The 72,089-nt window shown below is 40.2% G+C and overlaps 3 protein-coding genes and 1 long non-coding RNA gene across 4 annotated transcripts; 1 reads left to right on the plus strand and 3 right to left on the minus strand.

Moving 5' to 3' along the window:
* Nucleotides 1–24,773: 24,773 nt before the first annotated feature.
* On the minus strand, nt 24,774–30,269 carry LOC110910907. Its single transcript, XM_022155485.2, has 6 exons — nt 30,183–30,269; nt 29,424–29,585; nt 28,316–28,389; nt 25,659–25,723; nt 25,268–25,561; nt 24,774–25,174 (listed from the first exon to the last, which is right to left on the minus strand). Exons 1-6 carry the CDS (start codon nt 30,212–30,214, stop codon nt 24,959–24,961), a joined length of 843 nt encoding a protein of 280 aa, XP_022011177.1. The 5' UTR covers nt 30,215–30,269; the 3' UTR covers nt 24,774–24,958.
* A 15,031-nt stretch (nt 30,270–45,300) lies between these two features.
* LOC110904333 lies at nt 45,301–46,455 on the minus strand. The gene is made up of 3 exons (XR_004887693.1): nt 46,420–46,455; nt 45,805–45,940; nt 45,301–45,712 (listed from the first exon to the last, which is right to left on the minus strand). It is a non-coding gene; the product is annotated as an uncharacterized LOC110904333 (long non-coding RNA).
* Nucleotides 46,456–48,153: 1,698 nt separating this feature from the next.
* On the minus strand, nt 48,154–49,516 carry LOC118489701. Its single transcript, XM_035987227.1, has 4 exons — nt 49,314–49,516; nt 48,756–49,225; nt 48,294–48,370; nt 48,154–48,195 (listed from the first exon to the last, which is right to left on the minus strand). Exons 1-4 carry the CDS (start codon nt 49,514–49,516, stop codon nt 48,154–48,156), a joined length of 792 nt encoding a protein of 263 aa, XP_035843120.1.
* Nucleotides 49,517–55,408: 5,892 nt separating this feature from the next.
* On the plus strand, nt 55,409–57,668 carry LOC118489702. The gene is made up of 3 exons (XM_035987228.1): nt 55,409–56,908; nt 57,350–57,541; nt 57,630–57,668. Exons 1-3 carry the CDS (start codon nt 55,409–55,411, stop codon nt 57,666–57,668), a joined length of 1,731 nt encoding a protein of 576 aa, XP_035843121.1.
* Nucleotides 57,669–72,089: the final 14,421 nt, after the last annotated feature.

Raw genomic sequence — 72,089 nt, forward strand, 5'->3', positions numbered from 1 at the left:
ATTCGGACTAGTTAGAGTGGGAATCAGAGGTGCCCTTTTAAGGGTTTAATGCCCACATAATTACCAACATATAACTACCTTTGATTCGACAAACCACTGGACCATTTGTGATTTATCGTTAAGTCAATCGTTAATTACGACGGATTGACTTTTAAGCTAAAACTAAGCAAAAACTAAACTAAGGAAGGTTAAGTATACTTACTGAAGTCCAATGAATGACTAGAGATGCTTAGAGAAGGCACTTGTGCTCCAGAGAAGCTCCAAGATTGCAGAAAGATGAGTGAACACAATGTTGCAACTCATTGGCCTTTTATAGTGTTCAACATCCTCCAAGATGGTGACAACTAAGTCTATGGGGTGATCCAGATCATTTACAAGTGTATCCTAGTGCCTAGAAGTGTTAGGAGTCGCCCATGTCCCTGAAAATATCTTACAAGGTCGGTTTAACCGTTATAACAGCCAACAGCCAACTTACTGTCGCTGGGCACCCCTTACGGACCGTAAGGCAGGGCTCTTGCGGTCTGTAAGCCTTTGACAGAGAAAACGTTTTAACCTTTCGCACCTTACGGTCCGTAAGACAGGACCCTTGCGGTCCGTAAGCCCTTGTCAGAAGCAAAAAAATAACCTTTCATGATTTGAACGGACAACTTGCAATGCATGATCCCTGGTTGGCATTTTCAGCACAATGCCTTTAACCCATGCTTGGACAGTTATCTACTCTATCACAATGTATCATTGGTTTGCACAAAGATGAAATTCATGAAACAATGGTTTATTGAACATTATTTTCATAGGATCCAAATTAGTAAACTTGGACATCCTTTATCATTAGTAAGCACCGGATTAAGGTATGATTGTTTGTTAATCATGCTAGGGTCTTGGGATTTATAATGAAGAAGTCGTTCAGAGGTATAAATTAACATGTCGACATGTCAAAAAAATCCTACCACACATCTTTTAATTTGATCCGGGTTTATAATACTTTTGTCGTATGTGACACGTGTCGTTTATTTATTGAACACAAATTTTCGAGGTGTTACATCCTCACCCCCTTAAAAGAAATCTCGACCTCTAGATTTATTGAAATAACTGAGGTTACTTTTCTTTCATCGTGGATTCTACCTCCCACGTGTATTCGGGACCTCTACGGGCATCCCATTTTACCTTCACAATCGGTATATACTTCCTGCGAAGTTTCTTAACCTGTCAATCCTCGATCGACACAGGTCTTTCAACAAATTTTAAGCTCTCGTCGATGTGTACATCTGTATGTGGTATAACCAGTGATTCATCAGTGAAACACTTCTTCAAGTTACAGATGTGAAACACATTGTGGATACCACTGAGCTCCTCTGGTAAGTTTAATTTGTAGGCAACCGATCCGACATGTTCGATTACCTCGAAGGGTCCATATATATCTCGGGCTTAGCTTGCCTTTCTTACTGAATCGCATCACCCCCTTCCAGGGTGATACCTTAAGCAAAACCTTGTCGCCTACTTCGAAATTGAAAGGGCTTACGCTTCAAATCTGCGTAGCTCTTCTGCCTGTCTCGGGCAGCTTTCAATCGATCGCGAATTTGGACAATCTTGTCCATTGTTTGAAATATTATAATCAGGTCCTGTCATCTAGACATCTCCCACTTCTGCCCAACAAACGGGCGTTCTACACTTTTTACCATATAGGGCTTCAAAAGGTGCAGCCTTAATGCTTGTATGGTAGCTGTTGTTATAGGAGAATCTCGACCAATGGTAGGTGGTTATCCCAACTACCACCTAAGTGATCACACATGCACGGAGCATGTCTTCCAACGTTTGGATCGTACGCTCACTCTGTCCATCTGTCTGAGGGTGGTAAGCCGTACTGAAATTCAAACGTGTGCCCAAAGATTGTTGGAAACTTTTCCAAAAGTGTGACATGTATCTGGTATCTCTATCAGAGATGATAGACACAGGCACGCCATGAAGGGCTACAATCTTATCTACAAACAACTGGGCTAGTATATCGGAGCTATGAGTCTCCTTTATGGGTAGGAATGTGCTGACTTAGTCAGTCTATCAACTATTACCCATATTGTATCGTTTCCCTTCTTTGTCTTTGGCAACTTGGTGATGAAATCCATCGTCACCATTTCCCATTTCCACTCGGGAAGTTCAGGCTGTTGTAGCAAGCCTGACGGCTTTTGATGTTCGGCTTTTACTTGCGCACAAGTCAAACACTTTGCTACATAGGTGGTTATAGACTTCTTTCAAGCCTATCCACCAAAAGTTTGCCCTTCAATCCTGGTACATTTTATCAGCTCCAGGATGAACGGAATATCGGGAACTGTGGGCTTCCTGAAGGATAACGTCTCGAAGACCTCCATACACAGGAACCCATATCTTTCCATTTAATCTCAGAATTCCGTCTTTGCCATAGGATAACTGTTCTTCAGTTACTCCTAGCTTCTCGTGAGGATAGTTAGCTTCTGTCATCGCTTCTTTCTGTGCAGCTAACAATCTCTCATTTAGACTGTTCTTGATTTCAATGCTCTTGGCATTGATTCTTATTGGTTTCACTCTTTCTTTTCTGCTCAAGGCATCTGCGACTACGTTGGCCTTGCCTGTATGGTATCTTATTTCACAGTCATAGTCGTTCAGAGTTTCCATCCAACATCGTTGCCTCATATTCAGATCTTTCTGATTGAACAGGTGCTGAGGATTTTATGATCCGAGTAGATCACAAACTTAATGCCATATAAGTAATGCCTCCAAAGATTTAATGCAAATACAACGGCACCCAACTCCAAGTCATGGGTGGTGTAGTTCTTTTCATGCACTTTTAATTGTCGTGACGCATAGGCAATCACCTTGCCCCTCTGCATAAGCACACAACCCATACCGATGTGCGATGCATCACAATATACGACAAATTCTTCCATTCCTTCTGGCAATGTCATTACTGTAGCATTGCTCAGCTTTTGTTGAGGATATCGAAAGCTTCTTGCTGCTTAGGGCCCCAATTGAACTTTATACTCTTCCTAGTCAAGGAAGTTAGGGGTGCAACAATTCTTGGAGAAGTTTTCGATGAAGCGTCTGTAGTATCCTGCTAGACCTAGGAAACTGCGAATCTCCGTAGGTGTCTTCGGCTCCTGCCAATTCCATGACGGCTTCAACCTTGGCGGGGTCCACTTGGATACCACACTCACTGACTACATGCCCAAGGAACTGGACTTCTCCTAGCCAAAATTCACATTTAGAGAACTTGGCATAAGCCTTTTCTTGATGAAGCAGTTTAAGAATACATCGGAGATGCTTCTCCATGGTCAGCTTGACTTTTGGAGTAATGAGGATGTCATCGATGAAGACAATGACAAATTTGTCCAAATAAGGCTTACAAACGCGATCATGAGATCCATGAATGCGGCAGGTGCAATTAGTAAGCCCAAAAAGGCATCACTAGGAACTCGAAATGACCATAACGAGTCCTGAAAGCAGTCTGTGCACATCTTCGTCTTTGACCTTCAATTGATGCGTACCCTGACCTTAGGTTCAATCTTGGAAAAGTAGCTCGCTCCTTGCAACTGGTCGAACAGATCGTCGATCCTGGGCAAAGGGATATCTATTCTTGATTGTAACTTTATTCAGCTCACGGTAATCGATGCATAGACGCATCGAACCATCTTTCTTCTTGACGAACAGGATTGGTGCTCCCCAAGGAGATGAACTTGGTCTAACAAAACCTTTGGCTAGCAGATCATCTAGCTGCGTCCTCAATTCTTTCATTTCCGTGGGTGCCAATCTATAAGGTGCTCTCGCAATAGGTGCGGCTCCTGGAATGATGTCGATACTGAATTCCACTTGCCTGTCTGGTGGCAAACCAGGCAGTTCTTCTGGGAAAACTTCGGGATAGTCAGAGATGACTGGGATGTCTTCAATCTTGGGTTTCTCTTCACCGATAGTCACCTGTGCCATATAAATGACACATCCTTTCTTCAAACATCTGGATGCTTTTAGCATAGATACTTGTGCAGGCAATCCATGACGAGTATCTCGCTGGATGGTAAGTGGTTCTCCGGACGGGGTCTTGATTACCACTTGTTTCTTGTTGCACATAATTTGGGCATGGTTATGCGATAACCAATCCATACCCAACACTACGTCGAAACCAGCGAGTTTAAGGGTAACAGGGATAAAGGAAATGAGTGATTCCTAATGGATAGACACATCCATCTAAAACAGTTGAGACTGTTTCCCATAGTCCCATCAAGCTAGTTCTACTTCATATTTCACATTCAAGGTTTTTAACAGGCAATTTTTAACAACTCACAGAACTTATCATCCACAAAGGATTTATCCGCTCCAGAATCAAACAATACTCTTGCGAATTACATCTGGATAAGAAACGTACCGGTATGACGTTGTCGTTCTGGATAGCTCTTGAACATTCATCTGAAAGACCCTCGCATTGGTCTTTTCCCTTCTTCAGCCTTCTTTCACTATCTTCGCGAAGTTAGTCTTGATGTGCCCTTTCTCGTTGCAACTATAGCAAGTTGCATCCTTGAGTTTCTTGCACTCAAGAGTCCTATGCTCAGAGGACTTGCATATCCCACAGGCCTTCGGTGGGATTTCTTTTCATACCTGCAAACAATACTCTTGCGAATACATCATTGATAAGAAACGTACCGGTTATGACGTTGTCGTTCTGGATAGCCTCTTGAACATTCATCTGAAAGGACCCTCGCATTGGTTCTTTTTCCCTTCTCAGCCTTCTTCCACTATCTCGGGCAGTTAGTCTTGATGTGCCCTTTCTCGTTGCAACTATAGCAAGTTGCATCCTTGAGTTTCTTGCACTCAAGAGTCCTATGCTCAGAGGACTTGCATATCCCACAGGCCTTCGGTTGGGATTTCTTTTCATACCTGCACTTCCGAAATGGTGCTTCTGACAAACCTTGCACAAGGGCTTATCGCCCGACTGTCGGTCGTTCTTCTTGTTCTCTGACCCCTTCTTGTGGTCACGATTCCCCGGTGCTTCTTGTTAGACCTTCGCGAATCATCATCTTCACGTTTTCTTTTCTCACTATCATCATTTCTTAATGATCTCTGCCTCACTGCATCCAGTGTGAGGGACAGAGATATATCTGCCACGATCTGAAGGTAGCAGGCCTAGAAGCCTTCACGCTAGCTTTTGATTTTCTGGGGCCAAACCCCCAATGAAAACGCGCGATCCGTTTGGGTCCCGGTGTCACAAGGTACGGAACCCAATCTTGACAAAGTGTTGAAGTCGTAAGATAAGCCTGGCAATCCAGGTTCTTCATGACCAACGATAGGAAATCAGATTCTATCTTCTTCAACCTCGTGCTGAGGGCAGTAGTTTTCTTTGATGAGAGCAATAAATTCCTCCACGTCATGCTATACAAAACAGCCTTCCCAGAGGCTTGAACCAAAGATCTCCACCATGCTAGGGCTTCACCCTTAAACGACTGGGATACAAACTTCACACGTCTCTCTCAATCACAACCACTTGATGTCCAACAACAGTGTCCATTTCGTCCAGCCAGGTATGCAGTCCACGCGCCCTTTCCCCAGCTAAAATCTCTGGGCTTGCAGGAGACAAAGTACTTATACGTGCAACCCTTGGCGCGGGGTGCATTAGTGAACACTTTCTTCTTAGGACGGACACTATTCTCATTTGACGAGTGCCGATCGTCGTCCTTCTTAGGCTTAGACGGGGTCGAGGGTGGTTTGCTGTGAGATTTAGAATGGGTTCTTGGCTTTGAGTGTGGTGTAGATAGGGTCCTGCTTCGAGACTCGCTGTACTCTTCATATTGCCGATCTAAGGCAGTCTTCACAACGTTGTCTACCAAAGCTTTCAATTCAGCGCCCGTTATATGAATTTGGGGTTATCGTTGTCATCCTCCTTCGAATGACTATTAACTTCATTTGGGTCAGCCATTTTGAGATCTTGATCTGCTACAAGGAATATGACAGAATTCTATTTAGGAGTTTATTATGGAATTGTCTTTTATGGCAATTCATTAACCATGGTAAACACAGACCATATTCGGTTAATTTGTTACTCACTTTCATTTAGGATTTGAACATAACTTATCCTAATTACAAATAATGTTGTTAGTGACACAAAAGCCTAGTCACAAGGACGTTTTATATATTATTAGCCAGGATTTCGGAGAATCAAGGCATGAAGGTTTGAACCATAGTTCTTTTACCTTTTCTGACAGGGAGTCATAGACTACAACTGTCTATTGTCTTATATGACAATAAGTATGGCCCGTAGGCACTACATCACTAATGGATGTTTAATGAATGATCATCTTTATAAATCATTAACTTAGGTCTTGGACTCCTCTGAAGGATTCTTATATAAGAATGACGCGTGTGATTTTAACGAATCACATCTGCCAAGAACGTTAACATGTTTACAGAGGTTAACAAGAATCTGAACCTTTTACTCAGGTCTCACCATCTTGGCCGGGTCTTATAATGACACCAGGCTAGGTCTCACCATTAAGATTCTTTATTTAGGCAGACTTATTTAAAAGGAATGATTTTTAATTTATTTCATATAATAATGTATATAATGACAAAAATGAAATTTATAAGCTTAACATTCCATTAATCATAATAATGATTACACACTGCCCTAAACGGGACTTTTAATAGACAAATACCTACGCAGAGGTTTACAGAAAACAAGTCCACGCAGGGACTGAAAGGAAGTTGTCCACGCAGGGACTGAAAGGAAATTGTCCACGCAGGGACTACGCACTATGAATGTCCACGCAGAGACTAAACACTATGAATGTCCACGCAGGGACTAAACAAATAAATGTCCACACAGAGACTTGATTTAGAATAGGAATTACAGTAGAACATATAAAGACTAATGATCTCGCTTCTTCTTTCCCTTTAATAGGTTTGCTAGGCCTTTAAGGAATCCACGATTGTTCTTGCGTTCTTGCTCAAAGTCTCGTTCCACACGATTCAAACGGTGGAGGATTTCTTCCTGTTCTGGTGGGGAAAAACGTGGCTGTTGCGTTACGTGCTGAGCCAGAGTTCTAGCAGGAGCTGGATACCCATGAGTTGCGTATCCTAATCCCCAAGGGTCTCCATAAGGTCTGTCGGGATGGAGGGCGTTGTAATTGGCCGCTACCACGTATGGGTCGGCATCCACATAATTATAGTTGTAGTGCGTGTGAGTCGGCTGCTCAAACGGGTTGTACGCGGTGGAACCGTCGTACGCAGGTATTGGGTTATCAAAGCCGAATGGTGGTGGAGGTGGTGCAACTGGTGCAGAATTCACCTCTGCAGGGTGGCTCGAAGGTTCACCCATTTGTGGTTCTTCAGGAAATGGCGGAAAATGACTTGCACTCGAGTGGCGAGGGGTGCTAAAGTGAAATTCCCCTCCTCGGGTGGACATCCGCGCGCCTGATCTCCTACGCCTTGGCGGATCTGGAGGTGCTTGCTGAACTGGTGGCGGTGGAGGCGGTGGCGTAACTGCCACGAAACGCGAATCCTCAGAAGGATCCTTTTGCTGCTGTTGCTGCTGGTGAGGTGATGAATGGTGAGAGGGTGTAAAGTACCACTCGCACTGGTTAAACCTCGCCTGGTAACTGTCGGGACCTTGATAGGGTGTTCCGTGGAAGGATGACCCATCAGAGATCTTGATAGGATGGTTGGGAGTACCTCTTGCGGGTTCAATGGGATCCGTATCTTCGTCCATATCTACAGCATTATCCTCGGAAAAATGGTCTTCGGGTCCTAAAGGGTTATAACCTATTGGTTCTTGGACATAATCAGCCGGGTTGAACTGGCCTTGGAAGAAAGGAGTAGGATCACCATAGGAACGGTGCGAAACAGAACGCTGGAGAGGTATAAACGAAGGTTGAGGGTTACTGGGATCGTTCTCCGAATTTGGTCCAAAAGAGTGACGGTATGAAGGTGTCGAACTGTGTGAGGTGGACCGTCTTGCTAGCTCAAAGAGCTTCCTCCTACGCCTCTGAGGCTCTTCACTCCTTGTACTGGAAGGAGCTCGCATGTTTGAAGGTCCGACCTCGTGATCATTATGAGTAGTGATCGGCCCTTTGCCTCTTCCTCCTCTTCTAATTGCTGGTGGCATATTTCCTGCTTAACAAACTTTTAAATCACAATAAACAATAAAAGACAAACTGGAATAACAATTCGAATTTGTCCTATGTTCTTGTCTAGACTTGAGTATGTGCAATTGTGTCATTGAGATTAAACACATAAGGATAGTGTTTAATTCACTCAACGTTGGCTCTGACCAACCTGTCACACCCTGATTTCCACGTGTTTCACCGGTGGGCCCGGTGGGGGATAACCGTGACGTAGTTGGAAACAATATAGTCAAACCACACAATATTTAAATGCACAGCGGAAGCATAAAGATAGATTATATTTCAACCATCGATTGTAATATCCAAGTATCACGAATAGTCGAAATAAATCCACAGGGGATCAAAAATAAAAATAAAATATTGTTCAACAGATATTGGCATCCCCAGCTTGCGAGACTCTAATGATGCTAAGGAGTGGCCAGCCTATTTCGTACAGAACCTGCATTTAATCTTTTTGAGGAAAATACGTCAGTTTACACTGGTAAATACATTCAACCGACACTTTTGTAAAAGGTTTAATAAAATTGATTTGAATGCACAAGGCACAAACTCTTTATAACTTGGGATAATTTATCAATTAAATCTTGTAAAAGAATTACATGTTCACTATGCGTTCGGTCGCGCGGGTCGTGCCGGGTTTAAGGTTAATAGACACGCCACAAAGCATAAAGCCGTGGCGGGAAAACCAACGGTTATACCTTTATAATTATAGACACATTGTCAGGTGTACGCCTACACCCGCGTGTCGAGGTCGTGGCCATTTCGTAAAATGAGGCCAAGGATATCCGGGACATGGTCATTAAGCTCCCAAAGGCGTAAAGCCAACAAAACCAATTTTTAAACGGGTCACATTGATAATAACCAACTACTAATGAGTTGGGTCAATTGCCCGACCAAGCGGTATCTTTATATGCCGTAACCCAAGCCCGTATAACGGAAAATAAGTTAAAAGTATTTACCTGAGGCATAAGTAATAACCCTCAAATAAAACATAATGCAAGTATCTTTTATTGGTCTCGACCTATTCTGGAACGAAGGTGTTATAACCACCTATTAGAATCCTAACGGGTCTTTAATTTAGCCTTAGCTTAGACCGGTCAGTTTCAAAGGATAATTACGGTTTAATCGCGTGAAAGGCGAAAACCGGGAATGGAATGTGATTTGGACCCAACAAGTTTGAAGACTTGTTTTATATGGGTATAATAATCACACTCTGGATCTTGAAGTAAAAACGATAAGGTTTGACCCGTTTCGGCTAGTTTATGTAAACTAGTTACATAAACCGAACCGTGCGCGCAAAAGTCGTAACGGGTAACCGTAAGAGTCCTACACAGGTTTCCTCAGTCAATATGCTTTAAAGAGGTTGTGGTATCAATAGGATGCCTTCCATAATGCCCGTAACGAGTTTAAATCCAACATACGCCCCGTAGGGGTATTTCGGTCATTTTAAAGATTATAAAAGAGGTTTCTGAGTTCTACAGGAAATCTGAGTTTTCCGAACAGTTTATAAAGTCCAAACTACTCTATTTATTATTTAAAATCAGTAGCAACTGGAATCGGGTCAAAATACCATGTAGAACTCAAGTTATGTCCAAAAAGGGTATATTCGGTAATTACCGAATCGATGCCATAACCGCAAGTTATGAGCAGGTTAATAATAATTAAAAATCTTTAAAAATCACAAAATATTATTTTACATCAGCGTGTAAAAGGTTTGGTGTCGAAATTTGGGTTTAGATAGGCTTTATGCTAATTGCGCCGTTTAATTACTAAAGTTTCCGTAATTGCTCTATTTAGCATAACTCCTATTCTAGACCTCGGATTGACGTGAAATTTTAGGGACATGCTTAGAAATCAGTAACTAAGGTTATTGTCCTTTCACATGTCTAAAATTCTCGTTTTAAAGTGAAAAGGGCGTTATGGTCAACTTTTAGGCTTTTAACGGAAATGTGCTAAAGACTCAGACAAACAACGAACCGGTCACAGAGGGTGTACCGTCATGTAACCTGGTCCTAAGAGAGTCCTAAGGTGTCACGGCCCCCGACACACCCTGGACGGAGTCGGGGCCCGCGAGGCAGTTCCCGTGGTATTTAATTTATGCGGCAGCGGAAGTCTTTTTATAACAGGATCTTTTATCCGTAAAATATGCTCGTTTAATATATTACACAAAGTTTAAGGGATAAATCCCATAATTTACAATAAGTTGATTTCACACAGAAATCTTTATTTTTCAAAACACGTTTTATTGGTTTTTTACACTGAGCCACTTCTCTGAGCTTGATAGTGCTTTACTGCACTTTTCCTGGATCACACAGATCACCTGAAACATGTTTGAAAAAGGTTTTGTCAGCGGGGAAATACTGAGTGAATCATTCTGTTTTCTAAAACGACCCGTTAGTTATAATTTACAGTATTAAGAGCGATTACAATGTTTCTATCAACCAATTATCAAGAATGGGTATTTGTCACTCGATTCATTTCTGTGACTGTGGTCATACCACTATTGGGTCCCGTTGCCCAATAGTGACGGTGTACTCACACAGAGTAATAATAACTCACATAGAGTAATATTCACTCACATAGAGTGATAATAACAGTAATGTGCACAATACCCCACATACCAGCTGTAATTTGGTGATTACAAAGACTTAATCCCTGTAATTATAACCTTGAAAATAATTTGAGGTATTGTAATACTTACTCACAAACTGTGAGAAAACAATTTAAAAAGAAGAATGACTCACATTGCAGATTAACGAGCAATAGATATAAGCCTACTGATTAGCCTTGCTTAAACCTAATTTAACACAATGCACACACACAGGTTAGTAACTAATACAGCAATTACGTCAATTCACGAGATTAAACCTTCACAACGATTAATCAGTGCAATACTCGATAATTCAATCGGATTCACAACGAATAACAGAGCATAGTCCGAATTCGAACAGCACTCTAATATTCAAGTCGAAATCACGACGAATAATCAAAGTACAAGCTCAATTGAGCAGCACCCGGACTATCGTTGGATAGTTATAATCGATCGGACGTTGAATCGTAATAGCGATCGAGTTATTACCCTGATTGCGGCAGCGTTTCGATAATTGTGTGTGTTGGACTGTTTTGCTTATAACTCGACGTATATTATGAATTTTAACGTCGTTCAAGTGCCAAATTTCAAGTCCCAACCCCTGCTATTTATACTGAAAATTTGACACCGTCGCGTAGCGCGAGGGGTACCCCTATAGGCGTCGCGCTACGCGAGTGGTCACCCTACTTTCATAGAGTAGCTTCGTGTGTAGGCTTGCTGTGTCGACAGTTTTTAAATTTCGAATTTTACAATTAGTTATGAGATAATCGTTGGCTAGGGTTTTCCCCCCTGAGTTTTAGGGGCCCTGATCCTGATTCTGATTATTCTGGAAATTTTAGGGTTAGTGCAGAATTACTTGGGTTTCTTAATTAGGGTTTCCTTAATAGCTAATTACCATCCTAATTATGGATTTTAGTGACAGTTGTTACATCCTCCCCACCTTAAGAAAAATCTCGTCCTCGAGATTTACTGGAATAGATGAGGGTACTTTCGCTTCATTTCCGATTCCAGTTCCCAAGTGTATTCTGGTCCTCTTCTTGAATTCCATTTGACTTTGACCAACACAGTCGTTTGTGTTGAGAAACTTGACTTTTCTATCTTCGATCTGTAGTGGTTTCTCTATAAACTTCAACTTTTCGTTCACCTCTACATCTTGAAGAGGTACTACCAGGGATTCATCTGCTAAACATTTCTTAGATTGGATACATGAAATACATCATGTACTCCAGCCAATTCTTCTGGTAGTTGTAAACGATAGCAACTGGTCCTATTCGTTGAATCACGGGGAATGGTCCAACGTATCTTGGACTTAGCTTTCCTTTCTTACCGAATCGTACTACTCCTTTCCAAGGAGAGACTTTTAAAGTACTTTATTCTCTACTTGAAATTCTAAAGGCTACAACGATGTTCTGCATAGCTCTTTTGACGGATCTCGAGCCGTTTTTAATCTTTCCTTAATCTGAGTTATCTTGTCAGTAGTTTCTTGTACAATTTCAAGACCTGATAATTGACTTTCTCCGATTTCTGCCCAACATACTGGAGTTCTGCACTTACGTCCATACAGTGCTTCAAATGGTGCAGCTTCGATGCTTGAATGATAACTATTGTTATAAGGAGAATTCAATTAATGGCAAATGGCTATCCCAATTACCACCAAAGTCAATTACACATGCTCGGAGCATGTCTTCTAGCGTTTGTATTATCCTTTCACTCTGTCCGTCTGTTTGTGGATGATAAGCAGTACTTAGATTTAGTCGAGTTCCCATTGCTTTCTGAAAACTTTTCCAGAAATGCGAAGTAAATCGACTATCTCTATCCGATACAATGGAGAGCGGGACTCCATGTAGGGATACTACCTCGTCCACGTAGAGTTGTGCTAACCTTTCCATACTAAAGGTTTCTTTCATTGGTAGGAAATGAGCTGATTTGGTTAATCGGTCTAGATTACCCAAATCGCATCATTACCTCTTTTGGTTTTGGGTAACTTTGTAACAAAGTCCATTGTTATGAGTTCCCATTTCCATACAGGCATTTCTAATTGTTGTAATAGTCCTGAAGGTTTCTGGTGTTCAGCTTTAACTTGTGAACAAGTTAAGCACTTGGATACGTATTCGGCTATATCCTTTTCATTCCTATCCACCAGAAATTATTCCTTAAATCTTGGTACATCTTATTGTTTCCTGGGTGCATGGTATACCTAGATTTATGAGCTTCTTCTAAAATCTTATTCCTTAACTCTCCTTGCTTAGGTACCCAAATTCGTTTCTTATGGAATTTCCAAATTCCATCATTTCCTTGTTCTAATTCTTTTAGGTAACCTTTCATTCCTTCAGCGTCGTCTTGGATTGCTGTTTTCTGGACTTCTTTAATTTGTGCCATTAAATCTACTTGTAGATTTAACCTCAGAGCACGGACTCGTTTCTGTTTCTCATGGTACTTACGACTTAAGGCATCTGCAACTACATTTGCCTTTCCTTCGTGATATTGGATATCACAGTCGTAATCGCTTAGCATCTCCATCCATCTTCTTTGCCTCATGTTTAATTCTTTTTGCCCAAATATATATCTTAAACTTTTATGATCGGTATAGACAGTAAACTTACTTCCATACAGATAATGTCTCCATATCTTAAGGGCAAAGATTATGGCTCCTAATTCTAGATCATGAGTCGTATAATTTTCTTCGTGCTTTTTCAATTGTCTAGAAGCATACGCAATTACCTTCTTGCGTTGCATTAACACACATCCGTATCCTAATTTTGAAGCATCACAATATACTTCAAAATCTTCTGTTCCTTCGGGTAAAGCTAAGATTGGTGTATTCGTCAACCTATGCTTTAAAATCTTAAAGGCTTCTTCTTGTCTAGGTCCCCATTCAAACTTAGCAGTTTTACAGGTTAACTTAGTTAATGGTATGGCTATCTTGGAAAAATCTTTTGATAAATCGTCTATAGTATCCAGCTAAGCCTAGAAAACTTCTTATCTCCATAGCTGTTTGTGGAACTTTCCACTTCGTAATTGCTTCTGTCTTAGCAGGATCTACATGGATACCTTCGTGATTTACCACATGACCTAAGAATTGTACTTCTTGCAGCCAAAATTCACATTTCGAGAATTTGGCATAAAGCCTTTCGTTTCTTAACAAAGTTAAGAGAACATGTAAATGCTCACAATGTTCTTTTTGGCTTTTGGGAGTAAATAAGTATATCGTCGATGAAAACGATCACAAATTTATCCAAGTATGGTTTACAGATTCGATTCATCATGTCCATGAATGCTGTTGGGGCATTCGTTAATCCAAAGGGCATGACTGTAAACTCATAATGACCATACCTAGTTCTGAAAGCAGTTTTAGGTATGTCCTCTTCTTGTACTTTCAACTGATGGTATCCGGATCTTAATCTATCTTAGAGAAATACCTAGCTCCTTGCAATTGATCAAAAAGATCATCAATCCTAGGTAGTGGGTATCGATTCTTAATCGTAACCTTATTCAATTCTCTATAATCGATACACATTCTCATCGATCCATCTTTCTTTTTCACAAACAATACTGGTGCACCCCAAGGGGATGAACTAGGTTGTATGAATCCTTTGCTTAATAATTCATCTAATTGCTTTTTCAATTCTAGCATTTTGGTAGGTGCTAATCTATATGGTGCTTTAGCTATTGGTGCAGTACCTGGAATTAAATGAATTCTAAACTCTACTTCTCTATCAGGTGGTAATCCAGGTAATTCTTCTGGAAAAACGTCTGGGTATTCTGACACTACCGGGATGTCCTGAAGTTCCTTATCCTTAGTGTTAATGATTATTGAAATCATATACACCATTTCCTGTTTTCTCGAATAACTAGCCAACTTCATTACTGAGATGAATTTTAGTGGTTTTCGAGGTCTATCTCCAGTAATTAAAATTACTTCTCCTGTAGGTGTTTGAATTTCTACTGCATTTTTGTCACATAGGATCCGAGCATGGTTGGCTATTAACCAATCCATTCCTAATACTACATCGAATCCTGCTAAATTCATTGGTAACAAATTTGCAGAAAACTTATGGCCTAATAATTCTATTTTTCCTTTTTGCCAGATTTTATCTATTTTTACAGAATTTCCTTCTGCGGTTTCTACTGTGAAGTTTTGCCTAAGAGTGGTTAATGGTAACTTAAGATCTTGGCAAAATAAAGTATTTATAAAACTTTGGTTCGCACCAGAGTCAAATAATACTTTTGCAAATACGTTGTGAACTAAGAACGTACCAGCTATCACATCTGGAATGAGTTCGGCCTCTTGAGTGGTCAGCTGGAATGCACGAGCATTTTTCTTGGTTGTTCCTTCCGTGGGTTTGGCTTGGTTAACTATAGGTTTAGCTAACTTAGGACATTCAGATTGAAAGTGTCCCCTCTCTCTGCAATTATAACAAACTTTTGTTTTCTTCCTGCAGTCTTCTTCCCGATGTTCTTTCATTTTGCAAAAATTGCAAACCATGTTGCATTGTCCATAATGCTTCTTTTTGCAAATTTTGCAGAAAGGAGATGATGAGGATTGTCCAGTTCCTCTCTTCTTGGCATTACCCACACGAAATCCTTGGGTAATCTTGTGAGCTAATTCCTTCTTGCGATCTTCCTCTCTTGTGCGTACCAATTCATCGGTTAGGGTATTAGCTAATTCTACAGCATCGTCAATAGTACGAGGTCTCGCCGCTTTAACGATGTTTCGGATTTCACTAATTAAACCCCAGATGTAACGAGAAATAAGTACCGGTTCTGGCGAAGCCAGTGATGGTACTACCCTTGCGTATTCAAAGAATGTCGAAGTATATCCCCGACAATCTACTCCTAGCATACGATGACTTAGGAACTTGTTTGCCATTTGTTCCTTCTCGTATTCGGGACATAATTTTCTTTCTACCAAACTCTTAAATTCTTCCCAACCTATGGCATAGGCTATCCTTCTTCCTTTTGCCTGGAGGACCGTGTTCCACCATTCGAGTGCTCCTTCTTTGAACAGATTTGATGCATACATCACTTGATCCTCTTTGGCACATTTGCTTATTGCGATTACTGCTTCGGTTTTCTCTAACCAACGCAGTGTTGCAGTTGCCCCTTCGTTACCTGCAAATTCAGCGGGTTTGCAAGCAAGAAATTCTTTATAAGTGCAACCAGGCGTTGCAGCTTTCATTCTTTTAGGGAGTGGGGCCTGTTGCGGATCATGATCGTCATGATTACCGCCTCCATTTATGCTGTTACTGCCGTTATCTTCTGGAATACGTTTACTAGGAATTAATTGTGGTTCGGCAGGTTTCTGAACAGCAGCTACAATTTCTGGAATAGCATGAGCTATCCCTTGGGCGATAAAATGCTCGATATCTTGTCGAGTTATATATTGATCTTCCTGTTCTTGCTCAGATTGATTTAATTCATTAATTGGTTCATTGTTAGCGTTTTCCATCTGCTAATTGGTAAAATTATTAGTGTCTAGCTTATCAATGACAAAATTCACATAGATACACCTAGATTATCACAACATACGAATATAACCAAAATTGTCGATTTCTCGACTTTTACTTTGTTATGGTAAATTGTATATGCATCCATACACACCATATTTTACAGAGTTTTATTGCCCATTTTACAGAATTTTAAGTTACTATTATACAATACGGCTTTCTGTGGTTTAACTGACGGTTCTAGTAACGATGCTCTCTCTCATCGTACTTCCAAGTTAGATGCTCCCCCATTTCCCTGATCCTATTACCTGTACCTATCAGTTCTTCACCGAACTGACGGAGTTCAGATAGGTTTTCATTACTCATGGGAGGATTTGGGAGTGGTTCTGGGTCAAATTGTGGAAGGAAGCTATAAGGACTGTTAACTATATTTTGGAATTGCCAGTCATTGGTCCACCATTCCTCCATTTGGCCTAATGGTCTGGTATGAACTAGTGGGTCTGGAATAGCTGGTCCTAGGTTTAGTGGAATTGAACTGTAGCCGGGTAAGAAAAGAGATTATTGTTGATAGGCTCTAAAACATCACAATTCTCCAGTAGGCGATCTATTTCGTCTTGGAACGTGAATTCCTCAGATTGTTTAGAGCTTTCGCCAATCTCTATTCCCTTTTGTTTCAGATCTATTCCTATTTCTTTTTCAGGTGGTGTTGAACTTTCTCCAGTTTCTATTTCCTTTCCCTTGCTCATACTCACAGGATTTTCTATTTTAGGGAGTTTCCTAGTGGCAGGTTTCCTACGGCGCACTTTCCTCCACCCTACATATCTTCTCTTCTTTTTAGGTTTGGCTTTTTCCAGCGGTGGAGCTTTGAATTCCACAGGTTCTTCTATGTCAGCAATGTAACCAGTAAAGTCGTGAGAGACTTCGATAGGCACTGGATATAAGTTGAGATTCTGGAATGTTTCCGACATCTCATTCATGCTGCATAGCATATATGCAAAATGCAATGTTAAAACTTTGGAACAAAGTTTAACAAACAAAACACTGAGGTTTTATTGCATACTAATTTATACAAAGAACATCAGAAATAAACACACTTAGGACTTTATTTATTTACGGGATTGTGATTTCTCTTACTAGACCCAACTTATCGGATATTTAGAGATTAGCATTTTCTGCTACAGTAGCTAGCATATAGAGATTTGCCCATTTCCCGTCTATTTTATCTTCCCAAGGTGTACTATTACCCAACTCTTGGACTTCTGGGTTAAACCTAACTCTCTTGGTTCGGGGTTTCTTTGTCTCCTGACTTTTTTTAAGTATCGAATCCCTTTTCTCTGGGGAAAGTGGATTTTCATAGTTTGCCTTACGGACAAAGATTCCTTCTTCTAGGTTTACTGGGTTTCTAGAAGAAGATGCCACATCTAGTTTGTGGTAGATAGCAGACAGCTTTTGCTTACCCATACTGTAACTAAAAATAGCCAGTTAATAAAACATATAATCACCGAATAATAATTAGTAAATTAAGCATTTTGGACATAATACTTAATTTAGGCTTAATCAGTGGCTCGATCGGTGGCTCAATTTAATTATTGGCTCTGATACCACCTTCGCTGTCACGGCCCCCGACCCACCCTGGACGGAGTCGGGGCCCGCGAGGCAGTTCCCGTGGTATTTAATTTATGCGGCAGCGGAAGTCTTTTTATAACAGGATCTTTTATCTGTAAAATATGCTCGTTTACTATATTACACAAAGTTTAAGGGATAAATCCCATAATTTACAATAAGTTGATTTCACACAGAAATCTTTATTTTTTTCAAAACACGTTTTATTGGTTTGTTTACACTGAGCCACTTCTCTGAGCTTGATAGTGCTTTACTGCACTTTTCCTGGATCACACAGATCACCTGAAACATGTTTGAAAAAGGTTTTGTCAGCGGGGAAATACTGAGTGAATCATTTTGTTTTCTAAAACGACCCGTTAGTTATAATTTACAGTATTAAGAGCGATTACAATGTTTCTATCAACCAATTATCAAGAATGGGTATTTGTCACTCGATTCATTTCTGTGACTGTGGTCATACCACTATTGGGTCCCGTTGCCCTAATAGTGACGGTGTACTCACACAGAGTAATAATAACTCACATAGAGTAATATTCACTCACATAGAGTGATAATAACAGTAATGTGCACAATACCCCACATACCAGCTGTAATTTGGTGATTACAAAGACTTAATCCCTGTAATTATAACCTTGAAAATAATTTGAGGTATTGTAATACTTACTCACAAACTGTGAGAAAACAATTTAAAAAGAAGAATGACTCACATTGCAGATTAACGAGCAATAGATATAAGCCTACTGATTAGCCTTGCTTAAACCTAATTTAACACAATGCACACACACAGGTTAGTAACTAATACAGCAATTACGTCAATTCACGAGATTAAACCTTCACAACGATTAATCAGTGCGATACTCGATAATTCAATCGGATTCACAACGAATAACAGAGCATAGTCCGAATTCGAACAGCACTCTAATATTCAAGTCGAAATCACGACGAATAATCAAAGTACAAGCTCAATTGAGCAGCACCCGGACTATCGTTGGATAATTATAATCGATCGGACGTTGAATCGTAATAGCGATCGAGTTATTACCCTGATTGCGGCAGCGTTTCGATAATTGTGTGTGTTGGACTGTTTTGCTTATAACTCGACGTATATTATGAATTTTAACGTCGTTCAAGTGCCAAATTTCAAGTCCCAACCCCTGCTATTTATACTGAAAATTTGACACCGTCGCGTAGCGCGAGGGGGTACCCCTATAGGCGTCGCGCTACGCGAGTGGTCACCCTACTTTCATAGAGTAGCCCTTCGTGCATGTAGGCTTGCTGTGTCGACAGTTTTTAAATTTTCGAATTTTACAATTAGTTATGAGGATAATTGTTGGCTAGAGTTTCTCCCCCCCTGAGTTTTAGGGGCCCTGATCCTGATTCTGTTTATTCTGGAAATTTTAGGGTTAGTGCAGAATTACTTGGGTTTCTTAATTAGGGTTTCCTTAATAGCTAATTACCATCCTAATTATGGATTTTAGTGACAGTTGTTACATAAGGCATATCTACAACATACCGTAACGGGTCAGAACTGAAGTCAAAGCAAAAGCAAAAGTCAAAGCTTTGCGACTTTCGGTTCCGAACCGGGTCAAAATAGTAAATGGTCGGATCAAACAAGCTTAGACTAGTTAATATACTTATTATCATGTTGTATGAGTGTTAAAATAGGTTATACGCCATCTACATTACAGATTATGCATAAAATCGCAATTTAGCATTCTGTTGACTTTTTCTAAGCAAGTTTGACTCGACATTCGGACTAGTTAGAGTGGGAATCAGAGGGTGCCCTTTTAAGGGTTTAATGCCCACATAATTACCAACATATAACTACCTTTGATTCGACAAACCACTGGACCATTTGTGATTTATCGTTAAGTCAATCGTTAATTACGACGGATTGACTTTTAAGCTAAAACTAAGCAAAAACTAAACTAAGGAAGGTTAAGTATACTTACTGAAGTCCAATGAATGACTAGAGATGCTTAGAGAAGGCACTTGTGCTCCAGAGAAGCTCCAAGATTGCAGAAAGATGAGTGAACACAATGTTGCAACTCATTGGCCTTTTATAGTGTTCAACATCCTCCAAGATGGTGACAACTAAGTCTATGGGGTGATCCAGATCATTTACAAGTGTATCCTAGTGCCTAGGAAGTGTTAGGAGTCGCCCATGTCCTTGAAAATATCTTACAAGGTCGGTTTAACCGTTATAACAGCCAACAGCCAACTTACTGTCGCTGGGCACCCCTTATGGACCGTAAGGCAGGGCTCTTGCGGTCCGTAAGCCTTTGACAGAGAAAATGTTTTAACCTTTCGCACCTTACGGTCCGTAAGACAGGACCCTTGCGGTCCGTAAGCACTTGTCAGAAGCAAAAAAAATAACCTTTCATGATTTGAACGGACAACTTGCAATGCATGATTCCTGGTTGGCATTTTCAGCACAATGCCTTTAACCCATGCTTGGACAGTTATCTACTCTATCACAATGTATCATTGGTTTGCACAAAGATGAAATTCATGAACAATGGTTTATTGAACATTATTTTCATAGGATCCAAATTAGTAAACTTGGACATCCTTTATCATTAGTAAGCACCGGATTAAGGTATGGTTGTTTGTTAATCATGCTAGGGTCTTGGGATTTATAATGAAGAAGTCGTTCAGAGGTATAAATTAACATGTCGACATGTCAAAAAAAATCCTACCACACATCTTTTAATTTGATCCGGGTTTATAATACTTTTGTCGTATGTGACACGTGTCGTTTATTTATTGAACACAAATTTTCGAGGTGTTACAATGAACCATAGAACCAGAATCGAACCACCAAGAATTAGCAGGAACACTTAAATTATAGGACTCAAGTATCATAAAATAATCGTTACCTTTCTTAGCCAGCCACTCCTTAAAGTCAGGGCATTCCTTCTGCATGTGTCCTGTCTTTTTACAGAATTTGCAGCGGATACTGCCTATGGAGTTCTTAGAGCTGGAAGGTGCACTTGTATTAGGATTAGGATTAGGCCTTTGGACTTTTGAAGCATCCTTCCTCTGATAATTGTTCTTCCTTTTCTTAGAATTGGAGGTAGTGAAGTTTGCAACATCAGTATGGCGATCCATCCTCATACGCTCTTCCTCCTGTACGCACATAGCGACCAGTTCACTCATTATCCATTTGTCCTTCTGAGTGTTGTAATTGATCTTGAATGCTTCAAAGGACGAAGGAAGCGAAGTAATGATGAAATGAACAAGGAAACCATCACTGATTTCCATTTCCAGCCCCTTCAGCTTATTGGCCATGTCATTCATCATCATGATGTGCTCGCGAATGCCGCTCCTCCCATCATACTTAGTTGTCACCAGCTTGAGAATAAAGGTACTAGCGTGTGCTTTAGACGTCCCTTTGAACTGCGCCTCCACATGTTCCAAGTAGGTTTTAGCATCTTCAGAATCAGGAATAGCTCCCCTGATTGCATTGCTTATGGACTGCTTCATAAACATGAGAGACATGCGGTTACACCTAGTCCACTTGTCATGAGTTAACTGCTCAGCAACAGTACTTTGCGTGGTAAGGTCCGCTGGCTTTTTCTCTCTTAGAGCATAATCAAAATCCAGCAATCCAAGTGTAAGCATGGGAGCATCCTTCCATGCAGCAAAGTTATCACCAGTCAAAGGTGGAATCCCGCAGTTGGGTGCTGATAGTGGAAATAAGATGAGCAAGTTATGATACTAAGGAAGAAGTCCTAATGTGATCTAAGGGCACGTTAAACTAAGGCAGGCATAAATAATGACCATTTTACATTATGAAGCTGTGATATTGTCTATTACTAACATCAAAATAATAGACTTAGTTAAAAAATTCTACTTAAACGAAGACAAATCAGCTTTGGCCAGAAGTGTAATCATTTAAGCATATGTGCAAAGTGGTTGTAACAAATCAGCTTTGGCCAGAAATTGAAACAATCACTTTAGTTATGCACTTGTTAAGTATGCCATCTATGAAAGAATTAAATCAGCTTTGGCCAGATATTAAAAACATTCATGCTTATGATGCACACTTAACATAGCTTTCGTAATACTTGAACGATAAGTAGATGTATCAAGTCAGCTTTGGCCAGAAATGATATACCAAAAAATCATTCAAGTTAAGCTATTTTGGTTTTGTAAAACATTATCTGATTCTGATTAATTAACTAAGTGATTACAAAACCAATTATTTAATAGCAAACTACCCGTAAGGCCCAAAACTTGTGCGATCAGTAAGGCCCAAAACTTGTGCGATCAGTAAGGCCCAAAACTTGTGCGATCAGTAATGCCTTGTGCGATCCACAAGTATTGTGCGATCCACAAGTCTTGTGCGATTATGCAATCTTGTGCGATCAGATCATCTCTTTTGTGATCTGATCTTGTGCGATTATCTTATGCGATCAGATCATCTCTTATGTGATCTGATCTTGTGCGATCCAGTTGCTGTTTATTGTTATAACAACCGAAAATTCGAAAATTGAGAATTGTGATAGAGTTTAGAATTATAACATTGATCTATTTTTTTATCATAAAATTTCGAAATCATAATCTGTTTATCCTTTTAACAGATTTCTAAAAAACTTAATAGACAAAATTAGATCAAAATTAGGGAAACATTTAACAATTCAAATCATATTCCAAATCATAAAGGAAAATTCGAATTTTAACTAAGAACATGATGAACCCTAAATAAAATTAACTTAATCATATATCCGAAATCTGGAAATTTTTTCCATTCATTTAATCAATTCTTGAACATTTATGATTTCGGAATAGTAATCACGGATGAAACAAACGATCCGAGATGTATAGAACAGATCCGAGATGGCATCTCGGATGAACAAAAAACCGAATTTTTATTATGGTTTTTTCAAATCCTGTTTTCCAGTTTTTTAATCCAGATTTACGGATACAAAACAGAACCGACTAATCAACATATGCTCTGATACCACATGTTGAATCAGTTCTGTTTGTTCATAAAGGAAAACATTAAAACATACCTGTTACAGCGGACAGTGTGTTGGAGAATCCAGTAATGGAGTTCGACATGCTTGTCATCGTGATCTGGTTCCTCCTTAGGGTGCTGACTGATGATGGGGACTTAGAAAAAACCGAAAAGGGTATCGGTTAGGAGAGGAGGTCGAATTATGATGTTATGACTTAATGGGGTGTGTCTAATTGTGTAATTGAGCAACCCTTTAACCTCCACATAATTCTCCTTATATAAGCACCCAGGAGGAAAACTAATTAGTTAATAAGGGTAATATGGTCCATCAACAATTACCAACTAATTATTTAATAGGTTATAATATATTTTGATCTATATTATGTAAATGATTATAATGGCTATAGATTAAATATTAATACATAATATATTTAATCTTACATAAACATGTTTTGAGAAAATGTTATGGGATTGTTATGTACAAACTAGTTTTTATCAATGTAGTTTCCTTAACGGGTCTCTCTCTCTCATTCAAATCAAAAAACACACACAAAACCCATCAAGTTCCATCCATGGCTTCCATTTCAAATCATTCTTAAGGTACCAATTTCTGTTTATATAATTGTGGTTGTTTTTTTGTTGCCTGTATAAGCATTTCGAGTGATTTTGTTTATTTTGATGTTGTTCATAAAAAATGCTCCCTGAGTTTGTTTAATTTTGTAAATTGGAGTTGAATGGTTGTCGGCAAACGCATGTTAACTCTTTTTGGTCGCCGGTTGTGTTGGTTTTGCGCTCCTCATCGCTATTTGCGTGGGTCGATTGATGTCAAAAGACAGGTATTCTTGCTCATCAGATAGGATTATCCACTCAAATACATTATGATTATTATTTGCTCTCAACCAAGAAGCCTTATCGCAAGGTTATAATGGGAGCTTATTTCCAAAGTATTATTGCTCATCAGAAAGGATTATCCACCCAAGATGCCAAATTTCCAAGGAGACAATTGCTACTGACCACCATGACAAGCTTATTAAAATGGGTATTCATCCAACGGGACCACAAATTCCCTTATTTCATTTACTCCGCACCACCATCAAGAGGTTGAGCCTATGCTGGTGATGTCGGGTAATGATATGTCAAATCCTTCGAGAAGATTTATAATCGAGTTGATCAAGGTATTGTATTAAACACAAGAAACAACTGATTTTGGATATCTTTTGAGTGGGGGTATCTGTGTGCTTTAGGTTATGGAGATACCTATTAAGCCGATTCATCAACTTGGTTCTGTGCATGGATATTATTTCACCTTTTAATATGCAACCTTGTAATATTTATTTAGCCCTTTCGCATATAGTTAAAAAAGAATATACTTAACCCGAAATCTGAAGAACCCAGCCCGATAAAACCCAAGAACTATAAAACCCAAATCTAGAATGGTTCGATTATTGGGTTATATTTCCATCTTCGAAGAACCCGACCCGATAAAAACATGAAAAACACACCTAGTTACAACTCATATTCAACCTTATGGATCGGGCCACGTTTAAATGGGGTTATCTAAACTGGATGCAGAATTATGTCGGGTCTTGCTCGGGTTGTAACCGTACGGTGGCTTCAAAAGTCGGTTCGTCATCCTCAATCACATCGAATCCATCAATTGTAAAAGTTGGTTGTAGCTGTCAACAAACAAAATTAAGTTAGGAGTGTTATTAGTTTAATTATACTAAAATGTAAATCAATTTCTACAAACCCTTTACATTCTCTCTTACGAATATAGTTACCATCCCTACTCGGATAATCAGCTTCACTATAAACTCTTCCTTGATTCGTATAGGCTATGTACCGAAAGACACGGTGTGGTCTGCCCCCTTCTGCTAACTCATTTTCGTATTGGTCATAGCAATCAACTATTTGTTGAACGCCTAAAGGAGTAAAAGTTTGTGAACGATTCTTTATGTGCATTATACAACCAATGGTTGAGTATGTCTAACAACAACATCCTACACAATGAAATATAGATAAGTATGAGGTATAATAAAGTATTCCAGTATGCAAAGGCTGTAAATAGCCAGATACAAAGCACTCAAACTCAGGAATATGTTACTGCTTCAATTCTCAAACATGGAAGAAAGCTATTGTTTCGAATAGAAAAATGGTTACTATGCAAATGGCTATATATAGCATAAACAAAGCAACATGGCTACATGAAAAACACTAATGTGAACATGCATCCAAAGGCACATTCGTTCTCCAAAGGCACCTCCTCAACCAGTTTACGCCATCCATCTTTGAAACAACAACAATGCGAACATGCTTCCAACTTGACATTCCAAAATCTTTCTCCAATATATACCCTTGCCATTTCACCCTTGTAGTTTTTACCATAAAAGTTCTTCCAAAATGTATGAGGCATAAGCTATAAAATAAATTCAAAAAATCATTAGTAGAAAATTAGAAAATATTAGACAGCTGTTAAAAACGAGTACTGAACTAATATAAAGTCACTTACAGACATTTCTGGTACAGTTTTTTGTTGTGCTGTAAAATAAGAGTTTTGACAGACATATTCTTTGAACCATGAAACATTGAATGTGTATGGCCCGGTGGCTGTTATTAATACTCCATCTTTTAATTTCAAAGCATTTTTTCTAACCAAATTAATCCATCCGTCAGTAAATATAGGTTGTCCATTTCTGTTTCTGATCCTTACAAAGCTCAAACTGCCACCATCTCTTATTTGTACTGTTTTACCATAGGGCACTTTATCTCCCCACAGATTAGTTGCAAAGTCAGATGGTATGGTCTAATAAAGCAATACAAAACATAAAGCAATAGCAAAGATGTGAGATGATAATGTCAAATAACAATATCACATTACCACCGAAAGAAGAAAAACATACCAAAAACACAATATCTTCTCCAATAAATTTTAAGAACGAAGGAGGTATCTTCGTTGAATCCATTTCTGCACCCAATTTAATTAGTTATATTTTCATAATCAAGCAGAGTGAGAATCAGTAAAAAATTGTTTAATTAGACAATTGATGGTCATGACTTGCATATATAATTAGCGGCTAGCCAGACAAGTGTAACACAATAACTTCAAATTTTGTAAAGTTATATATACATATAAACATGAGAACCAAGCCAGGAACATATGATATGAACATTTCCCCTGTTTGTAATCAACCTTTACAAAATGAAAACTTAAAAAAGATTATGTATCTATATTTCTCTAACTTGTAAAGAATTTACCAATTCTCACATTTAATAATTAAACGCAGTAATAATTCTATACATAATTAGACAAAAAAAAAATCAATGATATTATCAATAAAAAGAAGTATTTGTATTTCGGTACCAAAATAGAATGAAAATAAACTATTGGCATTTCATCGAACATCTTATACACATGCCCAAACCAAGCCGAACACACTAAACATTCAATTCAGCAAACATATTCAAGTTGTACAATCTCATTCTCTATTAATAACCATTCAAGTATGCATTATAAGGTTGTTCATAGAAACATTACCATGAAAATTCAGCATAAAAACATCACCATTATCAAGCATAACCCTAAAAAATATCATTCTAACCAGAAATGTTACATCAAATACCAAACAGTGGCAAAATTCTAAAAAACCAGGGCATTAATCAAGCACAAGCATTCAAAATCTCCGTTTTAGGGTTTCAAATGAATATCAACACAAACAATTGAAGTTCCGGTCATCATTATTTTGTTTTCCGACACTTAGATTCTGACTATTTAAAATTATTAAACAAATAAAAAAGGTTACCGAATGCAGAGATTTCTGATAATTGTTAGTTGATAACCGTTTCTTGAGTGTAATCTTTGTCGCGTCTCAGTATGTTGAAGAAGGTACCGAATCCAGAGATTCTAGGGTTTGAGTTTGGTAGTGGTTAGTGTGTTTTGGGAGAGTTGAAGAAGCGTACGGGGGAAGCGAGTAAGTCTCCTGTGTGGTGTTTTGGGAGTGTTGGGTGGGACTTGGATCATCCAAGCAAATAAAAACCCACCCACGGATCCTTTTTTTTATCTTCCCCCAACAAAAAAAATAATGTTCAATTTATAATAAATCATATAAAAAATTTTATTTTGCAAATTTAAATTTTTAAAAATCAATTCATATCCCATAAAGTTCATTGGTATATAAAAAAATGAAAATTCATTGTGTAATTTAGTTTATACCTTTTAAATAGAATTTTATTTTCAATTGTCTTTTTTTAGGTTACATATATAATGTTGTTGGTTCGGTCTATCTGACGACCAAATCGTTTTCATACTATTTTATCTTAAATATATTTTAAAAGTATATGACATATATGAATATATTTCACTACCCATATGTCTTCAAGCTATGATCAAAGTTGATTTTTGTTACTCAAGCACAGGTTACATATCTGCCTCGACACGTCTATATAAAATCATACCAAAAAAAGTACTTTTATAAATATAGATTTTTTTAACACAACCCATAACTTGTGAAAGTCACGGGTATAAAACATTAAGTGTGGGGGGGTATAAATAGGAGACATTAAGAGTGACGTAGCAGTCACGTTAGCAAAGCGGCATGTTAAGAAAAACTTGTGGTAGAAAGGACGTTAAAGTGGTGTTAGTATGAAGAGGTTATCCAATTATAAGAAATCAAATATATAAAATTATTATGTAAATATAAATTTTTATAAAACAACCCATAACCCGTGAAATCACGGGTATATAACCTAGTATAGCATAAACAAAAAAACATGGTTACATGAAAAACAATAAAATAAATAATTTCTCCTAAAGACATAGTGATTAACTTTTTAACCGGGAATCCGACCCGAAAAGACCTGACTTGATTACGAACCCTTAAAACCCGATTAACATATATTACCTGAACCCCAAGATAGTTAATTAATTCGGTAATTGGGTTAGTTTTCGGGAATTCGGGTTAACCCGGATGACAATAACCCGATCTATATTGCTAAAATAAAACCCCGTTTTTTTCCTAAAAGTTTATCAATGCCCACCAAGAAGTATGTGTTTCCATATTTTGATCATAATAAAGATTGAATTAAGGTCATTTTTTAAGCTAACTTAGTTGTAACAGTAAACGATGGGGTTATCAAAGGGTTTGTGGATCACATTGTTGAATAGTTTTAGAATTTTCATATAAGAATAAGATTGGAAAATGAGTTTAAAAGTTTAATTCTAAGATTGTTGACTGACTTTGTAATTCACATGGTTTCTAATTTGAATTTCAAAGTAAACAAATGGTTTCTTTTATGAAAATTAAGTATATAACTGTGTGTTTAATTTTAATCCCAGCAAAAATGAAGCCCTAAAGTTCATGATCGATCGTAAATATACAGCCTTGTAATATTTAACCCAAAATCCGAAGAACCCGGCCCAATAATCCTGAGAACCATAAAACTCAAATCTAGAATGGTTCTGTTATCGGGTTATATTTCCACCTTTGAAAACCCGATAAAAAAAACTGAAGAACACCCCTAACCAGCCCATGACCGTGTGACCGTTCAGTGTAAAACTTACCGGTATATTGTCTTCGTACATCCGCAAGTACTTGCGGTTGCCGATGGTACCAATCGACAACTATGCCTTCCATTCTGCGATCACATGACTTTAGTTTACGATTACCATACGCATAGGTTTCACATACTATCTCAAGAAAAAGAAAAAAACCATTGTTATCTCAGTTTCCTAAATAATCTACCATATTAATTAGGGATGTTTGCGGTTGGTTTTCTATTTTAAGTTTTGGTGAATCAGTTTCATAAGAATGAAGAGAAGAAACAAAACCCTATATACAAAAAATCAAACGTGACTACATACATTTAATGCGAAGAAACAAAACCCTAAATACAAGAAATGAAACCTATTACTACTTGAAAAATAACTTCATAGGAACCAAAATCAAGATACATTTTAGATTAAAATTTCTTAACAGTAAACAGAACCTTAAATACAAGAAATGAAACCCTAACTACTTAAACAATAACTTCATACGAATAAAAAATCAAGATGCATTTTAGAATAAAATTTCTTAACTGTGGTGCACTGGTGCGATGATGAAAATAAACAAAACCCTATAACTACTTAAATAATAACTTCATAGGTACAATCTAAACTTGCTGATAAAAGATGTGCTAGATGCGCAGACTTTGTTGCTAAGTGTGACAAATACACACTCCATAACAGTAATTTGGTTATCTAGTGTAAAAGAAGTTATAAAACCGTAAGTATTTAAACACTCAGAAGCACATATTGAAGCGTACAATATGAAACACCCTCAAAACAGTTTTGCAGACTCTCTCATCTTATTATGTTTGTTGAACATCACAGTAAGTAATTTATAGGTAGGCATCCAAACACCCTCTAAAGTCTAAACTTGATTTTTTTTCCTAAATCATGATAAAATCATAACTGATTCAAATAAAAATGCAATATTAAGTGATTTACTTATTCTTCATCTCTTAAAGAGAAAAAGGGGTTGTTGAATTTGGTCATTGTATAAGAACAAGCTTTAAACCCAATTCCAAGAACTATTTGTTTGTGTGCATAATATTAAAGATCATTACCATAACGAATTAAACACTCGTCTTAATAACCAATTGAAATGTAATGACCAACATGTGTTTACCTCTTATTATGAAAGTAGTCTAGACCACTCGTAGCACATGTTGCTATCTTTAGAAATTGTACAATTGAAGTAGCATATGGTTTGTAAAACTTTCCATATTCCTCATCTCTAGTCGTTAGTATCCCTTGTATTATGGAGAATGTAATCTCAGTTATCTGCATGCTGAAAGAGAAATTTCAAAGTCAAGGTTTAAAAAACCATTTTCAGTTAGGGTTTATAATTTTTTTAATTGTTCATGCCAAACTAAACTAATTGTCTTGGTATGTTCCCTTAATCAAGCAACCTTAACATAGCCAAACAATTGTGTTTGGATTTAGGGGTGTCTAATTTTCCAAACTCAAAACTAAAATAAAATAATATAACAAAATTAGAATTATTTAAGCAAGACCAAATTCGAATAAGTTTTACATTTTTTGTGTCTTATTAAGTGTGTTACTTTGACTTGTATGGTTTCGTATTATTGTTTACTAATTATTTAAAACTTGTATAAAAACATCAAAACTCGAATTGTATTTTACCGAGTCTGAAGCTAAATTATTTTATATAACTATCTTAATCCTACTAACATAACTATCTACAGATCTACAATATCAACAAAACCCTAAATAAAATCAAATAGCCTAAATTCGAAGAGGGGTGGAGTGGATGAAAGTTTTAGTCACATGATTGCAGTTGAGCAGAGCAAGTGCAAATTCTGCAATTTGAACTCAAAACTTTGGTATTCACTTACGATTAAGTAAAACAAAGTCAGGGGTTTACCTTTGGTGTTGCAGCTGTCTCTTTCTTAACATGGAGATCCAAAATTTTCAGGGCAGAGAACAACGGTGATGATGGGATTGAGGGAAAAGGTGGTTCTTTATTTGTAGAGTAAAATTTAAAATGTGTTTTCTCCTTTTTTTTTTTTAATGAAAATGACCAATCATAAAGTACCGTGGAAGTACGGTCAATAGAAAGGGTGTAAAAAAAGTTGAGAGTGACAGTACTTCACAACCTCTTATGTTTGTACCACGCAGACCACGCGCAAACGTGTGAGTCTGCAACGTGTTTGTTTTTTGAAAGCGCTTTCACTAAAAAACCTCTTCTAGAGCTCTTCCTCGTGCAGATGTAGTTATTGTTAAATAATAATATATAAATGAATAATACGAATATGTATTGATAATAATTATTTTAATTTTAATTTGTGTCATGATACCATAATTGGTCTTTTAGCCTTAAACTAATACGTTTTATATTAAATAGAAAATATCTTTAATGAATTCTAGTACCACCCTACCGGTCAATGTATTTGCAAAGGAATAGAGATTAATGAACCTTTTTCACATTCGACACGTTTGTTTAATGACAAACGATTTAGACAGTGTAAACTTTGAAACTCGTATACTTTATATTATTTTCTGATATTTGGTAAATTTTGTGGCTAATGTCTAAAGTCAATTACGAAAGTTTTTTTTTTTATATTATCTGATAGTTTATACGAGTTTAAAGTATACGAGTTAAAAACTAAAAGTTTCTATAGAGTTTAAAGCCAATAAAACAACAAAATGGCATTCTTATGGGTCAAAAGTAGGGCAAGGTGAAACCAACTCGAGTGGGAGAATTGGGTGTCCTTTAGATTTCCGGAAAATTGATTAATATTGTTTTCAGTTTTGGTGCACATATTTTTTGGGTGAAATGTAGTTTTGTTGTTTGCCGTCCAAAAAAAAATTAAGAATTAGTTATAAGCTATTCATCAATGAAGTTGTTTTGAAACTTTAATATTCACTTGTTTGAATAACATGTTACCAGTTCAAAATGTAATGCTGCTGCATACACATGGTCAAATTCACAAATTTAAATCTAACTAATCAAAACACTGTGAAAAGCAAGATGTTGATGCACTAGGTTTTATTGTTATTATTTTAAAGCTCTTCATTATTTGTTATAAAATTTCACATATCCCAAAAACTATGAGGTCAAAAGAGTTATTATATGAAGCCAATCACTATAACAAAATAGGCGATGAAAGTAGTCTATAAAATTTTTATTACCTTACTACTGCGTGAATCTGCTTCTTCAGCTAACTGTTAAGAATTCGAAACAACAATAAGTATCAACACCGCCAAGTAGCGGCACCGGTCACCAACGCACCGCCGACAAAGCGTGCATATAATGGTCCTCACCCGGCTTGCCCTACTTGTACCTATCATCATCCAGTGGGAATCTCATGTAGATACTGCGTGCACTGTAATATGTACGGCCACTTCACCGCCAACTGCCGTACTGGTCCACGTCAAGCTACAGCTTCAGCTCCTGCTCAACAAGCTCTACTTCTCGCTCATCAAGGCCAACAAGCGGCTCCTGCACCCGCGATCCATGCTAGAGCTTGCTTCGCGTATGGTGATCCCAACCACTTCGGGAACATGTGCCCGAATCGAGTGGTGAAGCAAGAGCCACAATAGCAGCAGCCCCAGCAACAACAGCAACAACAGCCAGCAGCCCGCGGACGTACTTTCAACATCAATGTCTGCCAAGTTCAAGCCGATAACAACGTGGTCAATGGTACGTTCTTTGTGAATGGTATTTATGCTTCGTGTTTGTTTGATACCAGAGCCGAATAACTGTTTTGTATCGTTTGAATTCGAAAAGCTTCTTAATCGTAAGCGCGCCCATATCCCCTCGACGCTCGATGTTGAAGTTGCCACCGGAAGAACTGTCGCTGTCAATTCTGTTCTTCGTGATTGTACTCTCGAACTCAACAATCACGTTTTCTCTATCGACCTTATTCCGATGCAGCTCGGTAGTTTTGACATCATAGTAGGCATGGACTTTCTTCATGAAAACCATGCTGAAGTGGTTTGCTTCGATAAGATGATTCGATTCTTGCTCGCTAATGGTGAACAATTGTGTGTTTACGGTGAAGTCGCGTCGAAGAAACTCCAACTCATGTCACGTGTCCAAGCTAGCAAGTATCTTCGCAAGGAATACAGAGCTTTCTTGGCCAACATTGTAGTAGCGGAGAAGGAAAACAAAGCTAAGGAGGTAGTCCAGGTGCCTGTAGTTTGCGAATTTCCTAATGTCTTCCCTGATGATCTTACAGGTTTACCTCTAAGTCGTGATATCGACTTTCGTATCGACCTCATTCCTGAAGCCAATCCTGTTGCTAAAGCGCCTTATCGTCTCGCTCCATCCGAAATGCGCGGACTCTCGAGTCAGCTCCAGGAATTGCTTGATAAAGGTTTTATTCGCCCTAGCACCTCTCCATGGGGCACACCAGTCCTTTTCGTCAAAAAGAAGGGTTGTTCCAGATGTGCATCGACTACAGGGAATTGAATAAGCTAACCATCAAGAACCGCTATCCCCTGCCTCGAATCGATGATTTGTTTGATCAGCTTCAAGGTGCTACGTGTTTCTCGAAGATCGATTTACGCTCAGGCTATCACCAACTACGCATTCTCGAAGATCGTTTCTTGACCGCTTCGTCATCGTGTTCATCGATGATATCCTAATCTATTTCAAGTCAAAAACCGAACACGCGCAACATCTACGTTTGGTTCTCGAACTACTCCAGGGGAATCGACTCTATGCCAAATTCTCCAAGTGCGAATTCTGGCTGGAGGAGGTTCAATTCCTCGGTCATATTGTCAATACTCAAGGTATTCACGTCGACCCCGCGAAGATCGAAGTTGTTAAGAGTTAGGTTACACCTAAGAACCCGTTTGAAGTCCGTTCTTTTCTCGGGCTAGCGGGCTATTATCGCCGATTTATCGAAGGATTCTCTAAAATTGTCATGCAGCTTACTTCTCGCACGCATAAGGACAAGCCTTTTATTTGGGGAACTGAACAAGAGGCTGCCTTTCAAATCCTCAAGCATATACTCTGCAATGCTCCCGTCCTCGCTTTACCCAACGGAAACGATGACTTCGTTGTCTATTGTGATGCCTCGAACCTTGGTCTTTGTTGTGTTCTCATGCAACGGGACAAGGTTATCGCGTACGCGTCCCGTCAACACAAGATCCATGAGAAGAACTATACAACCCGCGACCTCGAGCTAGGCGCAGTTGTTTTTGCATTGAAGATTTGGCGACACTACCTTTATGGTACCAAGTGTACGGTCTTCACCGACCATAGGAGCCTACAACACATTTTCATCCAAAAAGAACTAAATATGCGTCAGCGCCGATGAGTGGAACTTCTCAATGATTACGACTGTGAGATTCGTTATCATCCTGACAAAGCAAATGTCGTTGCTGACGCCCTTGGTAGACGAAGCTATTTGCATAGCGTTCGTAATGTTCACGCCCAACATCATCTCGAAACTCTCATCCGCGAAACCCAACATGCTTGTTTCACCGAATGCACCTTGAAGAAGGAAATGATCCTCAACGATGGAGCCCAGCTTGTGAATAAGTCGAATGGGATTTTCCATTATCTGGACCGAATTTGGATCCCTAAGCGAACCGATTTACGACAGATTTTGATGGACGAAGCCCACAAGTCTTGATATTCTATTCATCTCGGTGCCGATAAGATGTACAAGGACCTGCGCTACAAGTACTGGTGGTCGGGCATGAAGAAAGATATCACCCTCTACGTTTCGAAGTGCCTGACTTGCTCGAAAATCAAGGCCGAGCACCAAAGACCCTTCTGGCTTACTCGTCCAACCCGATATCCCTATGTGGAGATGGAAGAGTATAGCTATGCACTTCGTAACGAAACTTCCGCGCACGCCATTAGGTCACAATAGCATCTGGGTTGTCGTTGACCGTTTGACTAAATCAAATCATTTTCTGCCGATATGAGAAGACTTCAAGGTAGAAAAATTAGCCCGAATCTACACCAATGAGTCAAGATGAAAAAGGCCATACTCTAATATGATCTTGTCCAGTCAATAATTTTTTGAGTTAATATGTTTTTTTTTGAACGACCAACATAATCAATCCCGAACACTTTCGGGGTACCCACTGGACAAACGGAGTACTCAGAGAGTAACCCAAGTCCACCATCAATTTCGGGGAAAACCCGGTAACCCACCCGCCTGTAGGCACGACGGTGAAATTACCGGTAAAACCCGTTCCTATAATCGCCCACCAATGTCTCTCTCTGCACCAAGTGAGAGTTGAACCTGCATCTCTTAAGAGAAATACACGTCTTCCACCACTTGATCTAGAGATCATAACATTTTAATATGTTGATATAAAAAAATATAATGTGATGTTTTTTAATGTATCTACCTATGTCGTGAATGGTGTTCTATAACTTTTAAATCATTTGACTTTGTTTTATGTTTAATTAAATTCTTTGTAAATACTTTCTTGTGGCAAATGAAATCTTTATATTAATAATCGAAGTTGGAAAATTAATATTTATCAACAAAAAAATGTGCTTATGATGTCTCTTTATAACCAACGATCTATCGGCCTAGTGATTAAGAGGGTGTAGGTCCCTCTCGGAGGATCGAGAACAAACCTAAACCTTGTTATACAAACTCACTAGCGAGTGCGGAATCCAAGCTAGCGAGCAAACCAGGATGATGCAAGAACAAACACAAGAACACACAAGACTCAACGATTAACACCACTTGTATTAATGCGTAGAAGGTTCCGGTTACAAGCACAATGTTTACAATCAGTTTGCAAACTCTCAAAGTGTGTGTGTGTGAGTTTCGGACAGAATGCTCTCAACTCTCTAACTTTCTGTCTGTGTGCATCTCTCTTCTGTCTGGTCTAACTAACACATACACTACATGGGTATATATATACCCAGCCCAACATGTCTGGTCGAAGGATCCGATAGATGGTCCGAAGGATCATCTATCGATGACAACGTAATCGAAGGATCAGCATGGACCTCGAAAGATCACCTTTCGAGGTCTATCATTCGAAGCCTATCTTTCGATTAGGTCGAAGGATCCACATCATCCTTCGACCCCTTATCCTTCGACACAGAACATCTCACAAACTGTTTGGCCAAGTCAAACCGGAGGATGGTTGACTTGGTCAACTTACAACACAAATTAGGACATCGTTTACATACAGACCGAATACAGACAAAGTACAGACACAAGTGCACCAACAAACTCCCCCTTGGCTGTAGCTTTGTCTTTATCTTCTATAGTTGTAGACTCGTCTCGAACTTCGACGGTCTTTGGTCTTCGAGTTACCAAAACTCTGATGTCCTTTCAAGTCTTCAATGTCGGAGGATCTTCAAAGTCTTCACGTCTTGAAAGCAGAGAGTGTATCAACAAACTACCCGTATCATGTAGGAAGTGTGTTGACAAACTCCCCCTTAACATAAGCTCCCCCTTGAGTTATGCTCGTGAAATACTTTAACTTTATGAAGTGAGATCCTGGTGGTGTTGATGATGGCCAGCGGCAACTCGATCATCTTCATCAGTTGAGCGCCTTCTCGTCGTGTCTTCATTCCAAAGCTTGTCATCGACCATGTTCTCCTAGCCTTTAGAATCTGCACATGCAAGAAATCTAAACGCGTAATGAGAACAACTGCTTGGAATATAGTATAAACAAATGACACACGAATGACCATGTCATAATCAAACACCGTCCGACAGTTTGAAAGTTTAATAAATTTCTCAACTTTAGACTTAACTTTCAAAGCTTGCAAATTTCGACCGTTTATGAAGATTTAGTCAATTCGGTTTTCGTTCAGGTTTCAGGCAACGAAGACTCGAGTTCCAACATCGTACGATCGAAAATAAAGTAGAAAGAAAATCTTTTTGGCTTTTATAAAGTTTATATTAAAACACACCTAAAATCTTTTTGGTATTTTTGAAATTAAAAGACAACAATTTAAAATCCTTTGAGTGTTATCAAACGACATCACCGCTAATGTCGTGCTGATATGCACCAAACGACGAAACTGTTTAAAAGAAAAACAATAAAAGTTAAGCAGTAAATAACTATATACAGACATTCTTTTTGCGAGTTTCGAGGGTAAGAGAATCATATCAGTGTACGGTCATGCCAAAACACTCTTGTTGTTCAGTTAGTTAACATTAAGATAAGCATCCTATAACAATTATCGGTATTGTTGTCCACTTAAGCTCAACTTATCAGATGTAATCATGGCGAGGGGATACGTTAAGGTATGATTTATACTTACCGACCGGTGTTCATCCACATCACGACACATTCCCGTATCAAGGTATGCACGAGAGTTCATCTTACCGGTGAGTATACCGATTATCATCTGTTTGACCGTATAAAATGTGAGATACTCACTTATTTTGAATTGAAAACAAGCCCTATGTGATATAATCACTTATTGATGAGGAACTTGATTTTCATATGCATGAGGGCACAGGTGCAAGTCCGTGAACAGGTCAGTACTTCCGTACAGCAGAGAGACGAACTTGACACCCGGAAAAATGTGATATATTATCACTTATTTGATTTGGACATGTGATTGTTTATCACTTATTGAGGTCGAATGCAGTATGTAATATGTACACGTATGTATAGTATCATGGAAGATCTTAGACTTAGTCTATTTATAGAAGCAACCATGATACCCAGATGATAAGCAGCATAAAGACCGAATATCTCAGAACCTCGGCAATCTATCAAACGAAATTTCGGTACTAAGACCATATGCCAATGAATGGTTCCCACCTGGTCTTCAGTCGATTAAGATTTATATCACCCTGCACACTTTAAAATGATTGTGAGCCTACCGATACATCTTATATAGAGCTGCTTATCGTTTTTCATTTAAGGTTTAAAGAGGTTTGGATAGACCACTGATGTACTATCATTTTCTCTTTTGCTCTCCAGGAAACTCATTTTTGTTTTTCTATTGTTTTTGTGTTTTTGAAATTTTTCGATGTTTTTGGATTTTCAGATTTTTGGATTTACTCCCCCTAAATTCAATAAACTAAGATAAATTTAAAAACACACAAAGATATTTACAAAAATGATTTTCCGATGTTGGTTTACTCTTGCTTGACCTTAATGCCGTTTACCAAAATTAATTTTAATCAGGAAAGATTTAATTGAATTTTGGAGAAATCAGTTGGCATGTCGGTAAGCGGTGCGAACCATGACAACATTGACGAGTTTCACAAAGAAACAATCACGTGTGAGGTGATATTTGAGATCAACGTGTCAGGCCAAAGAGTGCTGTATGAGATGATAATAATTCATAAAGCAGCTTAAAAATCAACAAGTATAGGAGAGATTTAGAAATTCAAAGCCGTATCCTGCAACTGTTTCATGCATTGCAAGGAATCTGAGCATTCTCCCAAACTGGATATCCACCCGGTGTGGACTTCAAAGTCGATTTTGTAGCTACTGAATAATCTCTTGACAGCAACAAGATCATAAACCTCCGGGTCCAGCTGGTCTTCCACATTGCACCAGCGAAGGTCTTAGTCTTCCTCTTGAGAAGTAGTGTGTGGTTGTTCAATCCACGCCAAGACATTCGCACATCCGGTGTAGTTAGTTCAACAAACACATTTTCTTCAATCACACCGCGAAGAAATGTACACTACACGTCCATTTTGTTGATTATAAACTTCAGACATTCTTCAGGTGCATACATTTCATTGGAATCTTTCCTGAGGACCCGATCAAAAACCATAATGACCAAAATTTTGTCACGTTCTCCATTTGGTCGAATTTTTGCACCATCATTCAAACACATTCTTTCATCAGACTTTTTGTGTTCTTTTCTTCTTCCCTCTCTCCACCAAAGGCAACAATTTCTTCTGTCGCCTATCTTGTGCAAGGACGTTCCACTATCGATAATCCTATGACTATCGATAGTTCCTCCTGGAACTTCCTGCACACTCACTCAGAGATTAGTTGGAGAGGGGGACCCAAGCCTTCATAGACTTGGGTTGCCCCTGAGAATCAAGAAATGTAATTTCAACTTCCTGATAATTTTCAAACACAACACCTCCTCTTGAACCTTCAGCTGTTTTAGGTTTCCAAGTTTGTTTTCGTTTACCAGAGTGTGTATTATGTACAGTTTCTGGTTTTAATGATTGTGACAAACTAGGTTTCCTTTTAACAGTTTCCGGTTTTAAAGCCTTTTCGATCACCTTTACATTTTTACGTCGTTGTTTTGTTTCTTGTTCTTTAATAGTGTGTTTATCATGTTTTGGAGAAACAGTACGACGTTGTGAGTGACCTTGTTCAGAGGGGGTTCTTTCAACAAAATTTGGTTTGGGCAAGTTTGTGCAATCTTTAATGATGTGCCCAGATTTCCCACATTTGAAACAAGTTCTCCTTTCACCAAACTTAGGAGAATTTGTTCGACTGGCAGATGTTGAACCTGTAGAACCTGAGGTACTTGCTCGTTCATCACACCCGTTTGTGTGTTGGGTGTAATTGTTATCGCTGTTACGCTTCAAAATCTTGACTTTTTGTACAAAATCGGTGTTTGATTTGTTTTCAAAAGTCTCAATTTTATCGGTACCCTTTGATGCTACAAATTTAACATCTTTGCTCTTCTTTTGATAACGAGCTCCTTTTGTTTCAACCTTAGCCTTTGGCTTTGGAGCTCGTTGTTGTTGTTTACCCTTAAAAGCAATTGGTTGTTGCTTTGTCGGTGATTTCTGTTTTCCAAATTGTTTTCTGATTTCAGCTTTTGGAATTGAATTACATTGAGTTACAACAATTCCCGGAAGTGTTTTTCCCAAAAATTTGTTTGTATTGTCTTCAAAGACTTTGTCAATCAAAGATTTATTTACATTTTTAATTGGAAAAACATGATCTGAGTAGATTTTATTATCTCCAACCAAAGTGTACAACACATTACTGCTTTTAACAGTAGACACACCAGTCTTATCAACTTTGTCAGGATCAATCACTTGCTTCTTAACAGATGGAACCTCAGGAGTATCAGGATCACAAAGAATGTGATTTTCTCGTGGAATATCTACTCCTTTCATCTTGCTAAGTGATTTATCCTGATCACTTACAGCCACTTCTGATTCATCATCCGATGTCTCATAGTCCTCGATAATTGGAGGACTTTGCTTCATGGATGGTGAAGTTTCTTGTTCCTTAGAGGCTGTGTTTGAAGAATTGTCCGGTTTGAACCCAAGGCCAGTAGCAAACTCCTCAACATCAAGAGGCACACTGGGTTCATACCGAGGCATTTCTTCCTCATCAGGCATCTTGGTATAGTTGTTCATCAAAGGGGGCGGACATTTGTTATACCCTATGCCTTTTTGATTTCCCTTTAGTTGTTGAACATCGATGATGTGATCAAGCACAAATTGGGAGTTAGAATAACTATCCAATTTTTGTTTGATCGCATCATGTTCGCATTGGGCAATGGCTAATTGTTTCTTAGTTTCTTCCACAATGTTAATATATTCATTTATACTCACTTGCTTGTGGTAAACTACTTTGTTAACCTCGGACACATTTTTCTTTAATGTTTCTATTACAGATTTAAATTCTTTTTCATTCCGAGTTAAAGCCATGTTTGCCTCTTTGCATTTCGACAGTTCAATAACCAAATTCTGGTTATGACTATGAAGCTTTTCTGATTCAAGCTTCATCTCTGCACATGATTTGCAAATACTAGGAGCAGGAGGTTCAGAAGTTACCTGACTAGTAGAGGCTGAGCCGTTTGCCATAAAGGCAGTTTGAAAAGAAAAGGCTCCATCTTCAGAGAATAGCTTTTCCATTTCCTTTGATGCAGTATCCGCCTTTCTAATCAGAATTGATTTCTGACATTTAAGCTCATCAGCTTCATTCAGAAGATCCTGAATATCTTCACCTTCTTCCTCCTTCTCATCAGGCTCTGAGTGATTATCCCCAGAAACAGAGCCTTCTTCATCCGAACTTCCAGAATAACCAGAACTGTCATCGCTTCCAGAAGATTCTTCTTTATGAACATGCTCGATGACTTTAGCATACAATGCAGTTCCACTTCCTTGATCACCTTCACCAAACTGAACTGACCAGTCACATCCTTCATCAGCTTGAACAGCCAAAGCCCGATTGTGATTTGCAGTTCCGGGCTGTCCCTGATTGTTGTTCACTGCCACCATCCTCCGTTCACGGTTTTCTTGTTGGGCATTCACATTCGTCTGGTTTCTGAAAGGGTTGTGATTGCCGTGTTTTGTTGGTCGAGTGCACTCACGTTTAAAGTGCCCTTTCTCGCCACAGTTAAAGCACGTAACGGCATTAATATCAAACCCATACTTCGTGTTTTTCTTTCCTTCCAACGAAGTTCTTCCAGTTCGTGCCATGAAATCCTTTGCCCTTCTAACCGCACTAGCAAAAGCCCATTTAATATCCATCAACTCCATTTCTTCCTTGTCGATCTGATCATAATCTTCATTGGTCATGTTGATGTTTCCAAGCTGACCTGCTACCAAACCACAGTAAGCACTGACCATGGTGTTGATAATCTCCATATGTTCCTTAGCAACTTCAATGCTAAGGTGTGAAAGATTTGAGTTGTCGACTCGGATTGTGTGATGATTTTGGGGTTGAGGTTGAGGATTGCTTGTATAGTGAGCTTGCTGTTGTTGTTGTTGAGGTTGTGGTTGTGGCTGTGTTGGAACAGGAATGTAAGACCTCGGATCAAATTGAGGTTGTGGTGGAGCAGCTGTTGATTGAGGAAATGGAAAGGAACTTGTGTTGGAGACAAATGCAGTCTGCAGTTTAGGTTGCTGGGCTGCAGCTGCTCTAGCTAGAGCATCGAAACCCGGAAGATACATTTCTGTATTTTGAGGGGCGGGAGCTCTCCTGGCTTTCCTGATTTCTTCATCATTTTTGTGTTCCAGTTTCTGAATGAACTCGTAGATATTAACCCTGTCTAGAGTTCCAGTATGCTTCAACAGTTCAATGAAAGAACTCCACTTTGGAGGTAAGGCGTCAGCAAATCTACTCACCATGTCTGGTTGAGTAGAGACAACTCCATAAGCACACATTTCACTAATCAAATGATAGAAACGTGTGATCATATCATTCAGAGTCTCGTTTTCCAAAAACTGAAAGGATTCAAACTCTTTCTTCAACAAATCATGCCGAGATTTTCGAGCAGCTGCATTGCCTTCTCCTCTAGCAACTAAGGCATCCCACAATGTTTTCGTAGACTTGCAGTATGAGAACTGATGGTAGATGTCTTTGTTGAGTGCTTGAGTAAGTGTGGCAAAGGCCTTTTTCTCCAATTCATAAGCCTTCTTGTCTTTTTCAAGCATATTGGCATAACCCTCAGAAGTGGACGCAGCAGTCTCCAGATCTTCATTGAATGCATTTATGAAACACGTCCAAAGATCGGTGCTTTGTCCTTGGACATACGTGTGAAAACGGTTTTTCCATGATGGAAACTCATTCATATGATTTAGCTTTGGTGGACGATTGTTACTGCCCGTTTCGCTTTCACTGATCAAAAGGTTTTGAATGCTTTGACTTTGATTGGATACCAAAGCCCATTGACTTGGACTAATTGATTGTTGTTGTTTAGGTATGGTACTCGTCATATATTCAGCCATCGACATCTGTTTTAGATCTGGTTGTGGATCCGTACTCCAATCCCAAGGACTTGTACAGCTCATTTTTATCAAATATAAGTACCAAACCTACACACCACAAACTGTTAAGTGCAAAAACAGATATGAATCGAAAGATGCAACCTGTTCGAAAGATCAATACTTGTTCGAATGATCAACAAGGTTCGAAAGATCCTTGTTGAGTTTCGAACAAAGACTTCGAAGGATTGACTTCGAAAGATTGACTATACGAAGGATCCTTATCTTTCGAAAGATGATTTCGAAAGATTCTCCTTATGTTTCGTACACAGGTCTCGAAAGATGACACTTGTTCGAAGAATCAACAGTGTTCGAAGGATCACTGTTGATGGCTCGAACAATAACCTCGAAAGATAACCTTGAAAGATTCACCCAACACGAAGGATCCTTATCTTTCGTAATGAACAGTAACTCGAAGGATGTATCTATCGAAAAGATTCCTTGACTCGAAGGATAACACACTGACTTCGAAAGATGTTCGAAGGATGGTTATCTTTCGAATCTCCTTGATCGAAGGATGATCCTTCGAGCTCGAAAGTTATCTTTCGACGGTCTGACACACTGACAAAAGTACTGATGGGTTGGTGAGAAAAGTGACAGGTTGGTGTACCAACTTTCGGCAGAAAGGATATGGTCTGCCAACAACTTTTCACCAAACTTTTGACTTTCAAAAAGTTTACTAAAAATAGGCAACCTTATCCTCAACCAGTTCACCGGAATGATAATCGGAATATGACCGGAAAAATCAAAGTCACTTAAAAACAAGTTTTCAAGTTACCCAACCCAACCTTGAACACTCCCGATGGTTTAGAGCTCGTTTTTCAGTTTTAAGATGTGAGAAAAACCACCAAAACGGGTGCTAAACCTAGTGTCCAAACACACCAAGAACTTGAACAAAACCCGGTTTTAAACAAGGTAAAGAGCCAAAGCTCTGATACCACTTGTAGGTCCCTCTCGGAGGATCGAGAACAAACCTAAACCTTGTTATACAAACTCACTAGCGAGTGCGGAATCCAAGCTAGCGAGCAAACCAGGATGATGCAAGAACAAACACAAGAACACACAAGACTCAACGATTAACACCACTTGTATTAATGCGTAGAAGGTTCCGGTTACAAGCACAATGTTTACAATCAGTTTGCAAACTCTCAAAGTGTGTGTGTGTGAGTTTCGGACAGAATGCTCTCAACTCTCTAACTTTCTGTCTGTGTGCATCTCTCTTCTGTCTGGTCTAACTAACACATACACTACATGGGTATATATATACCCAGCCCAACATGTCTGGTCGAAGGATCCGATAGATGGTCCGAAGGATCATCTATCGATGACAACGTAATCGAAGGATCAGCATGGACCTCGAAAGATCACCTTTCGAGGTCTATCATTCGAAGCCTATCTTTCGATTAGGTCGAAGGATCCACATCATCCTTCGACCCCTTATCCTTCGACACAGAACATCTCACAAACTGTTTGGCCAAGTCAAACCGGAGGATGGTTGACTTGGTCAACTTACAACACAAATTAGGACATCGTTTACATACAGACCGAATACAGACAAAGTACAGACACAAGTGCACCAACAGAGGGAGGTGTGAATCTTTGTTTCTTTTGGATGTTTTTGGTTTAAATTCAGGAATGGGAGAATGGGAGATTTTAATACTAACTGCTAATCCTGTTACAACATCCTAACTATACGTCGTTAAAAAAATATTCTCTTTATATAATCAAAAGCAATTTCCACTAGGGGTTAAGCCCTTGCACCCACTCAAGGTGACACGCGTTCCTTGAACCTAGGGCTTATCGACGTAGGAAATCATATAATTTATATACTATTAATTTGAAACAATTGTGTGCATATTGGGTTGTAAGTTTTGTTTAAATAGTTGTACATTATTCAAATATAGGTTGTAAGTTGTGCTTAAGTGGTTGTATCTTAATCAAATAATAATGTTTTCATTATCTTACCAAATTCAATCTGTTTTGTATGCATGTATGGTTGTAAATTGTGCTTAAGTGGTTGTACCCCAATCAAATAATGGTTTGGTTGTACCCCAATCAAATAATGGTTTTAGTATCTTACCATATTCAATCGGTTTGATCCATTCAAAGTTGTGTTGTTTTATTTGTAAATTATTATTATTTATAATTATCTAATTAATTTAGCCAAAATCTTGTATAAATATAATTTGCAATATATTGATGCAATGGTTGTTGTAATGTATGCATTATGGTTTGTATAGTGGTAATGATATATATTATATATAGATTACGATGAACATGTCAAACGAGAAAAAATTGACGCGGGTTTATCGTAACGCGCGAGTCCTAGATCAACTTAGTTATTTTATTCTATGTTTTACGTTTCGGTTTAATTTCTTCGCATTAACACCGCAACTTCAGTGTCGGTGGTCGCTGACAGTAGTGTGACATTAGTGCTCGCCCCGTCGCAACGTGAGGGTGCTTAATACTAGTTAAATCCAATTGATAACATTAAAACTACTAATAAATAAAATAAGTATTTTATAGTTTTATGGTTATATCAAAATCTTTCATGAATATAACTAGGAAACCTTTAGTGGCGTATCTTTTTTAAAGTGACACGTATGCAAAAGGCCACTCACACTCACGATTGCAGACAACGTTGTTGATCTGACTCGTTATCAATTCCAGTGGAATGGAAACACACCGTCCAAAGGACCACTATGACAAAACCTCTGGCTCCCGCATAATATTTTTTGTCGCGAATAAGACTCCAACCGACGACCTCTCTAAAAAAAAGTTATCCAATGCAACTTTTATTTTTTCGCATGATACAAATATGAATCTAACTTTATTTTTTGCGTGTATCTGAATTTTACTTTCTCGAACCCTAAATATGTTATTTTTCCGGACACAAATAGGAATTTACACATAGATACATTAATTTATACTCGTTTAATCTACATTCATTTATACTAGTCTAATCATGTATCTAATTCTACTTTCTTTATTTCCATTTTAAAGGATAAGAAAACTCACACCAAATACACAAAAACATCTAAGACTTAATTACACAAATAAGTCATGTGGTTTAAAGATCACAGGACTATGGACTTGGACTATGGACTTATTTAGAGTCCTTATTATATTATTGTAAGAATTGACTTATATTAAAATTTCCCTTGCTTTATTTGCCTTGTAATGTCTCAAAAGTGTTCTGAGTACAAAGTATACAATAATTAGCAATCGAATTCAATATGTTGTATTGTTTAGTTTTTACAGACGAACCGTCCATGTTTTGTTGGAATTTTTTTTTTTTTTTTTTTTTTTCATTTTTTTTCGTTAAAATAAAAATTAAGAGACTCAAATAAAACAAATATGAAACTTGATATTTATTTTCAATTATAAGCTAAAATAGCAGTTGATGGCTACTTTGGGTCAGCATTCGTTAAGGGACGAGCCAGATAAGTGGTTGTGGAACTGTGGAAGTCAAGGTTTGCGTGGATATAGAAGAACCGGGGAAGTGGATGGTCAGCATCAGGTGTTGAAGTGGAGAAAAATTGCCGAAGGTGAATTGCTGTGTGTGGAGGGCGTTAAGCGGTAAGATTCCCACAACCATGGTGTTGGCGGCTGGAGAGGTGATAGCTTTTGGAGACGGAAAATGTCCTTCATGTGACATTGACGATGAGACCGCTGACTACTTGTTAGTGTCTTGCACTCTTGCTCATTTGTTAAGATGGTATGGTGGCAAGTGTGCGCGTGGACTCGAGTCCCATCTAGGCCAGCTTTGATTTGGTTTCGCAGATGCTTTAATATGGAGCTGAAGAAGAAAATGAAACTGGTGATATATGCGATTTTCCTCATGACTATAGTTAGTTAACCCAAGAAGTAGAAGTTCAACATAAATCCTACCCACTAGTACTTAATAACTTGCCCATTCTCCCTCACGGTAGTACTACTTCATTTTCAGGTTCTGGTTCCACAGTCACTGCAGCATCCTCCTCTTTATGGCGTTTGACCCCTTTCGTATCATTGTTTTCACCATCACCTAACATTTAGCCGCATGTACAAAGCCATTAGACCATGTGTAGTGGTGAAGAATTATAATGCCCCCACCATGGGGCATTATCCGACACGTGTCATCCCAGTCAGCATGGGGCATTATAGCATAAAGTGGTGTAGTGGTGAAGAATTATAATGCCCATATTATTTTTAATGCAAAAAAAAAAAGTCAAATGGATGTCAGGTTGAAAAGTGTGGGTGGGCAAAAGTGATTGGAGGACCAAATGGATAACAGCGTTTTAATGAAAACGCCAACATGCAAAATTGTCAAATATAACGCCCAAAAACGCCCGGTGTAGTGGGGGGAGGGCATTTTGGGGCGTTTTTTTGAATTTTTTTTTTAAAAACACGCCCCACTACGGGTGGTCTTAGTACTACTGAATCTTGTTGTTGTATCATTAATTAATTAATTAGGAGGCTTCAAATATTAGTAGTAAAATCAATCAGAGAGAGAGAGAAACTTACTTTGGCGTTTGGCTGTAACATGCTCCTCCTTACCATAGCCCTGTATAAAAAGCTCAAGCTCCTCCTTACCTGGCATTTACAAAGCCATTAGTACTACTGAATCTTGTTGTTGTTGTATCATTAATTAATTAGGAGGCTTCAACTAATGTAATCATAGAGAGAGAGAGAGAGAAAGAGAGAGAGAGAGAGAGGAACTTACTTTGGCCTTTGTCGAAATACCAGGAATCTTTATCAGCAAACGGACGATCCAGATTCTTTGAGTAAAAAGACTTCAGCTGGACTTTACCATCCTTATCTTCGACTCCGTAAGTAACCTTACCATAGCCCTGTATTAAAAGCTCACGCTCCTCACTATCAGAATCAGAAAATACGCGCTCCTCTGGATTGTCCGGTTCCAGTCCCAGGATCTCTACCTTGTACTGCTCAAAAGGAATACCGTCCGCATAAGGGTCTAAAGCCATCCAAGGTGGCTCCGATGGTCCCGAATTACCAGAATTAGCCTCTTCTAGACGGAGATTTTCTTGAAACTTTTCGAATCTAATCTTCTCCTCTTTAGAGGTAGTGTAGTTTTTGTTCCACCGTAATTTCCATTGCTTAAAAGCCTCCATGTCGATCTCGTCTTGACCTTCGAATTCAAGCATTGCAACGCTTCCTGTATTTTTTTTTTTTAAATTGGGCCCCCAAAAAAGGGTTTATTTAGAGATCCGGAGGAAAGTTATTTATCACAAAACTAACAAGAATCAAAGCATGCAGCATATGCAACCTAAATAAATAATAATAATAACCAGATCAAACCCTAATAGCTTAGCATCAGGCATTGATAAACACCGAATCAAAACAAATAACAAGAATCAAAGCATCAGATCAAACCCTAATAACTTTATCAAAGCATCAGGTAAAACCCTAAGGACCGACGGGGCGGTCCCGTGATATTATCACGGAAGTGTTTATAACGCGTTGAACAATCAAAGTTCTCACCGCCGCAACAAAACTCAACGCGTGATAGAATGCAAATATTCAGATTCCGTTATTTTTTTAACGCGTGAAGGTTTTATTTTGTGAGTATAATTGTTGGTTGGGGGGAAATTGTTGGGTGTGGTGGTGAGTGATGACCACCCCCACTAAAAAAAGTTGTGAGTGATGAAAAAATGGTTGATAACATGGCATAATTTTATTGGATAGTGGGAGTGATGGATTCTATCACTAGTGAACCACCCCTAGTCCCCTAATAAGTTTTGAGAAAATAATATACATAAACCCCTAAGAGAAACAAAAACTAACAAGAATCAAGGCAGCATATATAACCTAAATAAAAATAATAATCTAATAGCTTTTCGTCTGAACTGTGCGTGGCTGAGAATGAAAGCGTGATGATGATCAAAATTTAATTACCATGTGTTATGTTTAAATTTCAAAACAAATAGATAGTTTTCTAATAAATTACTAGGGAGAAAGCCCGTGCGATACACGGCATGCATAATAGCTATTGTTTGTTCGTGGTAAGACGTCTAACACGGCCGGTGCATAACATGTAAGACAATACGCCTACTAAGGGGTGTGCTTAAACTTTATTAAACCATGGACCATAAGTTGTTTCCTTGGCAAAACTTGTCGGCCAAAAAGAAGTGAAAAAAGATGTCTTCCAAGAAAAAAAAATGAAACAGAAAAAGAAAAAACGCATAAACTCTCGCACGCCTTCCTATCTTATTGGATAACACATAGACCAAACTTTAGCTAACGCATGCCACCGTCATCCCCAATCCCATCACCAGCCAACTGATTGCAGTGAAATAACGAAAAGAAAACTATTAAAAATGGTATACTATGTTTACGTATATATGCATCGAAAAGTAGTACGGGTTTTCATTACTAACACTAAGTGCAGACGGTATACCTTTCATGTGGGTCACTGTCAACTGTTTCTTCTGAATCAGAATCTGCATAAGCAGGCCTGGGAAGGAAAAGCACGAAACATTTATGTAGACGGTTATCCAAAAATAAACATGCACAATTACATTGTTTATGGAAATCAATCAATTATAGTTGAAAGTTTTTTTGTTGCCTTTCCATTTATAACGACACCAAGTTTATTTGTTTCAAAAGCCAACTTCTCCCCTTATATGTCTTTACACATTCGAAGTGATGTGTTACCAAGTTTTTTTATTCCTATTTTTTTAATGTAGAACAATGCACTTTTATATTTACGAACTCAAGTTTCCGACTGTTGTAGCCTCCTAATTTTAATTTAGAGTAAACATATACCAGGTATGTAAATAACATTCCAGATCGAGTAGAAAGGTAAATAGCACATCTTTAATTAAAATGGTTTATTAAACAGGGCATGAATAAAGTGTAAGCCGATATATACCTTACGATCACTTCAACGCGCTTAACTGGTGTCGGTATGGGTAGCACCCCCTTGTCTTTAGCGGGGATCGATGGAGGTGTGGAAGAACCAAAGGGCTTACAACCAGCCCCATCTAGCAGGACATTCTTGCAGTTGAAGGATTCAAAATGGCCATGATCATAATACGTACACGAATCAAGCTGTAGGGTCTGAGTGCTGCCCATAAGAGAGTGCAAATAATTCGGCAGTGTTAAAATGCTTCCATCAGCGTTCCTTACCATCACCTGAGTGAACTTATCCTGTATGTCAGTGGAATAAAGGCTGTAGACGCGTGACAGGCCAGACTCTGTTGTGAGTATACTATGAGCAGTGATCTTTGTCAAGCGGTGGGCGGTGTCTTCAAAGCAGACAACGACAACTTCGGCTGTTGAGTCAAACACCTCGAGTTCTAGCCTGAAACTGTGCAAGGTTTGTAATTTATTTTCAGTTATAAGCCTGCATGAGAATGGCTACAAATTAATACAACTAAACATTTTTAGAAACAAACCTTGCTCTCGGGAAGAAAACGGGGTTTTCGCACCCATCATACCACATATCGTTGTCTTCACGCCCCACACCATTCATGCAATTCCCACCGCCACATGTCAGCATGAACCCACTCTTGGCTATTGCATATGCATTTGACTTCAACACGACAGATGAATTCAGCACTCTGCATATATTACCAGCATAACTATAAACTTTAACCATTTGATTCAAAAATGATAACCAATATTGTGCTTATCCAAAATGACATATCCTAAGTGTATATTACGTTCTAATGCAAACCTGATTTGACCTTAACCAAAATGACCAATGTTTACATATGCTTGGTTCGCCACGAACTACGTACACTCTTTATCCACCCAATATTTAAATTACATTTTATGTTTTCAATAAATAATTATAAACGTGAATTGGGTATTAAAAAACATTATTTTTTTTCGGTATTAAAAAATATTAAAAAATATTTATAACTGTTAAAAAATATTTATAAATATCTATAAATGTGAATTCCGTATTAAAAAATAGATTTCGGTATTAAAAAAAACTTTATTTTTTTTTCAACCGCTTTAATATAGTCCTCCTATGTGATGTGGATACAACCAACAATCCTGTGGGGTCAGCTTGGTCGTCACAAAGTATACGAATTTGGATTTGGTTATTGCCTGTCAAACTCGTAAACTGACTGTTAGGTTTTAACATACGAATGTAAGTCCAAATAGATGTTTGATTTAATGTATTACAAAATAAGGTTGTGCCTTCATATAACAATCAACTCATACATGCATATGAAAATTGTATGATCATATGTAATAACAATCAACCTGTCACGAAGTCATTTCTTGATTTATAATAATACCATAAAAGGATGAATGTATATATATAACATATGGTTCTTTTTGAGTCTTAACTAATCAAAAACATCCATATTTATTTAGTGGCAATCTTGTTGTCTAACCCAAAATGTATGTTAGAAAATCTAGCACCAAGATCCTGTGTTTTTGGTTATTAGGTTACCTTTGTAAATAATCCTTCAAGTATCCTTTTAACACAATTAAATTAATTAACTTAAGATCAAAATAAAAAATATATAAACTCATTTGGGTAATCATATTATAATTATCCATAATTAAATATTTAGCATATATAGTTAAGTTAATATTAAATTTAAAAGTATATATTTCTTTAACATTATAATTTTATAAAAGAGACGGTCGAGATAACAAATTACGGAGGTTGGAATCGTGTCATGCGTCCTCCATAATATTATGTGTAGAGATAGAGATATATTGTCCTTTACTCTTTGATTTCGATAAAGATACATAATCTAAAATGAATATTCTATATATGCAATGTAGTTTGTAGGGGGCATACCATGTGATGCTTGTTTCTTCTACCGTGGGTCAAGATGGGACATAATAATTATAGTCACATTAATATAATAAAGTAGAATTAAATGATGATTGTCACTTACTTTTATTAGAGTGAAACCGAGAAGTTAGGGGTTTGCATACAAAGGGACATAATAATTATAGTCACATTAATATAATAAAGTAGAATTAAAAACATCATTAAAGCTGTATTTATGAAGGTAAATATGTAATTAGGGTCTGGAATCAATGTCCTTTAATTGGTGTATGGTTAGAATATAATTTAATGTCATGTTATATTAGAAACCATACATACTGTAAGGAACATGTATAACAATATATCACTAAGTAACATTAACAATTGAGTATTTTTAAAATATGGTTAACAACACATAGTAAATTAGGTGACATATACAATTATTATGATTGTCTCTTATGTTATAAATATTAACAGTATTATAATATATATAATATTTGAAAAGTAAATATCGAATCATAAAAACAAAGATGATTACAGACTAATGGCAGGTAGACGAGCAACAAGTTGCGCCACTACCCCCTTCTGAATAGCAAACCCTACCCTGCTAAACACAAAATTCTTCCCCTTAACAGTATTATTATTGTCATTAGATGACATGGATAAGTCAAAAGGCATAATGTAAACCTATGGGCTATTTGAGTAAATGTTTATCAATGATTCATATGATAGTAAGATGGTGTAACCTAAGCGAAGCCCCTCTATCATGAGACTTAAGACGCTTAGATGGTTATGAATAATTCACAAGACGATATATATGATAATATAACCTTTATGTAGACGCATTCTCTCATGTTATTCCTTTTCATTATGATGCATTTTTTAAATAAAAAATATTAGAGTATTATAAATGTTATGTTCGTACAAAAATCAGGGGGGGTTGCTTCTTGTCATACAATAACAAAAAAAAAATGATTTTGACCATTTTGCCCTTACTACTTTCTCATGTTGTAAGACCCAAACGTGCAAAAAAACTAATAGAACTGGGACACAAATCAACTCCACTTTTGGTAAACTCCAACTTGGCCCATTTGTAAGTTACTAGTGGTGAACCCGCGCGTTGCAGCGGAGTCGACAGCATGGGGCGAAAACATAACTCAAACCTTAAACGTTAGTTAAAACGATGAAAAAATCATATACAAGTTGTATATTTATATAGAAGTACCCGCACTTCGCGACAATGTACTAAAAAATAATATACATATAAAAAGGTTATATATTAATACACCTTTAAGGTTATAATACTATAAAGATTTATGAACATATTGTAAAATAGAAACTCGAACAATTAATCAAACAAGGTGACAAAAAAACTAAAAAAGGACCTCAGTGTCTAGCAGGAACCCACGCGATGCAGCGACAACAATTTAAAACGTGGTACTCGCTTTGTGTTTGGTACAATGGTTTTCTTATCGGTAGCATTGATGTTTGTCAATGACCCATCTATTATCAACCATTATATAATATACGCAACCATTTGTAGATGAGTCTCAACCGCGTCATTAAGTTCTAAATATACGCAAGCATCTGTAGATGAGCCTCAACCATTATATGATAAAGCAGGCGAGTTGAGTCTCAAATCATAAAGCAGGTCACGATTAAACTCACAAGTCTCCTTTTTTTTTGTTTATGTCAACTTAATGGCATGATCAAGTAAATTAAGTAATCATGGGTTAGGGTTTGGGGTATATGAACACACCAATTCAACTCAGTTTGCCATTGTTTGACCAACTCGCAAAAACTTCTTTTTATAAAAAGTTTATAAGAATCTATATTGAACATATTTCATCTACATTTAACCTATGACAATGTTATAACCACACGCAAATAAAACCTGTACTAAACAAATTGCAATGGTCGCTTTTATACTTTTGCTTTGAAATTTATACATAAAAAATTGTTGCTTAAAGTATGTGATTTCCAAACTTAGAAAATAGATCTACCGTGAGGCTAAACACACGTATCAAGGAAAAATCAACAAGCTAAACAAATAGGCAAAATATATTGGACAACATAGAAATAAAGTAAATTAAATCAAACAAAAAAATAATGGGGAACACTATGCCAATTACTTTTATCTATAGACTGAAACATAAGAAATATTAACATTCGCACATTTTTTCTAATCTAATGCATGTCATGGTAGTCAAGTGTGCGCTTAGACGCCAGTCACGACTCAGCGAAGCAAAAGCACTTCGCACACTCAAAGGTGCTCCAACCAGATTTTACAAATTGCAGTCCGGAGAAGTCTAAACAGCTAAAACATCCAAAAAGAACCTAGAACCAGCCTTAAACCAGCCTACAGCATGTATAGAACCCCTATAGGGAATGTTTATACTTAGAATCCCTCGCTTTTTAAGTGTCTTACATCTGGGCCAGGACTCACCCTTTGCACCATAAGTGCGCCTTCGGCTACCAAGCTTAAATTACTCAATTATCATGTACCTGTAATCAATTTACTTGTTATTAGCAGTGGAGAAAGCCCGAAGAACTGATTTGGTATTACAAATAGGTTTGCGAAAAAACTAAAACCTGATTTGTAATCAACTTCACATACAATCATGAGAATAAACTTGCCGAAACAAATGTTACCTTTGGTGATGCTGATTCGAAGTTTCGGACACAATATTATATAAGTTTCAAAGGAAGGGTATGTATGTTACTAAGTAATGTAATAATATAAATTTATGGTAAAAACAGTATTATATCCAGAGTTACTGACCGTGGGCTCACTCACATAACGGTCCATGGTCTTCTTGATAGCACCACACCAGATTCATCGAGCCATTTTATAAAAATCATGAATCACCACCATCGGGATGCTCACACTTCCCAGAGCCGACTCGTTGCTACCACCTCTTGCATGAAAATCTGAACCAGCAATGAAGGGGTATAGTCCCAAAAAGCCGCGCAAACCCCCGTGTGGTTGCGCTTGAGACCATACTCCTTATTTTAATAAACCTCTTACTGAGAAACTCGCGCGAGGTCCGATCCTCAAGAAACCTAGATAGCAGCACTTAGCATAAAATAAGGGAACACATGGGCATACTAACCACGCGCGGGTTAGTTACATGCCCAACAAGAACCACACAGGAGGGAAGCGCAAGGCTACCTCCAGTAGTACACAAGGTACAAGTGGCAGTGAAAAGAGTCAATGAACGTCCAGCAGGGTCTGGTCAATCGTGCGCCACGATCGCCTGACGATAAGTACATAAGGACGCCTACGTGGCACCAATCAGGGGACGGAGACAACTGTCCCACGATCTCCACTTGTCTGCTGATGGCAGAAAGACAGCAGGGCCGACAACAATGACACGTGGCTCCAATCAAGGTGCGCCAGCACCAAAGAGCTTCTAGAAGCCACTAAACGGTCGGCACCAGCAAGGAAGGAGCATATCCGCTACGCTGTCCATTTCCGGCCCAAGGCCCATCAGCCCATATCCTCTTACACCTCTCCGGCTATAAATAGAGACCTCATTCCACAGGTTAAAGGATCCCATTCCCTCTACTCTCACTCTTAGCACTTAATTACTCTCAAAACAGTCGCTTATTCTCACGCCGGAGCCTGGTTAAGAGGGAAACCCCCACATTCCCCTCTTAACGAGTAACGGTGTTCTGTTTTGCAGGATCACACATCAAGTCGGAGCTCAAATACTCATTAGAAGATTAACCACTATGATAGGAACATAAACCAAACTGATTAGTATCCTTAATCAGTTCAGTGTTTCTTCATTGGCGCCCACCGGTTTTTTCTATAACCACGTTCATCTTCTTTTATTTGAGCCTTTGACACCTTTTCTTCCTTCGACCATGACTGGTCAAGGAACCATTCCAGAGTTCGGCTTCGGAGCCAACTCTAACGCAGCGTTGGGCGAAGGAATCCAAAATTTCCAAGCCCAACAGATCGAAGAAATTGGTGAGGTCGACGGAACCAATACTGGGGGCCCGCGCGGGAGCTTCACCCGCATCACTCAAGTGGTCACCCCAGGGAACAACGGAGAAGGACCTTCGAACACGGCGCCAGCTCAGAATGTTTCGGCATTATTAGGCCTACCAGAAGGCGAAACCCCAGCCTCGTGGTATGCCAAAAACATCGCCACTATCAATGCAGCGTACCAGTCGCTGATTGCGCAACAAGCAGTTTTGACGGCAGAACCGTCCTTAGTCACTCCCCCAAGTCAAGGAGCGCGCCAGATGCCTCCACCGCCAAATCTCCAAGGCAGAATAAACAGGCCTCCCCCTACCAGACGTTTGAGCGTACACGACACGCGCGATACAAGAGGGGAAACGGATAGTTATTACGACTATCCGTCAACCCTTCAACGAGGCCCTGTTCACAGCCGGCTCACGCCGCGCAACATGAACAACGAATGGGAAGAGACAGATCCAAACGATCCGACTTGGGTAGATGACGAGGGTTCGTCAGTCTTTAACCGATTGCCAAAGAACCACGAGTACTTTAAGCCGAGACAGCACATCGGGTATACAGAAGAAGCTGAAAGAGATTTCCGCCTGGCGTACCGACCAGCGGAAGCTGCGGAACACTCCAAGTTCATACCGAAAATTGCACTCGCGCCGCTTTCACGAGAGAAACTACCCCCAACTGTCGGGAAATTCAACGGATTGACTGATCCAGATGATCACGTCAGAACATTCACAAGTGTAGGCTGCATGGGAGGTTGGAATATGCCCATGTGGTGTCACTTGTTTATTCAAACTCTTACCGGGGCGGCTCGCGCCTGGTTTGATAGCCTTCCGCCTGGGAAGATTAAGTCGTGGGTAGATTTCAAGACACAGTTTTTGAGCTACTTCAGCCAACAACGTCGCTACCAGCGCGACACGGCCGAAGTAGAAGATATTTGGCGAAGAGACGGTGAAGGTTTGGAGGACTTCATCACCCGTTTTAATAAGGAATGTTTGGAGATAGGCGGCGTTAGTGAACAACTCATGCGTTGTCACTTTAAGAAGGCCATCCGCTGCGATAGTCTCATTAGAACTATCTCAGGTAAAGATGGAATGCCAAAGGAGTGGGATAAACTCATGGAGGCCGCAAAAATTGTCGCGCAAACCGAGGAGTCACTCGCTGGTAGCAAGAGTTATTACTCTAAAGATCGATTTTCTAGAGGAAACACGCGCGACAACAACAAACGCAACAAATACAAGAGTAACGACTGGAAGTCTGGGAGATCAAGAGGCCACGACGACAGGCCGCGCTACAGGGAAGACGCGCGTGAAACGATTGACCGAATCGGTTACAAGAAAGCGGTCAAAGACGACAATCGTGACAAGCACTGGACTCCGCTCACAAAAACGCCGAAAGAAGTATTGATGACGGAGAATCACGACTTCAAGGCTCCCAGGCCTATGACAAACAAGAAAGGGCAAGACCCCAACTTGTACTGCCACTTTCACAAAGACTCAGGGCACTTGACTGATGACTGTTACAGTTTGCGCCAAGAAATCGAGAGAGCACTTAAAAGCGGTAAACTAAGCCATCTGGTGAAGAACGTGCGCAAAGAAACTCGCCAGCTTCAGCGCCATGATGAAGGGAACCACAAGAAAGTCCGACGTCTAGAGACTCACATGGTCAACGGACCTAGGTATAGCGCGAAAGAGAAAGGCAAACGTCCATACGAGCCTTCATGGCAAGAGCAGCAGGTCATTTTCCCGATAGTGCGCGGCGGTCCTCGTGCCACACGACCCGTCGTCATTACCGGTATCATCGGCCATTATGAAACGGAATACATATTCATTGATCCAGGAAGCACAGCAGACATCATTTACGAGCAGTGTTTCAACCAATTTGATGAAGAGGACAAGGCGAGGCTCGAGCCAGTCGATTATCCCTTGTCCGGATTTTGCAACGAGATGGTCTTCCCACTTGGACAGATCAGTTTCCCCGTCACACTTTCTGACGGCAAACATTCAAGAACAACAAATGTGAACTTCATGGTAATGCCAGTAAAATCGAGACATGATGTCCTAATTGGGAGGGAGACCCAGGGTGAGCTGAATATGGTAACTTCAACACCCCACTCTGCAATAGGGTTCCCAACCAAGACAGGAGTAGCAATCATCTATGCCAAAAAGGAAGTGATGTCATCTGAAGAAATGCGCCCAGCGAAAGCGGCGAAGGTTTCTACAACCGAGCCCGAAAAATGGGTCTTAAACCGCAAATACCCAGAGCAAACAGTGACCATTGGCCACGCCATTTCATCAGACGTTCGAACGCAGTTGAAGCAATTATTGTTCCGAAATATGGATATATTTGCCTGGACCCCGGCAGACATGACCGGTGTCCCGCGCAACATAACCGAACATTGCTTAAACACTTACCCCTCCGTTGAACCAAAGGTACAAAGAAGACGCAGCTTGGGAGCAGACAAAACGAAAGCAATGAATGAGAAAGTATGCGAGTTGCTCAAAGCTGGGATCTTGCGGGAGGTACGATATCAGAGTTGGGTTGCAAACCCGGTGATGGTTGAAAAGTCAAACGGCGGATGGCGAATGTGCGTAGACTACACTGATCTCAACAAGGCATGCCCAAAGGATTGCTATTCCTTGCCTGAGATCGACAAAAAGATAGACTCGCTAGCGCCGTATAGATGGAAGTGCTTTTTGGATTGCTACAAGGGGTATCATCAAGTTCAGATGAAACTCGAAGATGAAGATAAGACAGCCTTCAGAACTGATCTTGGAATCTTCTGTTACACAAAGATGCCGTTTGGCCTAAAAGATGCGGGCGCAACATATCAACGGTTGATGGACAAGACCTTCGCAGGAGACATTGGAAAGCATATCGAAGTTTACATCGATGATCTAGTGGTTAAAAGTCCCGAAGAGGACCAAATGTTGAAAGACATCGAAAAAACGTTCAATTCACTGCGCAGTGTAAATATGAAACTGAATCCAGCCAAATGCTCCTTTGGCATGGAAGAAGGGAAGTTTCTAGGCTTCATTGTCACATACGGCGGTTTCAAAGTAAATCCAGAGAAAGTACAGGCTATAGAGCGCATGTCCTCACCGCGAACCATCAAAGAGATGCAACGACTGGCCGGCCGACTGGCCGCGCTTAATCGTTTTCTCTCCAATCACGCCGCGAAGTCGTACCCCTTTATTAGCACGCTGCGCAACTGTGTGAAGAAGCAGGAGTTCAAGTGGACACCCGAGGCCGAGACAACTTTTCAACAAATGAAAGCGTGTCCGATTGAACTCCCTACCCTGACTGCACCATTCGAAAAAGAGCCACTCCTACTGTACTTGTCTTCTTCAGACAGGGCGGTAGGGTCGGTACTATTGGTGGAGAGAAACGGAGTCCAAACTCCAATTTATTACGTCAGCAGGGTACTCACTGACCCGGAAACAAGATATTCCACGATGGAAAAATTGGTCCTCGCGCTGCTACACGCCTCCCGAAGGCTGCGCAGATACTTTACAGGCCATGTGATAACGGTGCTTACCAATTTCCACATCGGCACGATATTACAAAAGCCTGAGACATCAGGCAGGCTGGCAAAATGGGCTATCGAGCTAGGAGTCCATAACATCTTGTACAAGCCACGTCCAACCATTAAAGGCCAAGTCCTAGCCGACTTCATCACAGAAGTGTCGGCCGATAAAATCAAAGAATGCGAGCTGATAGAGACTCCTGAGAAAGACGTGACTGATGAGACTTGGATGCTTTATACGGATGGAGTATCCAATGAAGATGGCGCAGGAGCAGGATTGCGCCTGGTGAGCCCCGAGAACCACGAATTTACTTACGCCATCAAGTTGGACTTTAAAAACACCAACAACGAGGCGGAGTATGAAGCATTTCTGGCAGGCTTACGCCTCGCCATCAAAATGGGAGCCAAAAGCTTACGAGCACATGTCGACTCACTCCTGATAGCCAGCCAAGTGAATGGCATATACGATGCAAAGGGCGAAGTCATGGCTCTATATCTGGAACAGGCAAAAGAATTGCTTCAACAATTCAAATCTCACAAAGTTATCCACATCAATCACTCGGAAAACAAACCAGCTGATGCTTTAAGCAAACTTGCTTCGACTTCTTTTCAGCACCTTGCAAAAGACGTAAGAATAGAAGTACTCAAAAATCCATCAGTACTGTTGCGCCAAGTGAACGTGATTGAGGTGGGACAGCCATCCTGGATGACCCCCATAATCCAGTATTTGCAAGAGGGGATACTCCCTGAAAACAAAGCAGAGGCAAGGAAGATTCAAAACAAGGCCCTGCAATATGAAATGAATGGCGGTATTCTATACCAAAAATCCTTCTTGGGACCACTAATGCGCTGTGTGGACCCCCAAGATGCGAACTACTTGATCAGGGAAATCCACGAAGGGATCTGTGGCATCCATGCAGGACCGCGCATGGTTGTCGCGAAGATCGTGAGCGCCGGATATTACTGGCCAGGGATGCATATCGATGCCCTGAAGGAGATCCGCAAATGTGACTCCTGTCAGCGACACTCTCCAAAAACCCTGCGCCCCAAGAACGACCTTATCCTTGTATCTACTGCATGGCCTTTCCAGCAGTGGGGAATCGACATGGTGGGACCCTTCCCAGAGGCTCCTGGCGCCGTCAAATTCATCATAGTAGCCGTCGATTACTTCACAAAATGGGTGGAAGCCAAAGCCCTCGCGTTAACTACAGCTATGATGGTGCGCAAGTTCATTTGGGAGCACATCATATGCAGATTTGGCCTCCCGCTCAAGATTGTAACCGATAATGGCACCAACTTTGCGTCAGAGGACCTTCAGAAGTGGATGAAGGAGATGAAAATTGAACACACTTTCACGTCCGTTGCGCACCCTCAAGGCAACGGACAGGTGGAAAGCATGAACAAATGCATAGTCGAGGGGATAAAGGCCCGACTGGGCACCAAGCGAAGAGGCTGGGTAAATGAGCTCCCGAGCATCTTGTGGGCTCATCAAACCATGCCAAAAACTAGTACCGGCGAAACCCCTTTTAGCTTAGTCTATGGCTCAGAGGCGGTTATCCCGGCAGAAGTCGGCCTACCCTCCCCGCGCTTAGCTGTCACACCCCCAAAATCCACACGCGGAGTATCACCGCTTGGGAGCGTGACTGACCAGGACCAAGCCACCAATCATATTGAGCATGTAATTAATATTAAGTAAAATAAATGTAAACTATCCATTCAATACGATAGGTGTTCAAAACATAACCATAGTTTCAAAGTGTAGCGGAAGCATAGTAAATAAACCAACAATAGTTAATAGTTTTAAATGTCATAATAGTTCAACGTAGAAACCACGATCCTTGCCCACAACGACCCGCTTCTCCAGTGCAAGCTCCAAGTACCTAACGATCTGCAAGGCATGTAACAGAATGATCAACAAACTAGTTGAGCGAGTTCACAGTAAGTAAATGAGTAACAATAAGTAACGGGTGGCTCTACTGGGCCAAAAGTGAGTTATACAGGTGGGGGCTTCCCATGTTATGTGACCACTAGACTATTCATATTATCCCTGTTCTTCGTCCGAGAACAGTAGCGCGTATGAAGTGTACGTGGGTTTCACGTACGTATCCTTTGTACCGAGGATAGAAGTAAGTAATGCGTACACGTAGGTTTTACGTGCGTGCCTGACATCCGAGGCAGTAATGGCATATGACCACGTAGGTGTTATCCAACCTACGGAACCACGTAGGTGTTATCCCAACCTACGGAACCGTCCTGACATCCGAGGACCATGATAGGTGATAGTCTAGGAAAAACGTTTGTACGTTATAAGTCAATTGAAACCTTTAACCCATTCCCACGACCCGGGAATCCCATGCCTTAGTAGGAGTGTGAACTCACCTTGGTTTGCTCGGTATGCTAGGTTATGCACTCACAAGTAATTAATCACGTCCTATCGTATGCACGTATAACAAATCAGTTCATGTTCACAATGATACGCATGCAATTTAATGTTCACATAACAGTCAGTTTGCATATCGGCACAACACGTATTATTTCACATTAAATCATCAGCTAGTGTGCACGAATACAAATGTTAACGTTCATCACCAAGCATGGCATGCCAAATAAATCAAGCACATATTCCGTCATTCAAAGTATGTTCATAATCCCTAATATCTTTCGATCCAACTGTTATCTTTCGACACACAGTTATCACAGTTATCATTCGGACCGAATGTTATGTTTCGAACCAATGTCATCTTTCGGTCAAAGCTATCCTTCGGTCAACACTACTATGGTTCGGTCAAAGCTATCCTTCGGTCAACACTACTATGGTTCGGTCAAAGCTATCCTTCGGTCAACACTACTATGGTTCGAAGGACAAGTATCTTTCGGTCACAACAACTATGCTTCGACTAACAAGCATCTTTCGGTCACAACAGTTTTCATTCATAGACAGTTACCACAAAACCCTAATCCATCTTATCATGTTATCGATTAACAAGCACATTTCATCAGTTACGTTACACAGAAGGCACAAAGATCATCTACGACAGTTACTATCATTCCCAGAAATCATTTAACGGTTACAGAATCAATCATCAACCAATCCGAATCATCATCTATGTGTCATGTAAACATAATCATCATTCGGTTCAACTATCTAACATATATACGTATATCATCCAGTCGATTAGCATAACGTATCACATAATCGAACACTATTGGTATGTTAATCTGTTTTCGAATCCTGATCAAATTAATATCATTCAACCCATTCAATACTATGCATTCGATCCTATCAATCCAGATCAACATGTATTTCGCATGCAGTTACATAATAGATTAACCAAGTATGTCGAAATCAAGAACAAAACACGTAAATCACTAACCGAAATTAAGAATGATCAACAAAAGGGATTTGGCTTCGGATGTGGGGGTCTGCCGTCGCACACACACACAAAGGAGCTAGGGTTTTTTTTTTTTGAAACTAACTGTCGACTTACATGCATTCACGTTTATAAATCGTTTCACAGGAATGGGCCAAGCCCATTAGAAAGACTGGGCCGAAAGATGTCGAAGGATATGTTTCGTGATCCTTCGGGCCGAAAGATGTCGAAGGATCCTATCTTTGCTCGAAGGGTATGTTTCGAGATCCTTCGAACCTAAGGTTATCTTTCGTGATCCTTCGATCTGTATGTCATGTTTCGTGATCTAGACTAAGTGTTTTAATAATAATTCTAATATTATTTTCCACCACAGCAAGTAATCACATATAGGCAAAACGACAATACGTTTCATTAAAACACAACGCGTACAATTTCAAGTCCACAATCCAAACAACTAAACAGTCAAAGTCAACGCGCATCTAATGCGAAAGTGAAAGTCAGAAACTCGAGTTGTCACATTATCCCCAACTTAAAAGAAATTTCGTCCCGAAATTTGGTACGCACTCACTGAGGAAGCTAGGTAAGTTACATCGTTCACTGGTTTTCCTGGGGTGTCACATCATCCCCCCGTTGATTTGGAATTTCGTCCCGAAATTCAGTAGTAGTAGCTTCAGCCTCAGAAGTGGATGCATTGGTTTCGAATAGCTGGGGGTACTTTTCTTTCATCTGGTCTTCGCGTTCCCAGGTATACTCTGGACCACGCTGGGAGTTCCAACGAACTCGAACAAGAGGGATTCTCTTGTGTTTGAGGACCTTAACATCCCGGTCCGTGATTTCAACTGGCTCCTCGACGAACTGCAACCGCTCGTCGATAGTGAGTTCCTTAAAAGGAACTATAAGGGTCTCATCTGATAGGCATTTCTTCAGATTCGACACGTGAAATACATTGTGAACTGCACCGAGTTCAGCTGGTAGGTTTAATCTGTAGGCTACTTTGCCAATCTTTTCTAAGATTTCGAATGGTCCGACGTACCGCGGATTCAGTTTGCCCCGTTTACCAAATCGAACCACACCCTTCCAGGGTGAAACTTTCAATAAAACCCGGTCCCCGACCTCAAATTCCAATGGCTTTCTACGCTTGTCCGCGTAGGCTTTCTGACGGTCGCGTGCTGCCGCCATGCGTTGTCGTATCTGCGCAATCTTTTCTGTGGCGTCCACTACAATCTCTGGACCCGTAATTTGACTATCCCCCACCTCTGCCCAACAGAGAGGTGACCGGCATTTACGTCCGTACAATGCCTCAAATGGAGCGGCTTGAATGCTGGTGTGGTAACTGTTATTGTACGAGAACTCCACCAAAGGGAGGTGTTTTTCCCAGCCGTTGCCGAAGTCTATAACGCATGCCCGAAGCATGTCTTCAAGAGTTTGGATCGTTCGTTCAGACTGCCCATCCGTCTGAGGATGATATGCTGTGCTCATGTCTAATCGTGAGCCAAAGGATTTGTGCATCGCTTGCCATAGCTCTGACGTAAATCGTGCATCGCGATCCGAAATAATAGAGGTGGGCACTCCGTGCCTCGAAACAACTTCTTTAAGATAGACGTCTGCGAGAGTGGAGAACTTGTCCGTTTCCTTAATCGGCAGGAAGTGTGCAGACTTGGTGAGTCGATCAACTATGACCCATATTGTATCGTTCCCACGCTGAGATCTAGGTAGGCCTGTAACAAAATCCATGGAAATTTCTTCCCATTTCCATTGCGGTATCTTAGGCTGCTGAAGTAGGCCTGATGGTTTCTGATATTCAACCTTGACCCTCGCACAGGTTAAGCATTTTCCAACATACGTAGCGATGTGAGCCTTCATACCAGGCCACCAATAAGTAGTGCTGATGTCGTGGTACATTTTATCCGCACCTGGATGTACCGAGTAGCGAGACTTGTGCGCTTCGTCCATTACAAGTTCGCGTAAACCGCCATAAAGTGGGACCCAAATACGCCCCGTTACATAGTAGGCGCCGTCTTCCTTTTGTTCCATTCGTTGCCTTGAACCGCGTAAGGCTTCAGCCTTGACGTTTTCGGGCTTCAGTGCTTCTGTCTGAGCAGCTCGTATCTGTGCAGGAAGGCTAGACTGAATCGTAAGCTGTAGCGCTCGCACGCGCCGAGGCAAAGTGTCTTTCCGACTGAGGGCGTCGGCCACAACATTGGCCTTGCCTGGATGATACTTGATGGCGCATTCGTAGTCGTTCAGTAGTTCAACCCATCTCCGCTGACGCATATTCAAATCCTTTTGCTTAAGAATATGCTCGAGACTCCTGTGATCGGTGTAAATCGTGCACTTGGTACCGTACAGGTAGTGTCGCCATATCTTAAGCGCGAAAACAACGGCTCCCAGCTCTAAATCGTGCGTCGTGTAGTTCCGTTCATGAACCTTGAGTTGCCGCGAAGCGTAGGCAATAACTTTATCCCGCTGCATCAATACACAACCAAGCCCCTGTATCGATGCGTCACAATAAACCACGAAGTCATCCGTGCCCTCTGGCAATGAGAGAATAGGTGCGCTGCAAAGCCTATCCTTTAAGTACTGAAAAGCGGTCTCTTGCGTATTACCCCATCTGTAAACGACACCTTTCTGTGTTAGCATAGTAAGTGGTTGCGCGATCTTTGAGAAGTCTTTAATAAATCGCCTGTAGTAACCCGCCAAACCCAAGAATTGGCGTATTTCTGTCGGTGTACGTGGTGCTGGCCAGTTTCTGATCGAATCAACCTTGGATGGATCAACATGAATCCCATCCTTGTTTACCACATGACCTAAAAAGTGGACTTCACGAAGCCAGAAGTCGCATTTTGAAAACTTTGCGTACAGTTGCTCTTTTCGAAGAAGTTCCAAGATAAGACGTAAGTGCTGCTCGTGCTCCTCCTGACTCTTGGAGTAAATCAAAATGTCGTCGATGAAAACAATGACGAACTTGTCGAGATAGGGTTTGCACACCCTGTTCATAAGATCCATGAAGACTGCAGGCGCGTTCGTAAGCCCGAATGGCATGACAAGAAACTCGTAATGACCGTAGCGAGTTCTGAAAGCGGTTTTGGAGACGTCCTCATCCCGGACTCTCAGCTGATGATACCCTGACCTTAAATCAATCTTGGAATAGTAACACGACCCTTGCAACTGGTCGAATAGGTCATCTATGCGCGGAAGAGGATAACGGTTCTTCACCGTCACCTTATTGAGTTCGCGGTAGTCGATGCACATCCTGAACGTACCGTCTTTCTTCTTCACAAATAACACTGGAGCTCCCCAAGGCGAAGAGCTTGGACGAATAAAGCCCTTTTCCAAGAGCTCTTGTAGCTGCTTTGACAGTTCTTCCAGTTCGGTTGGAGCTAAACGATACGGTGCGCGGGCTATTGGTGCTGCTCCAGGAGCTAACTCAATCTGAAACTCGACTTGACGATGAGGAGGTAAACCAGGTAAATCTTCAGGAAACACTTGAGGAAAATCACGCACAACTGGTATATCCTCCAGCTTCTTTTCCTTTGCTGATGCGTCAGTGACAAGTGCCAGAATGGCAGTATGTCCCTTTCGTAAACATTTCTGCGCCTTTAAGAAAGAGATGATGCCAACCACAGCACCACTCTTGTCACCTTGTACTTCGAGAGGTTCTTGACTGGAGCGAGGAATACGAATAACTTTTTCTTTGCATAAGATCTCCGCGTGATGTTGGGATAACCAATCCATACCGATGACGACGTCGAAACTACCCAAAACTATGGGTATGAGATCAATCGAGAAAGTCTGACCCGCTAAAACAATGCTACAACCCTTGACTACATGAGCGGCCTCTACACTTTTACCATTGGCTAGTTCTACGACATGTTTGGTGTCTAGGGGTGTTGGTGTACGTTTTAATAATTTACTCATTTTCAATGACATATAGCTTGTATCAGCACCCGAATCAAATAAGACAGTAACATAAATATCGTCGAGAAGAAACTTACCCATAACCACATTGGGATCATTCACTGCGTCACCCCGACCTAGCACAAAAGCACGACCCCGAGCTTCGTTGCCATTGTTGTTGTTGTTTCCCCCGTTATTGTTGTTATTGTTCCCGTTGCCCTGATTGTTGTTGTTGTTCTGGTTCCTGTTTAGTTGAGGGCAGTGTCTCTTGATGTGACCTTCAGCACCACAATTATAGCACCCCTTGTTGCCCTGTCGCTGATTCTGCTGTGCTGGTGGCTGCTGCTGATCCTGATTCGCAGGACGAGGGCTTCTACAGTCTTTGGCCTCGTGACCCATCTTGAGGCATCTTTGACAACGGCCCTTGTTACACTGACCGTTGTGGTGTTTGTTGCAGTTGTTGCAGTTGTTGCACTTTGGAAGGTTTCCTCGATATCCACCCTGCCTGTGGCTACCTGATGACTGCTGACTTGGACTCTGGTAACTGTCTGTCTTTCGCTGTTGAGCTTGCGACTGCACTGAAGCTGATCCCTTGCTAGAATCCCCATCCCATTTTCTCTTACTTTCACTGGGAGTAGCAAGTGTAGTAGAAGCAGTAGCGGTAGCAGTAGCACTGACACGCTTAGGCAGTTTATTCTGTTCCACTGCCTGATCGGTGATGCGATGAGCGAGACGCTGGATTTCCTGGATGTTGTTGAGGTTAGCCGAGGTAACGTGGCTCTGTATTTCTGGTGCCAAACCTTTGAGATACAACTCAATTCGCTTGTATGGAGGGTCCACCATAGTTGGACATAACACAGCCAACTCATTTGATCTCTTGGTGTAAGCTTCGATTTCCGAACCAACCATCTTCAAGTTATACAACTCGTCCTCCAACTTGTGAATGTCTTCTCTAGTGCAGTATTCCCTCTTGATCAGTTCTTTGAAATCATTCCAGGGTGTGGCGTTAGCAGCTGCCAACCCTAAGATCTGCACTTGTGCGTTCCACCAAGTGAGCGCAATCCCTTCAAGTGTGCCAGTAGCGAACTTCACCCTGCGAGCCTCAGGGCATTCACACATCTCGAAAACTGACTCGAGCTTTTCAAACCAGTGGAGGAGTCCAACTGCTCCCTCCGTGCCACTGAACGTGTTAGGACGACAATCCATGAAATTCTTGAAGGTGCACACAGGTTGTTGCTGAGCGGGTTGACCTATTGTGTACGAATAGGGCAAAGTTAAATACGAGAATTAATGTAGGATCTAAAGATCCTAGTGTCTATACTGCAGGGTATACTACCTGCTTGAGCGGCTGCAACTGCCGCAGCAATGAGAGCCTCTAGCTGGGCTTGAGTCATGTTAATTCGTGCGGCCATTGATCTTCACATCAAAGGCAACATAAGTGAGAAAGGTTCGCGAATAGTGCGATGACAGAAGAGTGTAAGCACATAAGTATTCTCATGCAATGACAAGTTGTGAGCAAAGTAATGTAAGCATACTACGAGCAAAGTTCTATGCAAATTCTAGCAATGTAGGCAATAAACATAAACCTTATTACCTAGGAAGTTGAGTCTTGCACGTGGAGTGAAGCGTCGTTGTGGATCGTTGAGAGCACTGTTCTGGTTATAGTCTGGTTTTAATAAAAACGTTTTTCCCATATTAAAACCAAGTTCTCTATAACCAATGGCTCTGATACCAATCTGTCACACCCCCAAAATCCACACGCGGAGTATCACCGCTTGGGAGCGTGACTGACCAGGACCAAGCCACCAATCATATTGAGCATGTAATTAATATTAAGTAAAATAAATGTAAACTATCCATTCAATACGATAGGTGTTCAAAACATAACCATAGTTTCAAAGTGTAGCGGAAGCATAGTAAATAAACCAACAATAGTTAATAGTTTTAAATGTCATAATAGTTCAACGTAGAAACCACGATCCTTGCCCACAACGACCCGCTTCTCCAGTGCAAGCTCCAAGTACCTAACGATCTGCAAGGCATGTAACAGAATGATCAACAAACTAGTTGAGCGAGTTCACAGTAAGTAAATGAGTAACAATAAGTAACGGGTGGCTCTACTGGGCCAATAGTGAGTTATACAGGTGGGGGCTTCCCATGTTATGTGACCACTAGACTATTCATATTATCCCTGTTCTTCGTCCGAGAACAGTAGCGCGTATGAAGTGTACGTGGGTTTCACGTACGTATCCTTTGTACCGAGGATAGAAGTAAGTAATGCGTACACGTAGGTTTTACGTGCGTGCCTGACATCCGAGGCAGTAATGGCATATGACCACGTAGGTGTTATCCAACCTACGGAACCACGTAGGTGTTATCCCAACCTACGGAACCATCCTGACATCCGAGGACCATGATAGGTGATAGTCTAGGAAAAACGTTTGTACGTTATAAGTCAATTGAAACCTTTAACCCATTCCCACGACCCGGGAATCCCATGCCTTAGTAGGAGTGTGAACTCACCTTGGTTTGCTCGGTATGCTAGGTTATGCACTCACAAGTAATTAATCACGTCCTATCGTATGCACGTATAACAAATCAGTTCATGTTCACAATGATACGCATGCAATTTAATGTTCACATAACAGTCAGTTTGCATATCGGCACAACACGTATTATTTCACATTAAATCATCAGCTAGTGTGCACGAATACAAATGTTAACGTTCATCACCAAGCATGGCATGCCAAATAAATCAAGCACATATTCCGTCATTCAAAGTATGTTCATAATCCCTAATATCTTTCGATCCAACTGTTATCTTTCGACACACAGTTATCACAGTTATCATTCGGACCGAATGTTATGTTTCGAACCAATGTCATCTTTCGGTCAAAGCTATCCTTCGGTCAACACTACTATGGTTCGGTCAAAGCTATCCTTCGGTCAACACTACTATGGTTCGGTCAAAGCTATCCTTCGGTCAACACTACTATGGTTCGAAGGACAAGTATCTTTCGGTCACAACAACTATGCTTCGACTAACAAGCATCTTTCGGTCACAACAGTTTTCATTCATAGACAGTTACCACAAAACCCTAATCCATCTTATCATGTTATCGATTAACAAGCACATTTCATCAGTTACGTTACACAGAAGGCACAAAGATCATCTACGACAGTTACTATCATTCCCAGAAATCATTTAACGGTTACAGAATCAATCATCAACCAATCCGAATCATCATCTATGTGTCATGTAAACATAATCATCATTCGGTTCAACTATCTAACATATATACGTATATCATCCAGTCGATTAGCATAACGTATCACATAATCGAACACTATTGGTATGTTAATCTGTTTTCGAATCCTGATCAAATTAATATCATTCAACCCATTCAATACTATGCATTCGATCCTATCAATCCAGATCAACATGTATTTCGCATGCAGTTACATAATAGATTAACCAAGTATGTCGAAATCAAGAACAAAACACGTAAATCACTAACCGAAATTAAGAATGATCAACAAAAGGGATTTGGCTTCGGATGTGGGGGTCTGCCGTCGCACACACACACAAAGGAGCTAGGGTTTTTTTTTTTGAAACTAACTGTCGACTTACATGCATTCACGTTTATAAATCGTTTCACAGGAATGGGCCAAGCCCATTAGAAAGACTGGGCCGAAAGATGTCGAAGGATATGTTTCGTGATCCTTCGGGCCGAAAGATGTCGAAGGATCCTATCTTTGCTCGAAGGGTATGTTTCGAGATCCTTCGAACCTAAGGTTATCTTTCGTGATCCTTCGATCTGTATGTCATGTTTCGTGATCTAGACTAAGTGTTTTAATAATAATTCTAATATTATTTTCCACCACAGCAAGTAATCACATATAGGCAAAACGACAATACGTTTCATTAAAACACAACGCGTACAATTTCAAGTCCACAATCCAAACAACTAAACAGTCAAAGTCAACGCGCATCTAATGCGAAAGTGAAAGTCAGAAACTCGAGTTGTCACATTAGCAGCGGTCAACACAATCGACAATGAAGTGGAGAGACGTCTTGACTTAGACTTGTTGGAAGAAAGGCGCGAAATCGCGCGAATCAGGGAAGACAAGTACAAGACCCAACTGGAAAGGTACTACAACACAAGAGTCCGCATTTGTACCTTCACTCCGGGAGAATACGTCTTCCGAGATAATGAAGCATCAAATGCGGAACGTCCAGGAAAGTTAGCACCTAAATGGGAAGGCCCATATCTGATCCACGAAGTGCTAGGCAAAGGGGCTTACAAGTTACGCACCCTAGATGGCTACATCCTACCGCGAACATGGAATGCGCAACAACTGCGCAAATGCTATATGTAGCTTACTTCGGCCATGCGCCTTTTTACGTTTCTATGATTGGCTATACGCCGTTTGCAATTAATGTATGTTGGCCTAAGCGCCCATTTCCGAGTTAATGAAAGCATACGACATGTTTTCTATTACTTCTTTCGTTACAAATGCATGTTAAACTTCTGATTAGCGCGAAAACACTCCAGCAACTTAGAAATTATCAAAAGACCGCCTCCAAGGTCCTCCGCGAACACAATGCGAGACCGGACAGTTCCTTTTTACTTGAGGAGACTTCCGTTTATTCGAGCTAATTTAACCTAAGTTTTTGACAACAGTGCAATAATTGTAACAGGAATGAACAAACATAACTAATGTCATATAAAACAGGCGCAACAACGCAGCATTGTACAGTCAAAATGCAAAAAATTACAAGGCGCAAAGCCTATCGACAACACCTATTCTAGTTCATGTTGATTTCCATCATCATCGCCATCATTATCAGTTCCATCATCACCATCATTTCCATCGCCATCGCCATTTCCACCATCATCGCCGGCTGTTTCCTCCTCATCCGATAACTCCACAGTCACTGGGGGATCAAGAATGGCCTTAAGACGCTGACACCAGTCGTCTTTCTTTAAAGCTTCCATGACCAAATCCATCACAGGCATAGTAAGGTTGTCATAAGCATCCTCAGCACGCGTAAGCGCAACATTAGCCTGGTCGGTCACCGAGCAATGGCTCACATCAAACTCTTGTCCTAGCATCTCCTCAACGTGTTGGGCACATTCCAGATAGCCCCCTCGATGACCCACTGCGCGAGCAGAATCCGTAAGAGCAGCTACAGCGCGATCCAGCTCGCCAGCATTGAGGATGGAGTTGGCAACCTATCACGGGAACCGCATATTAGGACCAGCTAGCAAACCAGGCATGCAAAACTATGCAAGTACAAACTTACCAGCACTACTCCACGAGTGCGCATCCATTCAGCCTCAGACACAAGCGTGTCAACGATGCCTTGAGCCTCGGAGTAGTTGGTCTGAGCCACATTAAGAGCGGCAGCGCTGACAGCACGCGCCTCTTCAGCAGTGGCAACCTTAACCCTCTCCGCCTCGAGGTCGATCTCCAAGGACTCGCATCTGTCAATCTGATCATTCAGACGACGTTTAAGCTCAGCGATCTCGACATCCTTGGCATGGAGATCTTTATCCTTGCTGGATAATTTCACCTTTGTCTCAACCAACTCAGCCTGAAAAGTGACAAGATTTAAGCTATTTTATAAACAACATAGCAAGGAAAAGTAAAGTGGTAAACTAACCTCCATCTGCTGCTTGGCAGCCTTCTCAGCCTGCGCATCTTCAACTTTCGCGGTCAACTCAGCAACTTTAGCTTCCAGATCAACAATCTTATTACGAGCCGCATAGGCGCGCTCATTATCCATCTCGCAGATACGCTTGAACTCGGCCTTCTCCTTGGCCAGTTGTTGCTCAGCAGCCTGAAGCTTATTCTTAAGGCCCTCGCGCCCCCATTCCTCGGCCTTCTTGTCTGCATCAAACTTGGCCTTCTCCTCATCGAAGATGGCCTTGGACTTCTCAAACTCAGCGATACGCTTTAGCATCCGCTCGCGATAACCCTCCCAGTCTGCCCGCTCCCTAACCATCGTTCGCCACTCGCGAACAATCTGATGGTTGGCGGCGCGAGCATTAGCTTCTCCAAGCACGAAAGTTCTATACAACATTTCATGGGTCTTCGCCCTCTGCCGGTTAACCTCTCCAGGAGTAAACGAGTTCAAGAACCAATCACGGCAAGGCCCGAATTCCTGAAATGTGTCCTTCTGCTTCAAACTCCAGGGAGCTTGGTGAGGGGCATCACCGCGTTCTTCCTCGGTATAACTCTTATAATATATATCACCAACGGTGTCCTTCGCCCCAATGACGTTTGGGTTATAGCCACCAGCCCCACCAGAGCTCGCACCACTAGAGGTATACCGACCCGACCCCTTTGAAGTATGTATCTTTGAACGGTCATGGGCCTCAGCATGGGCAGGGTGGGTAGGTTTGACGACTTCAGACCCTTGCCTCCTCTCCAACCCTTGAACATTGACAGGTTGTTCCATAGCCTGTTTCTGCTCCTGCTCTTTCTCCAAGGCCCTCTTCTTCTTCGCCTCTTCGGCTCTCTCCTCCTCCTCAGCCTTTTTTCTTCTCTCCTCCTCGGCCTTCCTTCTCTCTTCCTCAGCCCTTCTCTTCCTATCTTCCTCAGCCTTCTTCCTTTTCTCTTCCTCCTGACGTTCCTCAGCCTTTCGCTGCG

The sequence above is a fragment of the Helianthus annuus genome, unplaced genomic scaffold (genome assembly GCF_002127325.2).
Source record: "Helianthus annuus cultivar XRQ/B unplaced genomic scaffold, HanXRQr2.0-SUNRISE HanXRQChr00c005, whole genome shotgun sequence".
Taxonomy (NCBI): Eukaryota; Viridiplantae; Streptophyta; class Magnoliopsida; order Asterales; family Asteraceae; genus Helianthus; species Helianthus annuus.

Bases quoted from the DNA above. Each gene is read 5' to 3' on its own strand.
- LOC110910907 (XM_022155485.2), bottom strand. From the start codon at position 30,214: ATGTTAAGAAAGAGACAGCTGCAACACCAAAG. The intron at 25,724-28,315 runs GTAAGTTTTACA...AATTGGGTGCAG, and splicing joins TGTACGAAGACAATATACCG to AAATGGATTCAACGAAGATA. The intron at 25,562-25,658 runs GTATGTTTTTCT...TTGCTTTATTAG, and splicing joins GAGAAGATATTGTGTTTTTG to ACCATACCATCTGACTTTGC.
- LOC118489701 (XM_035987227.1), bottom strand. From the start codon at position 49,516: ATGGTTAAAGTTTATAGTTATGCTGGTAATATATGCAGAGTGCTGAAT. The intron at 49,226-49,313 runs GTTTGTTTCTAA...AACCTTGCACAG, and splicing joins GTTTTCTTCCCGAGAGCAAG to TTTCAGGCTAGAACTCGAGG. The intron at 48,371-48,755 runs GTTTAATAAACC...TTTCCTTCCCAG, and splicing joins TTACACTTTATTCATGCCCT to GCCTGCTTATGCAGATTCTG.
- LOC118489702 (XM_035987228.1), top strand. From the start codon at position 55,409: ATGTGGTGTCACTTGTTTATTCAAACTCTTACCGGGGCGGCTCGCGCC. The intron at 56,909-57,349 runs GTGACCATTGGC...GATTGCTACAAG, and splicing joins GCAAATACCCAGAGCAAACA to GGGTATCATCAAGTTCAGAT. The intron at 57,542-57,629 runs GTTAAAAGTCCC...AACTGAATCCAG, and splicing joins TTTACATCGATGATCTAGTG to CCAAATGCTCCTTTGGCATG.